This window comes from Plecotus auritus, assembly GCF_963455305.1.
Source record: "Plecotus auritus genome assembly, chromosome: 3".
In the NCBI taxonomy this organism is placed as follows: domain Eukaryota; kingdom Metazoa; phylum Chordata; class Mammalia; order Chiroptera; family Vespertilionidae; genus Plecotus; species Plecotus auritus.
This window is the reverse complement of record NC_137772.1, coordinates 176,816,349-176,877,081: the sequence shown is the minus strand read 5'-3', so window position 1 is coordinate 176,877,081 and position 60,733 is coordinate 176,816,349. Positions and strand designations below refer to the sequence as shown.

The 60,733-nt window shown below is 44.6% G+C and overlaps 1 protein-coding gene and 2 pseudogenes across 3 annotated transcripts; 2 read left to right on the top strand and 1 right to left on the bottom strand.

The window, feature by feature from the left end:
• Positions 1-7,450: 7,450 nt before the first annotated feature.
• On the top strand, positions 7,451-7,876 carry LOC308243620 (uncharacterized protein C14orf119 homolog; annotated as a pseudogene). Its single transcript has one exon. The product of its transcript is annotated as an uncharacterized protein C14orf119 homolog (transcript).
• A 1,248-nt stretch (positions 7,877-9,124) lies between these two features.
• On the bottom strand, positions 9,125-10,288 carry LOC308243856 (nucleosome assembly protein 1-like 4; annotated as a pseudogene). Its single transcript has one exon. The product of its transcript is annotated as a nucleosome assembly protein 1-like 4 (transcript).
• Positions 10,289-13,079: 2,791 nt separating this feature from the next.
• Positions 13,080-34,534, top strand: TMBIM6 (transmembrane BAX inhibitor motif containing 6). Its single transcript, XM_080659923.1, has 10 exons — positions 13,080-13,292; positions 23,573-23,659; positions 24,029-24,137; positions 27,064-27,184; positions 29,099-29,147; positions 29,251-29,348; positions 29,551-29,630; positions 30,103-30,203; positions 31,099-31,174; positions 32,508-34,534. The coding sequence occupies exons 2-10, from the start codon at positions 23,604-23,606 to the stop codon at positions 32,529-32,531; spliced, it is 714 nt and encodes a 237-aa protein (XP_080516049.1). The 5' UTR covers positions 13,080-13,292; positions 23,573-23,603; the 3' UTR covers positions 32,532-34,534.
• Positions 34,535-60,733: the final 26,199 nt, after the last annotated feature.

Sequence of the window (60,733 nt, the reverse complement as noted above, 5' to 3'; positions counted from 1 at the left end):
CTGCCGGCAGATAGCGGACCAGGGACCGCAGCAGGAGGGGCCAGGTGGGGGCACATAGGATGGGCCAAGACCTGCCCCTGTGCCCACCACAGCCTCATGGCCCACAGTTCTTTTCAAGGTGCAGGAATATGTGCACTGGTCCCCTAGTTGTGTTATATTTGTGGGTACCAGCTTTTAAACGCCATCCTGGAGTTCTCCCAGATTTAAATATGACTCTTATATTTTATTTTTCATTTAGAACTCAATTCAACAACATTTACTGAGTCTATTACATGCAAGACACTGTGCCAGGTGCCATGGAGAATACACAGGTACATAACTTGTGGTTTCTCTGCTGCCTTTTATTGTTTAATTTTTTTTTGTGTATGTCTCGTCTGGACTGTGGGATTTTTGTTTGTTTGTTTAAGACATATGTATCCAGTACCTCCTTTATTTCAGGTACAAAGGAAGATTCAACGATGAATAGGTGTCTTATTTTTCAGGTGCTCACAATTTAGTAGGAAAGACTCTCAAAATAATGTTTACAAAACAGTGTGATAAGTGTTGTAACAGAGGGGTATACTAAGTGCTGCTGAGAGAACTGAGGATGGAGCTGTAAACGAAGGCTTCAGGAGGTTAGACAACACCTGAGCCAAGGCTGAAAGATGAATAGATGTGCCAGAGAAACAAGTGAGGCAGGGAGATGAGAAGGTGATAGAAGGAGGGGTGATCAGGAAGGGGGAAAGGCATTTTGGGTAGGAGGAACAGCACAGGCCAAAATGGAGAACTGTGAAAGAGCACAGAATGCCTGAACAATGGTAAGAATTTCAGTAAGGCTAAAGCATAGAATGGTAGTGGAAGAACAGGGAACAATGCTAGAAAGGCAGGTCAAATCAAGTTCAAGAGGAGTCTTGTGCTCAGCTGAGAAATTTGCCTTTTATGCAGTAAATAGTTCTGTGTCCCACACAGTTTTTAACTAAACTCTTTGGAAAGATTCCTTTAGCAGCACTTGAGAATACAGAGAGGTCTGCAGAGATGATATGGAGAAGATAAGGGCCTGAACCAAATCAGGGCATGGAGGATAAAAAGAAGTAACGTTTGGGGAGAATGCCCCTGATCAGTGTTCTCAGTGGTTAGAGCATTGGCCCATGCACCAAAGGGTTGCGGGTTCGATTCCTCGTCAAGGGCACATACCTGGGTTGTAACCAATCAATGTGTCTTGCTCACATCAATGTCTCTCTCCCTTTCTCTTCTCTCTCCCTCCCTCGGTCCCACTTTCCCTAAAAAGTAATGGGAAAAAAATTTCCTCTGGTGAGGATTAGCAAGAAGAAGAAGGAGGAGGAGGAGGAGGAGGAGGAGGAGGAGGAGGAGGAGACAAGCCCTAGCCGGTTTGGCTCAGTGGATAGAGTGTCGGCCTGTGAACTGAAAGGTCCCCAGGTTCGATTCCGGTCAAGGGTACATGCCCGGGTTGTGGGCTCAATCCCCAGTAGGGGACTTGCAGGAGGCAGCCAATCCATGATTCTCTCTCATCATGGATGTTTCTATCTCTCTCTCTCCCTCTCCCTTCCTCTCTGAAATTAGTGAAGATATAATAAAAAACACACACAAATGTATTTTTAAAAAAAGACAAAAAAGGTTGGAGGAAATGATTACATTAGTCTGCTAGAGCTGCCATAATAAAATACCACAGACTAGGTGTCTTAAACAACAGAAATTTATTTTCTCACCATCCTGGAGGCTAAAAGTCCAAGGTTAAGGTGCCATCTTCAGAGAGGAAGAGAGAGGGAGAGAGAGATAAAAACATCAATGATAAGAGAGAATCATTGATCTTCTGCCTTCTGCACACCCCCCAGTGGGCAAGTGCCCTAACCAGGAATCACACCGTGACCTCCTGGTTCATAGGTCTGCACTCAATCACTGAGCCACATCTGTTGGGCTCTTCCTCTTCTTACAAGACCATCAGTCCTATCAGATTGTGGCCCCACATTATGACTTCCTTTGTCCTTAGTTACTTTCTTCAAGGCCCTATCACCAAATACAGTCACATTGAGTGTTAGGGCTTCAACATATGAATTTGGGAAGGACACAATCCTATCTAATAAAGAGGGAATATGCTAATTGACTGTCACACCCTCACAAATGGTGGCACCCACGACCAATAAAGAGGGAATATGCTAATTGACTGTCACGCCCTCACAAGATGGCGGTGCCCACAGCCACAAGATGGCGGCGCCCAGTCCCCTTAGCCCCGCCTCATTCAGCCGGAGTCCCCCAGTCCCCTCAGCCCCGCCTCATCCAGCCAGAGTCCCCCAGTCCCCTCAGCCCTGCAGGGGAAGGCAGTTGGGAGCGATCGGGCCAGCAGGAGAGGGCAGTTGGAGGTGATCAGGCCAGCAGGGGAGGTCAGTTGGGGACAATCATGCCAGCAGGGGAGCAGTTAGACATCAATCAGGCCAGCAGGGGAGTGGTTAGGGGGCTATCAGGCTGGCAGGCACAGTGGTTAGGGGCAATCAGGCAGGCAGGCAGGCAGGCAGGCAAGTGGTTAGGAACCAGCAGTCCCGGATTATGAAAGGGATGTCTAAGATAGGAGAGGGTGCAGGCTGGGCTGAGGGACACCCCCCCATGCACGAATTTCATGCACCGGGCCTCTAGTCTATACTAATAAAAGCCTAGGTGGCATCTTGCCCTCACATCCTCACAAGATGGCCACCCCATGTCATCACAAGATGGCCTCCCATGTCATCACAAGATGGCCACCACAAGATGGCCAGCAGGGGAGGGCAGTTAGGGGCGACCAGACCTGCAGGGGAGGGCAGTTAGGTGTCAATCAGGCTGGCAGGGGAGTGGTTAGGGGGTGATCAGGCTGGCAGGCAGAAGGAGGTAGGGGCGATCAGGCAGGCAGGCAGGCGAGCAGTTAGGAGCCAGTGGTCCCGGATTGTGAGAGGGATGTCTGACTGCTGGTTTAGGCCCAATGTGGGATCAGGCCTAAACCTGCAGTCGGATATCCCCCGAGGGGCCCCAGATTGGAGAGGGTGCAGGCTGGGCTGAGGGACACCCTCCCCCAGTGCACGAATTTCATGCACTGGGCCTCTAGTGTATTTATATAATAGAGGAATATGCAAATTAACCAGAATGCCGTAATGGCACAACTGAACAGCAGGGACCTGAGGCTGCATGGCGCCTGGCCGGGGCAAGGGACCTCAGGCCATGCCCCCTGCCCTGTGGGGTTTGACAGGGGACCTCAAGCCATGCCCCTCGCCCAGCGGGGCTTGATGGGGGACCTCAGGCCATGCCCCCAACCCTGGCGCCAGGCCAGGAGACCTCAGGCCACACCCCCCACCCCAGTGCCAGGCCAGGGGACCTCAGGCTGCACCCCTCGCCTGGCGGGGCTTGTCGGGGGACCTCAGGCCATGGCCCCTGCCCGGCAGGGCTTGACGGGGACCTCGGGCCACTCCCTCTGCCCCAGTGCCAGGCTGGGGTACCTGAGGCTGCACCCCCCACCTGGCACCAGGCTGGGAGACCTCAGGCCACACCCTCCGCCCCAGTGCCGGGCTGGGGGACCTCAGGCTGTGCCCCTCATCTGGCAGGGCTTGATGGGGGACCTCAGGCCACAGCCCCCGCTTGGGGGACCTCAGGCAGCTCTTTCTGCCCCAACGCCAGGCTGGGGGACCTGAGTCTGTGCCCCCCACCTGGCAGGGCTTGAGGGGGGTGGGGCTGGCCGGGTCTGGGTCTCACCCAATGGGGGTGGGGCCGCCCGGGTCTGGGTCTCCTGCGTTTTCGAAGCGCATGTGGGTGGTGGGCAGGGACTTGACTCCAGGTCCCATGGTGTGCCCCAGACTCTGATAGGAGGAAGGTTTTCATATACACTTTACTAATTTTCTTTCATCTCTGACACTTCTATTATAGAAAAAGGGCAAATAGCAATATTAAAATATTTCCTCTAATTAATTCCCTTTTAATGTGCACGAATTTCGTGCACCGGGCCACTAGTTCAGTCTATAACAGAAATATATTCCTGAGATAGAATCAACAAGACCTATTAGATAATAGTGACTAATATTCTTGTAGTACTTTATAATTTACAATTTTTTTTAACATCCATTATCTGATTTGACCTTTACGCTGTAGGAGGGAGGTATTATCCTCATTCTCATTATATAAATGAGTAAACAGACTAAAAGAAGTTAAATAATATGTCCAAGTCTATATGCTAAAAGTGGTAACCTTGACTCTAAACCTGGCCTTGGCCTCATAATCCCATGCCATTCTGACTCTCTTATGATAGGTGAGGGCATGAAGACTGAAAAGTTGAGGCCAGCTTGAGGATGCCTTACCTTTAGTCTCTAGGGCAGCCCAGAATCTCTCTTAGGTCAACTGCTGCCACCTCCTTATTCAAAACACGTTTAAACGTCTGACTCACTTTTCCCCTGGAAGCTCCTACTTTATTCTTAGCCCCCCTCCTCTAATGTCTTTAGAAACACACACCTGCTCCTTCCTTCACTTTCCTGAGAAGGTGTGGGGGAGAAATGGGAACACAGATATTTAAAAGTTTTGCTTAACAGATTACAGATAGAATGATCATCCCCTTCCTTATTGCTGACTAATTCCTACTCATCCATTGAAAAAACAAAACAGCTCACAGGTCACCTCATTCATGACTTCTCCAAATTTGATTGAGATCTTGTCTGTGAGCACACAGAGTCCCAACATATCTCTATCATCATACCATGATATCATCAGATTGTGTAAGCTCCTTCAGGGCAAGTTGATATTCCAAGTATCTAACAATAGGATCCACTTCATGTCTGTTATATGCTCATTAAACAAATAAATTATTTCATACATTGTCACATCCTTCCCACATGATGGGAGACCTTTTATTCTTATCATGCTTCCCAGATACAATCTCCTATCAGGGCTCAATGCAGGAAACAAAAACCCCTCCAAGAAGTTTAAGGATACAAGGACACAGAGGCTTACAAAGTAAACTGGAAAGTCTAGAGGTGCCCTCTGGGCTGAAATTCCAGAAATGACCTCCATAACATGTGAAGAGCGCGCTGCCAGGGAAGCTGCTACCTCTGTCACAGTCAGGAGGGTGGGGCAGCTGGAAGTTTCCACTGATGACTGGGCTTAAGAGCAAGTAGCTACAACTCTGATCCAGGGATCTTGAAACTGTGATCAGGACATTGCCGTGGCTACACTCTGATGCAACCACCTCTCAATATTTGCAAAGCTAGAGACATCGTTGGATCACTGCTGTAAACATATGTCACATCTCCATGACCTTGCTTGCCAGGAGGAATAGCTAAAGTAGTATTTAATGGTCTTTGTCTCACTTCTGCCATCTAAATCTTCATCCGAGTACATCTGACTGGCTGCAAGGTATTCTGAGAAATATAATCCTTAGCTTTCCAGCCTCTGCAGTATAGGAAAGCGCACTAGAAGGAGGTGAGAATATGTGCTGAATGCTAATTAACCATATCTGCCACTCTGCATGTCTGAAATCTACCCAATGTCTTATCATCTGGAACTGGGTCTCTTCCTCCTTCCCCACCCTCTTGCTCAGTGCCCTGGTGGCTAGTTTAGTCTTTGGTCTTGTTCCCATTAGTCTAATTCTTCAGACTACAGTTTGCCCTTTTCTGTTACCTGGGTAAGGCAAATTTCTCACCTATGATTCCACAGTTCTTTAAAAATCCCAAACTGATGTATAGGACTTCATCAAAATTAAAAACTAATACTCTTTGAAAGGCATTGTTAAGAGAACTGAAAATAAGCCACCAACTAGAAGAAAATATTGTAAATCATATATCTGACAAAGGACTTGTGTCTAGACATGTATTAACTTTCAAAATCAATAATAAGAAAACAAGCAACCCAAAAACAAATGGGTAAAATATTTGAACAGAGTGTTCACCAATGAAGATAAAAGTATGATAATAAACACATGAAAAGATATGCAATGTCATTAGTCATTAGGGAATTGCAAATTAAGACCACAGTGAGATACCACTATACACTTACCAAAAAAAAAAAAAGTCTGGTCTGGGTGCTAGTGAGGATGTGGAGAAATGACCTCTCGTATACTGTGGGTAGGAGTGTAAACCTACAATCACTTTGGAAAAGAGTTTGGCAGTTTCTTTAAAAGGTAAACATATACTTACCATATGACTCAGTCATTCTACTCCTAGATATTTACTCCAAAGAAAAGGAAACATATGGGCACACAAAGACCTGTACACTAATCCAGTCATGTGCCTAGTTTTTCCATGAAATCTCCTTGTCATTTAGTTCCCCTTTTTACTCCAATTGTTAGCATCCTAATGTGCTCAAGTGGTGAACCCTTAACCTTTTCACCTTATCAGCTAGAATCAGGAAAGGAAAATGAGTAAGAATATCTATATATATAAGAGCCTAAGCGACTGGCGGACTGGCCAACCAGCCAACCAGCCAACCAGCCGGTAGCTATGACACGCAATGACCACCAGGGGCCAGACACTCAATGCACAGGCATGGAAACATGGAACAGACTGATGAATCTCAGAGGGAAGGGGGAGGGGGAGGGCAGGAAGAGATTAACCAAAGATCTTATATGCATACTAGAGGCCCGGTGCACAGACTTGTGCACCGGAGGGGTCCCTCGGCCTGGCCTGCGGGGATTGGCCTGAAACTGGCTCTCTGACATACCCCGAGGGGTCCTGAATTGTGAGAGGGCACAGGCCAGGCCAAGAGACCCCACCGGTGCACGGATCCATGCACCGAGCCTCTAGTTATATATTTCTTCTTCACATATCACCCCCAAACTTTGAGGCTTGAAATAGCAACAATAACATTATCTTATAGTTTCTAAGAGTTAGGAGTCTGGGAGAGGCTTAGCTGGGTGCTTCTGCTCAGGATCTCTTACGAGGTTGCAATAAAGCTATTGGCTGGGGGTCCAATCATTTGAAGGCTTGACTGCTTAGAAGATACCTCACTCACATGGCAGTTGGCAGGATGCCTCTGTTCCTTGCTAGTTGTTGGCAAAAGGCCTCAGTTCCTCACCACCAGGGTCTTTCCACAGGGAAGCCATGTTTATCACCATTTGTTGGGGGAACTACTGCTGGCCTTCATAAAGTTAAGTTTAGATAAGTGCTCCAAGTCATTCCCAAGTTGCGCCCTCCAACCTCCACCCCGTCTTTCTTTCTGTGCTTGCCCTAGGCTGAGGAATTCAAACTGCTTTTCATCTCCTCTTTAACTTTGCCACATCGTCCTCCCTAACCTCTGGAATTCAGCACCTGTTGCTATCGTCCCAACTTCTTCCCCACATCCTCTTATTCTCCCTTAGCCCTTAAGGTACACTGCTATTATCTTTCAAAGGTTTTATTAAAAACATGCACACAGGCTTAGGGCTTTCAGGAAACATGGAAACGGTGGTGATAATTGGAGCCTAAACCCTCTTGTGATGGTCTCTTGGTGCCCTGTGCGAGAAAAGGGGAGGATGCCATTGGAATCATCTTCATTTTTGATGCAGCTATCCTTCCCTTTTCCCTTACCCCCAGTGCCAGACAATTCTGCAAACTCTTCCCTCCCCCAGTGTCTTACACCATTTCCAGGAAATGAAGTGTATTCTTCAGTGGTTTGCCAGTTGGTCAGGTCCCTAGCGTGAACATTTTCTATAAGACCTGGTAACTAAAGCAGTGTCAGGAAAATTACAGCCATCGCTAGAAGGTCTAGAGCAGCTTAGTGTGTCTGGAGCCAACGATCACCTTGTATCTTTGAGTGCCAGCTACTTCTTTGAGATCAGTGGTTGCGAGGCTGGGCTGAGGAGGAGCACAATGAATTTGTCAGGCAGCTGGAGGTCAGTGAGCCAGACTTCGTGGCAAAGTTTTACCAAACAGGGGCTGCTACAGCTGATAAAGACTGATAGGCATTAAAATCAGAGAAGATAACCATAGTTGATGGAGCCCAAGCCACAACTGTACAGTGAGAACTTCAGATGTGCCACGTAAAGGCCTGGGGATGGTATCCTGATCTGCTGACTGAGCTTGCTGACTAGTGTAGGCCTGGTTATACCTATCCACCCATCCATCCATCCATCCACCCATCCAGGTTTTACCACTTTAATCAAATACTCTAACTAGTCTGTACAAATTGAAAACAGCATATCTTCAGTTACAAATGTATCTAAGTAATAAGGCTGAGCACTCTCCAGGCCTGGTCAGTGTGGGCCCCGCGAACGGGCTGCCAGGGACCAGGGACCTCGGTCACACACTCGTAGCCCCACACGCCAGCCAAGAGCAGGTTGTCGCTTTGAACCCAGGACTTTTAAGACACGATGGGTGTGGGGCTGAGAAATGGGAGCTAGGGAGACGTGACACACACTAGGAAACGTGTGCCCCGCCCAGCCCTCCCCACAGAAGATGGGCACACAGCACTGCCCACAACCCCACCTGGCAGAGAGGGGTCCCCACGTCATGGAGGCGCGCTCATGCCACCAGCTGTCAGTGGCAAGGAGTGCTTTCCCAGACAGTCTGCACTCCCAGAGGAGCCACCACCACCTCCTCCCTGTCAAGTCCCCAGGTCTCCAGTCACAAACATGGTTTCAGAAACCCGAGGACAAGTGACAGCACGCACCCCGAGGCTCACAGCACAAAGGAACAAATAAATAACCACCCAAGCTGACGCCTTAGCACGGCGGGCGCCACGACCTCCGCCCCCCCCCCCTCCCCGCCAGGAAAATAAAACCAAAGTAAGAACACACACACACACACACACACACACACACACACACACACACACACGGAGGAGCACGGACCCTGCGAGATCAGACACAGAGGACCAGGTGGCTGGGAACAAAGCATGTGCTGTCTTCACATGAGAGATGGGAGCAGAAGCTCCCAGTCGTCTGTCCTGGGCTCAGAGACCTTCCCACCCGATGTGGTACCCCACGTGGTCTACTGGCCCCCCCAAAGCAGACCTGGGAAAGTCTACTGAGCTGCACCCAAGGCCGCCAAGGGTGCCGGGATTAGATTAAACCTCCCACTTCTGAAACGCGTTTAAGTGACCGCTGTACAGGTTAAGCAAAATAATAAGAAAAGAGGAAAAGTGAAAGTAAAAACCATGCACTTGAAAAAGGTCAGGTGTGGGCGCTCTGCTGGCAGGTCCTCACTGCTCACTGCTGCTTGCACTCAGAGGACTGCCTGGGCTCCTTCTTGAGGCTCACGTTGGCATCGTCCTCTTCGTCTCCCTCCTCTTCTCCTTCTAACTTCTCCTCTTCTCCTTCCTCACCTTCTTCAAAATTGTGGTCATCCTCTATGGCCTCCCCCGCAAAGTACAGCACGGCCCTCGGGACTAGCCGCTCACGGAAGAAGTGTCCAATCTCAAAGTCGGAGGCTAACGTGAACTCGGAATCTTCATCCAGTGATTCTCCATCCCCAGATGCTTTCAGTGGACTGAAGAAGTTAAAAAAGGAATCATTGGGGACTTGCTTGGTGATGGTTCTGACAGTGCCTGGACCCTTGTGTTTCGGTTTTTTCTTGATCGTTTTGACTGTAACATTTTTTCCTTTCTTCCAGTCTATAGTGCACCCGTCACAGTCAACTATTTCAGGGCCTTCGAGGGAGAAGGGGTCGGCCGTAGCCAGCTCGGACTTCATCTTGTTCATTTTGGTCAGGACTGAATTGTTGACGTAGTTGCTGGGCTCAAAGTGGAGCCCTTAACACAAAAGACATAGGCTGTCCAGGGTCTGAAAACTTTAACAACGTGAAGATGTTTCAAGATTGGCTCATCATATTCCTGGACTAACACGCTCAGCATATCCACGTTTCTGAAGACGGTGAACCAGAACTCCGAATCCCTCTGGGGCTGGCTCTTCTGCTGCCTCGGCTTCTTTTTCTGCGATGACTACATTACTTTTCATGTCTCTAGCCAGTTTGTCCTCCTCTTCATTCCCGCTGTGCCACTCTGATTCTCCATCTGTCGACTCAACGTCACCAGTGACAAACTCCCTTCTTTTGTCAAAGAGAGGCTGGTACAGCGCCGCGTATGTCCTCTCCAGGTCATGGACCTCCTCTTAGAACTTGGCTTCTATTGAGCACACTTCACCTGAAGTTGTTTCAATGCGTTGATTCTTCTTTTTACTGCTGTAGATAAAGTCTCTCTGTAGCTGAAAGGAGTGTGGGAGACACTGTCAAGCCTCTCCTGCAAGGCTGCCAGAAGATGAGGGTTCTGGCATCACCGGATTGGTGAGCTTCTCTGTAGCACTAACATCTTTAGCAGCTTCCAAGGAATCTGAAGGAGCCCCATCTGAAAAGCTGTTATCTGCCATCTGAATGTTTTTATCATGCCCCAGGCCTGGTTATTTCCATGTTAACTGCACATCAGCTGGACTCCTAGTGTAAATGTTTTCCATCTAAGCAAATCCAGATTAGCAGTCTGCCTCTAGCTTACTTCTTTCCAGGAGATGTCAAACCCTCAAGAATTTAATGACTTCTTTTGCAACTATACCCGAAATCACCTACATATAACTCAAGCCTACTGCTGGCCCATGGGGATATAAAGTAGAACCCTCCTACTTCAGAAACAGGAGAAAAGAGCAAATAAAAGGTCATGTTTTTATATTTAGCTGGATTCAGATATCTGGTTTCACCTCCCTTAGCAGATTTTTAGCATAATTATGTGACATCCTACCCACTAGCTTTCCTCGATGATTTAGTAAAAATTATGGAAAAATCAGAAGAGGGAGATAGTCCTTCCTCCACATTTATGTGTGTTTGAATCCAAATAGCAATGACTTTTTCGGAAAGCATATGTGATATCCTTGGAGCTGCTAACAGATATTCTGTGAGTTTGTTCTACAACAATAAAAAAAAAAAAGTGGCATTCTTTAGAGGTTGAAGGGTGTTGTGTGTGTTTTTTTGTATCAAAATACACACACACACACACACACACACACACACACTAGAGGCCTGGTGCATGAAATTTCATGCACTGGGGGGTGTCCCTCAGCCCGATCTGCACCTTCTCCCATTTGGGGACATCCTGCTCGCAGTCTGAGACCCCTTGCTCCTTACCACCTGCCTGCAGCAGAAGTGGGAGAGGCTCCTGCCACCACCGCTGCACTCACCAGCCTTGAGCCTGGCTTCTGGCTGAGCAGCCCACCCTCTGTGGGAGTGCACTGACCACCAGGGGGAAGCTCCTGCACTGAGCGTCTGCCCCCTGGTAGTCAGTGCATGTCACAGCGACCGGTCATTCCCCCGTTCAGTTGATTTGTATATTAGGGTTTTATTATCCTATCTAATAAAAGAGTAATATGCAAATTGACCATCATTCCAACACACAAGATGGCTGTCCCCATGTGGTCAAAGATGGTTGCCCCCCTGTGGACACAAGATGGCCAGCAGGGGCGGGCAGTTAGGGGTGACCAGGCCTGCAGGGGAGGGCAGTTAGGGGCAAACAGACTGGCAGGGGAGCAGTTAGGCATCAATCAGGCTGGCAGGGGAGTGGTTAGGGGGTGATCAGGCTGGCAGGCAAAAGCGGTTAGGGCCAATCAGGAAGGCAGGCAGGCGAGCAGTTGGGAGCCAGCAGTCCTGGATTGTGAGAGGGATGTCTGACTGCCCTACCGGGATAGGGCCTAAACGGGCAGTTGGACATTCCTCGAGCGGTCCCAGATTGGAGAGGGTGCAGGCTGGGCTGAGGGACACACACCCCCATGCACGAATTTCGTGCACCGGGCCTCTAATATAGGATATATAATCATGTCTTGTGATTTTGCCCTATAAAGTAATCTGTAACTACACACCACTATTAAGTTCAGGTTTTTGAGCATTAGCTTCTCATTCTCCTGGATGGTGCCATTAATAAATAAAATAGCCAACATGCGCTAGCTGGTTTTGCTCAATGGATAGAATGTTGGCCTGTGTACTGAAGTGATTCCGGTCAGGGTCTCATACCTCGGTTATATATGTATATATATATATATTGGTTAATTTTATATAATTATATATAATTTAATAAATATATATATAAAAATTTATTTATATATATTTATTTTTTTTCTAGAACTAGGATTTAAAGCTAAATTTAATCAAAGTCATAAAAACCCTCTGTTTCAAGAGATAGCATAGCTAAAGAAGAGTATGGGCTTCAGAATGAGGTACCCAGAGCTCAACTTCAAGGTCAAACTGAGTTTCCTTCTTTTTTTTTTTTTTACAAAACTGTTTTTTAAATATATTTTTATTATTTATTTCAGAAAGGTAGAGGGGGAGAGAGATAGAAACATCAATGATGAGAGAGAATCATTGATTGGCTGCCTCCTGCACACCCCACACTAGGGATGGAGCCCACAATCCCAATGTGCCCTGATTGGGAATCCAAGCATGACCTCCTGATTCAACCACTGAGCCACGCCAGCCTAGCGGTTTCCTCATCTTCAATGTAGCAATTGTTCCTGCCTCCCAAGGTAATTGCAAAAATTAAATTAATTAATACATATAAAGCATCTTAAACATTAGCATATAAGAAGCAGTACACGATACATGTTAACTAGAATTATTATAAAAAGCAAAGTAAAAAGAAAATTAAAATAGCCTATAATCACAAGGGCTTTACTTTTGCTCACTAATAAGAAACAAAGGATAACAAATTACAAATATGTTTTTATTGATTTTTAGAGAGAGAGGGAGAGAGAAACATAGATGTGAGAGGGCAACATCGATCGGCTGCCTCCTGCACACCCCCTACCGGGGATGGAGCCCGCAACCCCGGCATGTGACCTGACCATGAACTCTGGCCTCGATATGTGGGATGACGCTCAACCAACTGAGCGACACCGGCCATGGAGAGAGCGCTTTTGTTTTCTAAATCTCTTTCCCTCTTTAACATTCCATAACAAGCCTAAAACCCTAGAACCCCGGGACTTTACAGCGTTATCCCATCACGCGTCGCGGGGGCTCTATTATTTGCTAGGTCGGTGTCTTGGGTGGGGCCTGCCTTTCTTCACTTTCTCCACTAGAGGTGGCTTTGCACAGCAATCCTTCCTCGTTATAGGGGAAGAAGGAGGAGACCTTTTCTACGACGTCGGTTGGTGGCCAGGGACTTGATTGACAAGGGCATTAGCGAATGGCTCTGAAGTAAGCGGCCGAAGTTCATGCATGTACTGCCGAAAAAGTGGCACGAAGTGCAGGCACCGGCCAATGAGGACTGGTCCTAAAAGGAGCTTGGGGCGGGACTTTGCTGGAGGGGCGGACTCAGGGTAAAGAGTCTGAAGCGGACCCTGGGAGAGTCAGAAGCATTTCCGGTGTTAACAGAGCTTTGTGCGCTCCGGAGAGGCGGCTAAGAAGGTACGTCTGAAAGCAGGATTGCGCAAGCTGGGAATGAAGAAGGGGTTAGCAGTTATTGTCTTAACGACCAAGGGAGTGGTCTCCATTTTCGGGTAGACTGCACCCCGTGGGAAAAGGCCCCTGCTCTGCGACTGGACTCCGGAAGGCTGGGCGGGGAGGGGGAAGCGTGGAACTGGTACCGCGCTTGCGTTACTATACAGGAGCGGGGGAGGGGCGGGGGCAAGTCAGACCGGTTTTGGGGGCGTCCAGGCTCCCACTGTAGGTGGGAGCGCTAGCGAAAGCCCCCTTTTAGCTTCTCTTTCTTCCAGTTTTCGTTCCCTCCCCTTCCTCCGCTTAGAGTAGACGCAGGGGCCCCTTGGCCCAGGCCCGTCTGGAATTTAGGACACGTCCCCCACCCCTTCCTTCCGAGGGGAATGAAAGCGAAACCACACGGGTTTGTGATCGCCCCCGCCCTGCTCGACGGATCACTGCTCTGCTACGGGCCCTAGGGACCTGTGGCCGGGCGCCCCTGGGTGAGCGGCAGGGGCCTGGTCGGGCAGGCTGCCCTGTCACGGCGGGGCGGGTGATGTCACACTCCTGTGACACGCGAGGCTCCCTAGTTACGTGCAAGCCAACAGCAGAAGCGGGAGGTGTGGAGAGAGCGGGCTTGGCTTGGCTTCCTGCCCCACCGGGCAGCCCCGCTCTGGTCTGATTGGTTACCTTCGGACAGGTGAGGTGGTTTGGCTTTGTTGAGTCCAGAGCCTGTGGGCGTCTTTCTCAAAGTCCTATTAGGAAAGGCGGCGTTGGGCGTTGTTGTTTTTCTGGGACCTGCTCGCTGGAGCTGTGGTAATAAGTAGGCTGTGGCATTTTTGTCTATTTATTAGGTGTGGAATAATACTTACTACCCTGTGCCAGCCCGGGTTGCATTGCCCACCCCAAAGAAGGACAAAAACCTCTTTGAACTTGAGACTCCGTTGTAGCAATAGTTAACTTGTGAATGTGTAACCCTGTAGAAGCGCTGACTGTGTCTGAAACAAAGATTTTAAGGTTAAAGGTTAACGGAGAATGGGCTTTTCTAGTTACTTATTGATATTTATTTCTATTTTATCTTTTGAATAGTTCAGGACAGATTTTTCCAGTTTCTTATGGCTTCTGTGAACACACTTATTTCTGTAATTATTAGATTTACTCTTTGATCTTTTCTTATTCTTCTTTGTCGAATATTTTTGTCATGGCTTAAGTACTATGTTGACATTTTAGATTCTCTGCCCTTTTCTTCAGTGGGGACAGAATGAATTCTTGAGAAATGCAATCTGTAATTTAGATTCAGAGTTTCCTTCTTAAATTATTCATCTTGTTGTGGAAACATAGCTTAGTACTCACTTTCTTCCCTTCTCTACTATTGATCTGACTAAAGTCTTACTCTCCTAAATAATAGGAAAGATAAAATTAACCAATATAACCAGCATTTTATATGTATTTGTTGCTATGGATATAGTTCATGCTTATTGTAGAAATGCTAAAAAATACACAAAAAAATGTCATAGGAATCAGCATATGGTAATTTTTGAAAAAAAGACTTCTCTTGATTTATGCCTGGAACTGCCTTAATGAACACTTGCTTTTCTACTGTAGGGTGTAGTAGTGTAAAGAGTACCAGCCTTTAGAGGTCTGATGTTGGTCAAGTCAATACTACTGTCTGTTTAGTACTTTATAATTATTTCACACAGATTTGCTTATTGGCATTCAGTAAGCTTGGTAGAGTATTAATTATCCTTATCTTACAGATGAGAAAGCCTAGAGGACCATAGGTAAAATGATTTTCCCAAAGTTATTTGGTAGAAAATGGCAGGGCTCGTGACTCCAAATCCAATGCTTGTGCCTTTTTGAACTTTCTTTTTAATCTTTAAAGTGGGACTAATCATTCTTTCCCTTCCCTCATGCATTCGTGTGAAGATCAAAGGGGATAATGTATATAAAAGCACTTAGAAAGTCATATAATTTTATATAAATGTATTCAGTGGTATTATTATAGAAGGCACTACTGCTGGCCTGAAGAGTTTCACTTTATTTCATAAACTATCCCAAGAGTATTAATCTCCTCTGGGAAAACACTGAATATTCTCTTGATACTCAGTCTCCTAAATTATGCTTTGCTACTTTAATTTGGCTGTAGAAGCCTAGTAGAAGTGTCTTCCACTCAAATGTTTGTTACCCCAGAATTTCTAATAAAATTTCATGGAGTAGTTTTAATGCACATTTTTGTTTCCCAAAGACAGTGTTTAAACTAAGAAGAGAAAGACAGTAGAGGTTGGCTTTTAGGACAACTGGAGTGACCATTCAAAGTAGGTCTCCCTCTGTGCCAGCTGGGGAATGAGATTATAACATTCTTGATCAGATAATGGGATCTAGGTTTGCTCTGGGGACTCCTGGTTGTGCTTTCGTGTGGGGGCTAGCTAGCAAGCTAATTCTTATGCAAGCTCTGCTCTGAAGGTGCTTAAAACCAAATGTATGAGAGAAGTTTTGGTACAATTAATGGAATCCAAAATATTTGAAAAAAGAGCTTTAAGGTTGAGGATGGAGTGGATGCCCTGTTTGTCCTAATTTATGCCTGCTTTCATTTGGACTAAATATGGTGTTAACTGGGGAGGGATTGCTGGTTTATACAGGGAGGTGATTATATTTGTACGACAGGGGTTGGGAAACATCTGGCCTGAGGGCTGTATAAGGCCCGAGAAATCATTTGGTCTTGCCCTGCCAAGGCAATAGGGGTGAGTTAATTAAATGTTTGACCAAATATAGCAGGATAACTTTTTAAAAAAAAATATATATATATGTTTTATTGTTTTTTTTTTTACAGGGAGGACGGGAGAGGGATAGAGAGTTAGAAACATCAATGAGAGAGAAACATCGATCAGCTGCCTCCTGCACATCCCCTACTGGGGATGTGCCTGAAACCAAGGTACATGCCCTTGACCGGAATCGAACCTGGCACCCTTCAGTCCACAGGCCGATGCTCTATCCACTGAGCCAAACCGGTTAGGGCTCAGGATAACTTTTAAGTTAATCATTTTGTATGGCCCTCGATGTTATAAGTATGCAAATGACCCTTGACAGAAAAAGTTTCCCACCCCTGATTAGGACATTGGGGCCTTATGATTTAGTGTCTGTCAAACAGTTGTGATTATAGAGCGTGATTCAATAGTGGCAAAATTTGCTACAAAAAATAATTTTTTGAAGGCAATGGACATTCCATCTCTAGGTACTGGTTTGGTTTTGAGGCAGTCCCCTAGAGCAGTGGTCGGCAAACTGCGGCTCTCGAGCCACCTGCGGCTCTTTGGCCCCTTGAGTGTGGCTCTTCCACAAAATACCACGGCCTGGGCGAGTCTATTTTGAAGAAGTGGCGTTAGAAGAAGTTTAAGTTTAAAAAATTTGGCTCTCAAAAGTAATTTCAATCGTTGTACTGTTGATATTTGGCTCTGTTGACTAATGAGTTTGCTGACCACTGCCCTAGAGAGATAGTATTCAGTGCTGGCTAGTCCAGAGATTTGGGCCCAAATTAAGGGGAGGTAGGGGCTGAGACATTTAGGTTACAATTATCAAGCTAATGACCATTTCATCAAAATCCCTACCACATCAGATTATCACTTAGTGGTTATTACGGTCTCAAAATGCCTGTGACTCAATAGGACAGGAGGTACAGTGTAAATGTACCAGAAGGTCATGGCATTTATTATTTTTTAATCCTTACCTGAGGATATTTTTTCCCATTGCTTTTCAGAGAGAGTAGAAGGGAGGGAGGGGGAGAAAGAGAAAGAGAAAAACATCGATGTGAGACACACATCGACTGGTTGTCTCCCACATGAGCCCCGACCTGGAGTGGGGAGCAAAACTTGCAATCCAGGTATGTGCCCTGACCAGGAATTGAACCTGAGACCCTTTGGTGGGAGGGCCAATGCTCTAACCACTGAGCGCACCGGCCAGGGCGAGGGGCATGGCATTTAAAGAAACGTTATTTTAATCAGTAATAAGAATTGTCAAGTTTCTTTAAACTCCAGTTTGTAATCTTCTTAAACACCCCCCCTCCCCCCAATTAAATTTCTCATTTGGGTAAATAGTAAGCCTTAAGGATATAGCTAGCTGTGAGTTAATAGTTGAATAATACTTTTTAAAAGTAATTTACAGGGCATATGTAAATTAGGCCTGTGATAAATATCTTCTAAAACTAGACTTTTACAAGGGATAAGCATTGAGGACTTAAGAGTAATGATTATTTACACTAGTAACAATAATGGATAATATACTGAGCCAATCTTATGTATGAAACACTTTTCTAAGCACTTTGTATTATCTCATTTAATCCTCAACCCTATGAAGTGGGTAATATTATATATTACTCTTTTACTAGTGAGAAAACTGAAGCATGAGGTTAAGCCCCAGAAATTTGTTGCATGTCATCCAGCTAATGTAAGATCAGCCAGAATTCGAGTGCAGCAGGTCATACTTTTAACCACTATGTTAAGGACATGGTTATACAGATTCTGAAAACTATTCAATAGGAAGAATTACTGAAAAATTACAAATCGTTCCGTCTCCTTTTTTAAAAATTTTACCTCATGGGATTTTTTTATTTTCTCTTTTAAGTATCAATTTGGTCCCTTCTGAATGTGTAGGAACAGAATGAAGAACCATAATTCAGTCTACATTTTTAATTAAACATGTGAACAATGTTTCTTTGAGTTGCTGGTTTAATGTTGTTAAATTGTATACACTGGGGCAGCTGCTGTTATGGCTTCAACAGTAAGCAAGCTTTTATTTTTCAAAGGCAAGGATTGTTTCTTTTAATGCATACTAAATGCATGATTCTGTTTTGCATAGCTTTTGGTCATGTTTTATTCATATGCACTGTACTTAATAGATGTTGGAATAGATTTCAGAGAATTTTCTTTTTTTATTTATTGATTGGAGTGAGAGCTAGAGGGAAGGAGAGGGGGAGAGAGAAGGAGGGAGGGAAGGAAATTTGTTGTTATACTTATTTATGCATTCACTGGTTGATTCTAGTATATATCCTGACCAGGGATCAAACTCAAAACCTTGGTGTAGAGGGATGATGATGCTCTAACCAACTGAGTTACCTGGCCAGGGCAAAGAATTTTTTAAATTTAAGGCCTGGCACTTAATAGTCTTTTCATTTTAGTACAAGGGTAAGGAAAGGAAGATACCTAGAACAAAACAATGGATTTAACAAGACACTAGACACAGATGTTCATTGATAAGAATGTCTGTCTCCTCACAGTAGGGTAGAATTGTTAATTAAAGACCTATCTTTCATATCTGAAGAATATCCTTCCTTCAGGGTTTAATAGACCAAGTTAGATGGGTTGGTAAGTATACACTTTTGCTACCTGTACATATTTCTTGCATTTGTGTTTCATTTCTTGGTTAAAGCTGTGTTAAATAGAAGGGATTTTGAAGGGAGAAGCCCTTCGTTTTCCTTGCTTTGTTTTAATAAGCAATATATTTTTCGCTTGGGGCGGCGGGGGGTGGTGGGGATAATAATGTCTCCTGCCTGCCTGCCACTGCTGCTCTTCCCTCCCCAAGCAAAAACAGATCACAGAATACCTAACTCAAACCAATGTTTTTACTTGTTTTTCTTTCATGGTACAGCTATGCACTGAGTTTTTTGTTTTGCTTTTTGGGTGCCTCTGGCAGAGGAGGCACTGAATGATTGGCCCAACAGTTTTAGCAATATATGCATGACACATTTTGACAAGCTCTGACAGTTTGGGGATTCCTGCTCTTGTAAGGATGAAGGCTTAAAATGAGGCTCTGAACTATATTAAAGGAATTTGGTTGTGATTAACACCTGAATATTTACTTGTGTACAAATGTAAAACAAGCAAATTTCCTATGCGTCCAGGAGGCACTGTCCTCATTGTATTCTGTGTAAATAATCCCACTTCCTTGTTTCATAATTCGTTGAATATAAAAGTGGATAGTGGAAGAAAGGATCTAATTTCTAGATTTCTATACAAGTTGGGATTTGGGTAAGGCAGACCAATGCTGGTGTCAGTTTTGTAATGGGCTTAGATGTCTGTTGAGACTGCTGTATTAAAGAATTTTTGAGCAACATACAATGTATTTTTTTATTTATTGAGGCAAAATATACATAACAAAATTTATCTTTTTAATATATGTTTTTTTCAACAAAGATTTTCATTTAACTGTGGAGGCCCCTCTGGATGTTAGCTGAGTTACTGGATTAATGGTTTTGAATACTCAAGCTCTCTTTTGGTATGGGAGCTGTTACTTTTGAGTTATGAACACAATTTAATCTTGTTTAGCTGAGTTTGTCTATTGACCTTTAAAATGTAGATATCTTTTCTGTACAGCTTCTGAACACAACTAGTTGAGGCTAAGATAGAAACCTGGTAAGTTTGTCTCTCTGGGAAAACTTGTAAGAACAGTTTTCTAACTCATTACTTATCTGCACCTTAGTTCTTGTTTGTTTGGTACAGACATAGAGCAAATTATCATATTTCCTTGATACTAAGATGAACTTTTTCCCCTAATATTTTAACATTTCAGGAAATATGTAATATGTACATCATGTCATTGTTGTCGTCGTCGTCCCCCCCCCCCCCCCCCGCAAATCCTCATTTTATTGTTTCAGAGAAAGGATGGGAGAGAGAGAAACATCGATTGGTTGCCTCTTCCACGCACCCCAACTGGGGACCGAACCCACAACCTGCGTTGGCATGTGCCCTGATTGGGAATTGAACCCAAAACCTCTTGATGTACAAGATGTCCCTCCCCCAACTGAGCTATACTGGCCAGAGCATATCATGACATCTTAAATTTATGTACTGTATTGCATTTCTTTTCCCCCACAAAGTTATTATTAAAGTTGTTGTGTGTCATTGTGTCTAGAAAATTTGGTAGTTACATTTTCTCTTTAAATGTTAGAATAGGTACTAATGTTGGAAAGTTTTATTTTTCATGGTTTTAAACCAGAAGCCACCACTAAATCATGGAGAAATTCCTATTTGACACCTCCCTCCTTACCCTCACAATCTTTGATGATTTTGGTTTTTCCATCAGCAGTTGTAAGAGAGCCCTGAAAAGAGGCAGCCAGTGCCCCCTGGGAAATGTCAGAGTGAACTGGGACAGATGATTTTCTGCCATTCTCTCCTAAGTTTCCACCCAGTGGGGTCTGGTTACAGAGTGTTGCCCCTTTCTGGCTAACAATCCCCTGGGTATTTGAGTATTTACCCCCACCTCCTCATTTTTTAACTCGAAATTGGAAGCAAGAGATGCTTTATCATTGTGAATGCTACTGTGAAACTTAGCTCGGAAGGTTGCTTCAGTACTGTTGCAGGTTCTGTCTAGGGATGTCATTAGGGATGTTAATGGAAGCTTTAAACAAAGACACTTTCCAGGTGCTGGATTCTGCCATCCTGTAAGTGTGCTCTCTAGAGAATGTATTATTCATCATGGTTATGGAAGGCTGTGGTTGGCAGTGCAACAGCCTGCAATAATTGCACCATCTAGATCAAGAAGACTGGAGCCCTGAGACTTAGAGATGAGAGCAACAGCTTTAGTAGGTTCTGCAGCTTCTCACTGTATCCACCCTTAAGAACAGAACAAAAGAATTGAGGTGAGTAGGGATGGTAAGAAAAGAAGGAGGAAATTAGAAAGCAAGCCAGCCATTTTAATTGTTCCATTTGTGAGAGAGCCTCAGGAAACAAGTGGTAATGATGCTTTTGAACTCTAAGAATGGCATCTTTCCACTGGCCCAGGATTCCCCAAGAAATTGGTTTGTGGAATTTTATTGCGAGGATGAATTTTGCTGAGTATCGGGTTAAGTGCTGATTAGAATGGGTGTGAGTAGTTGGCCTGTCTTTCAAACAACTTACCTTTTCTGTTTTAGTCGCCACCCCTCTTTTTTTTTTTGTAAATTTGAAAGGGATGGTTATGGGTCTAATAAGAATCTGGAAGACTTATATTAGGAGAGATGAAAGCTGTTGATTAGATTTTTAGTTTTGTAGATTGGGCATGTTTATTTAGGATTGCATGTGAGATAGAGGAGGGAACAAAGCTTAAGAGCCTGACTTTTATGGTATTGATGTATAATGTGATCTGGGTATAGTTTAGTTTGGGCAGGGGGCAGCGGGGGCGGGGGAATGCCCTTTGGACTCTGGCCAGTGTGGCTCAGTTGGTTAGAGCGTAGTCCCGTATGCCAAAGTTTCGGGTTTGATCTCTGGTCAGGATACATACAAGAAACAACCAATGAATGCATAAATAAGTGTAACAAATTGATATATCTTTCTCTCCTTCCCCCTCTCCCCCCTTTTCTCTCCCTTCTCCTCTCTCTAAAATCAATCAATCAATCAGTCAATAAAAATGCCCTCTGGGACAGTTGGCAAGATCTGAATAAGGTCTGTAGATGAGATAATAGAATTGCTTCAGTGTTAATTTTCTGATTTTGATCATCACTTTTAGGATGTACACACTGAAGTATGTCGAGATAAAGGGGCATTGTGTCTGCATGGCAAATATATATATATTTTTTAGAGGGAAAGATAGAAACATAGATCAGCTGCCTCTTGCATACACCCCATCTTCCCCCCCGCCCCCACCCCCACCAGGGACCAGCCCGAAACAGGGCATGTGCCTTGACCAGGAATTGAGCCACTAACCTCTTTGGTGAATGGGACGATGTTCAATTCACTGAGCCACATTGGCCAGGCTATCTGTCTGTCTCTCTCTCTCTCTCTCTATGTGCATATATATATTTTTTTAGTCTAGATATTGCTAAGTGTAGAGAGACAATAAAGCAAATATGGTGAAATAGTAACATTTAGTCTGGGTGAAGGGTATGTTAAAAATCCTTTTTGCACAAATTTCCTTTTTATGGAGGTAAGAACTTTCCTCTTTTTAAAATTGTGAATCACTTTTTAGTTCAGTTCTAAAATGCATTAGGTAGTAAAGAAACCAAAAAAGCCAATCAGAAAGAATGTATGCACCCCTGTGTTCATAGCAGCACAATTTACAAAAGCTAGATCTGAAAACAGCCCAAGTGCCCATCAGTAGATGAGTGGATAAAAACATTGTGGTACATTTACACCATGGAATACTACGCAGCAGTAAAAAGAAGGATCTATTACCCTTTGAGATAGCATAGAGGGACCTGGAGAGTATCATGCTAAGTGAAATAAGTCGATCAGAGAAAGACAAGTATCACATGATCTCACTCATATGTGAAATCTAAGTAACAAAATAAACTGATGAACAGAGTGGACCCAGAGACATGGAAGCATGGAACAGAGTGCAGAATCTTGGAGGGAAGGCAGGGATGGATGGGTGGGTGGGAAATAGTCAGCTGAGAACCTTGTATGCAGGGCCCATGGCCACAGACAATGGAGCGATGAGGGCCTGGGGTGGGGGTGGGGGCGGGCTGGAGGGGGTCAATGGGGGAAAAGGGGGCACATATGTAATACTTTGAACAATAAAGAATTATTAAAATAAAAATTAAAAATAAAATGCATTAGCTAGAAAGCTTCTACATGTAAGTCCTAGTGCAGACCTTTATAGTTTTTTTGTTTTATTTTTTAATCTGAGGTTCTATACCTTTGCTGAGGGAATTCTGTAGCATCTTGAAACAATGACATAAAATTGCTTTATGTTCCAGTGACTAGGTTGCTAATTGAGAATGTCTCAAAGAAACAATCTTTTAAATCGCCTTCTAAAAGAATAGAAATAAAATTCTAATAATGAAATACTTTGGGGAGAGGAAGATAGGTTCGTTTCCTCTGTGTCCTTCGAAATGGTTGATTATGAGGGGGAATAAATGGTGAAGGGAAAAAATTTTAATAACTAAAATTGTTTATTATGATTGCAAATGTATTCTAGAAGGAAATATATAAAAATTAAGATGGTTGTGTTAGAACTGGGGTTTTAAATAGCTTTCATTTTTCCATACTTGTATATTGCTTTTTTAAAAAAACATTTTTATTGATTTCAGGGAGGAAGGGAGGGGGATAGAGAATGAGAGAGAAATATCAATGATGACAGAGAATCATTGATCGGCTGCCTCCTGCACACCCCACATTGGGAATCGAGCCTGCATCCTGGGCATGTGCTTTGATTGGGAATCCAACCGTGACCTTCTGGTTCATAGGTCAATGCTCAACCCTGAGCCACGCCGACTGGGCGTATGTTGCTTTTTTAAATAAGAAAGTTGTTTGTTATTTTGTCTGTACTGGTACCTTTAAAATAACCTTCCTTCCTTTATTCTACAGAGTGGAGGCTGTGTCCCACAGACTCGACATCATGAACATATTTGATCGGAAGATCAACTTTGATGCGCTCTTAAAATTTTCCCATATGTAAGTATTTTGACCTTGACTACAGTTTCTTTTCCTTTCATATCTTTTTTTTCCCCCCTAGTTTATTAACTTCTGTATATTTATTAGAATCCTGAGGATAAGCACCCGGTTTCTAAGGACTGCTGTGAAAAAACTAGAAAGCCATTTAGTTATTCTAGTTTCAGTACTGATGGTTCATAATTTTGGGTTTGGGGCTCTTCCCCAGCATTTAAGATTCTCTATTAACCTGTTTTCAAAATATTCTTTTTTTTAATTATAATATAACTTGCACATATTCCCTGGGAAGGAGAAGAGAGGGAATGATTCTTAGCTTAGAGCTGAACTTGGATTGGTCCCAGAGTGATGGCTGTTATTAACATTCTTTCCCAGAACCCCCTCCACACAGCAGCACCTGAAGAAGGTCTATGCCAGTTTTGCCCTTTGCATGTTTGTGGCGGCTGCGGGGGCCTATGTCCATGTGGTCACTCATTTCATTCAGGTAAGAGCAATAAATTATAATCGGAAGAAACTAGCTCAGCAGAGTGGTCCAAAGCCTGTGCTCTTCCTTAATCCTTTTCAGTAGTTTGGCATCTGAACTCAGCCAGAGTCAGCCTGTAAATCAGGACATATGCGGAGCCATTTGAATTTTCTGGCAACTCTGCCCTCCAGATACTAAAGTGGTTAGCTTCACAATGTCTGAACCCTGACACTGAGTGATGGTGTTGCTGATAGACAAGATCCCTACCCACTAAGCAGAGGCATGATGTGCATGCTGGGATTCTTCTCCACAGTAGCCTTTTTATCTGTTCCTCCTTTTCCCCTTTTTTTGACTGAATGACTGGAGTATTTAGATACAAAACACTGATTGTATGATTAATTATCAGGAGGGGCAGGGTTGAGACCTTTAAAGATTTGACCCATTTTATTCTCTGATACACTTACTATCTGCACGTTTGAGTGAAAAACGCTTCAATAACTCATTTTCCTGTGTTGAGGGAGAGTTTGGGTTTGATCAGCAGGAATAGAAGGGGGACAATTGAGGAATAATAAGTAAGTTTAAAGTTCTCACTAGCCACGACTTGTTGCTTTTAGTGTGTCCTTTTTAGTGTAAGTACAAGGATGTGCCTGTGTTGGCATTGGCACTGCTGAGAACTATCCCACACTCAGATATTTCCTTGCAGGGGCGGTGTGAAAAATTATTCTAGATACTCAAAGATTAGGAATTTGATCCCTTGAATTTAGACTAAAACATAATCTACCTCTTAGGCAAGAGTGGCCCTTTTAAGTAATGTAAAAATAAAGTCATCCTCATTATCCATGGATTTCATATTTGCAAATATACCTACTCACTAAAATGTATTTGTAACCCTAAAATCAGTATTTTTGCAGACATTTGCAATCATATCCAGAGCAGCAAAACGTTTGAGTTGCCCATCACATCTATGTTCCAGCTGAGGTTGAACCAGGCAACACACTACCTTATTTCAAGCTCTCAAGCTGTAAACAATAGTCCTCTTTACGGTCTATTTAGTACGACATTTCTTTTTTCATTTTTGTGCTTTTTGTTGATAATTTTGCTGTTTAAAATGGCTCCAAGCATAGTGCTAAAGTGGTCTTACTGTTCCTAATTGCAAGAAGACTACTATGTGCCTTATGGCGAAAATGTCTGTTAGATAAGCTTTGTTCAGGTATGAGTTACAGTGCCGTGACTGTGAGCTCAATGTTAATGAACCAACAATATATATCAAACGGCCTTCAAACAGAAAACACATAAAACAAGGTTATGTATTGATCAATTAATGAAAATGTGACTGGTGGCTCCCAAGGACCTAACCTTTTATTTCCCACAGGAGCAATTGTTCAGTATTCACTAATTCATTGTTCATAGTGAGTTTACAGAACATAACTACTGTGGAGAACAATTTATACTTTTATTTTTTATTTTTTTAATATATTTTATTGATTTTTTACAGAGAGGAAGGGAGAGGCATAGAGAGTTAGAAACATCGATGAGAAACATCGATCAGCTGCCTCCTGCACACCCCCTACTGGGGATGTGCCCGAAACCAAGGTACATGCCCTTGACTGGAATCGAACCTGGGACCCTTCAGTCCGCAGGCCGGCGCTCTATCCATTGAGCCAAACCAGTTAGGGCACAATTTATACTTTTAAAGGAAGAAAGGACCTTCAGTGCCTACATACTTCCTTAATGATTTCTCTCTTATATGCCAATAGGTTTTTCCCATTTGCTTTGTTAAAATAAGAATTTTTTCTTACAAAACTAAGGCATGTTTATTGTAGAGAATTTGGATAATAGACTAATGATGAGTAAATGTAAAACTATAATTGTATCACCCAGAAATAACTACATGCTCTTAATGTTTTGGTACTTTTTGCTGTTGTTAATCCTCACTGGAGGACATTTTTAGAGAGAATAGAAGGGAGGGAGGGAGAAAGAGAGAGAGGCAGGGAGACATACAGACATCAATGTGAAAGAGATACATCTATTGGCGCCTCCCGAACTCGCCCCAACAGGGGCCAGGGATAGAATTTGCAACCCAGGTACCTGCCCTTGTGCCCTTGACCTGGAATCGAGCCTGCGACCCTTCCGTGCTCAGGTGGACACTCTAACCACTGAGCCAGGGCAGTTTGGGTACTTTTTTGATACTTACCCTTTGTCCCAGTCCTTTTAGGTTGCTATAGCAGAATACCGTAGACTGAGTGGCTTAAACAGCAAACAATTCTTGTAGTTTTTGAAGCTGGAAAGTCCGAGGCAAAGCTCCAGCAGTTGTGTTGTGTGGTGAGGGCCTTCTTCCTGGTTCATAATCGGCTATCTTCTCGCTGTGTCCCCACATGGCGGAAGGGATAAGGGAGCTCTCAGGGTTCCCTTTTATAACGGCACTAATCCCCTTCATGAAGGCTCCACCAGTATGGCCTAATCATCATTCAAAGACCCTATTTCTAAATACCATCATATTGGGGGTTAGAATTTAAACATGAATTTGAGGTGGGAGACACGTTCTGTTTATAGCACCCTCTGTCAGTCTCTTTTCTCTGTATGTGTACACATCTTTGTGTGTGTTTTAAAGTGATCAAAAAGGGGTCATTTCTACTTGTTCTACAGATTGGAATGTGCTTCTAGCACTTGTCACTTTGGTTCATTTTTTCCTCTTTCTTGGGTAAGACTCATAGTTGGACTAGGATAGTTGTGGTTGATGGACTACCCAGGCCAGGAGAGCCTCCAGCATCCACCATGGTCCTAATCCTGTCCTTTAAGTCTCCTTTTTAGCCCCCATGCCTTTTCCACTGCCTCCAGGTTAGAAGCAAATATTAGAAAGTTCAGATGAATAACAGAATCTAATAAAGTCTCTTGCAAAATAAATTCGATACTTTCAAGTATTCAATTATGACTCTCGATCTGACAGGCTGGCCTGCTCTCTGCCCTGGGCTCCCTGGGGTTGATGATTTGGCTGATGACAACACCTCATAGCCATGAAACTGAGCAAAAAAGACTGGGACTTCTTGCTGGATTTGCTTTCCTTACAGGTATGTATGTTACAGGATTGGTCTAATTTTGGGGTTTGGGGGGTGGAGACTGTATATTTTAGTATCTCTTTAGACCAGGGTCCAAGACTTGTATTTATTCTGATTCATCCCAACTGGTACACTTACTATCCAACCTTATATTTGAATGTATTTTGCCTTGTGCTGCTTTCTTATTTCATGTAGGTACATCTTGCTTCCCCATCCAGAGGGTAAGCTATTTGTGACTAGTGACTGATGTCTATTTTTGTATCCAAAAATATAAGCATTTGTGTGCTTGAATGAATGAGGTTTAAGAGCTTAGGTAGCATAACTTGTTAATGGTAGACATTTGATTAAACAAGGTCCAAGAATCTTAGTTGGACTCATACTGGCAATTATCATAGAAGCATCCATCTATTCTGAACCTTGCAGACAATTAATTAAAGCCATACATTGAGAACCATCACACAGGGCCCTTTGCTGATCTCATGAAAATAATTAAAAGCACAGCACTTCTAGAATTATCATTAAGAAAAACCGGACTAAAGCTACACAGTACGAATACTTGCAAAGCAGCATTTGAGTTGGTACAACTGGTTCTGAGTGAGTCTAATGTGTACCATGTTGAAGAAATTGTAGAAAGGCAGGAATTTAGAGATTAAGATTTTTAGATGAGGGAAGCTAGTTTTTTTTTTAAATATATTTTATTGATTTCGTACAGAGAGGAAAGGGAGAGGATGGATAGTTAGAAACATCGATGAGAGAGAAACATCGATCAGCTGCCTCCTGCACACCTCCCACTGGGGATGTGCCTGCAACCCAGGTACATGCCCTTGACCGGAATTGAACCTGGGACCCTTCAGTCCGCAGGCCAACGCTCTATCCACTGAGCCAAACCGGTCAGGGCGGGAAGCTAGTTTTTGAAGACATTAAGGAATGGAATCAGAAGAAAGGGGAGTAGCCAAAGTAGAGGTAATGTTGGAGCCAGAACAGGCTGCTGCTGTGTCCTCCTATTGGCACATGTCCACCTGCAGAACTGGTCTGGCCTTTTTTGCTACAAAGAGAGTCAGTCCTGGATGACTACAAGGTTGCTGGCTACAAGGCTCTGCTTTACTCTTAATCCTTTTTTTCTAATCTAATTCCTGATCTGGCCCACATTACAGGCCCACATCACGCCTCTTCAGAGTTTTGCAGCCTTTATGATGTAGCTCAAAAATGTTTGACATGCAGAGGGTTAGAGAGCAACTAAATGTATGTATGCACATACATATTAGCATAACCAATGGACACAGACACTGGGGCAGTGGGGGCTTGCCCGGGGTGGGAATGGGCAGGGGGAGGGGGTTGGTCAATTGGGGAAAAAGGAGACTTATGTAAAACTTTAGACAGTTGAAAAAAAAAAAATGTTTCACATGCTTATTTCATTTTTCCTAATCCCTGATCTTCCTGGGGGTCATCAACGATTTTCAGCTAAGAGGACATTTTGCAGCTCTATAAATAAATAACTTAGTCAAGTTTAAGTTCTCTTGAAAAACAAGGAAAATGGAGAGATTTAATTACTTTAGTCCACATGTTTTGTCTGTCTTTTTAGGAGCATGGGCATGCTTGTGCTATTTAATGACGAGCTTTTGGATGAGGGTCCTCTTCAAGAATTGATGGTAGTGCCCTAGCTGGTTTGGCTCAGTGGATAGAGCTTCAGCCTGCGGACTGAAGGGTCCCAGGTTTGATTCCGGTCAAGGGCACATGCCTGGGTTTCGGGCTTGGTCAGATGTGCAGGAGGCAGCCAATCAATGATTCCCTCTCATCATTGATGTTTCTGTCTCTTTCTTCCTCTCCCTTCCTCTCTGAAATCAATAAAAATATATTTTTTTTAAATAAAGAAAAGCAAGAAAGAACTGATGGTAGTAATGTGTTCTGGGGCTTTTTGTTTTCTAGGGGTTGGCCTGGGCCCTGCTCTGGAGTTTTGCATTGCCATCAACCCCAGGTAACTTTTGGAAGTGTCTTATTCTTTCTACTTTTGTGAATGTACCTTCTAAATATAAACTGTATTCCTATATCCCTCAATCTCATGGTCTTTTCCTTAACAGCATCATTCCCACTGCCTTCATGGGCACAGCAATGATATTCACCTGTTTCACCCTGAGTGCACTCTATGCCAGGCGCCGTAGTTACCTCTTTTTGGGAGGTAAGTATGGATTGGAAAATACAGAGAGGGACTCCACTCTAGGATTCTCGCTAGATCTATTTCCCTACCCTCACCCCCCAACTTCTTGTGATTATTGGGGTAAAGCAGGAAGCCTTCATTTGGGGAGAAATGTAAGGAATGTCTTTAACTGGATTGCCTTACTTTGGCTCCTCTCAGGATGGCTTTTTGTCATCTCTTATAGGAATATTGATGTCAGCCATGAGCCTGATGCTCTTGTCTTCCCTGGGGAACCTTTTCTTTGGATCCATTTGGCTTTTCCAGGTGAGACTTTGCATATAACTTTCCAGTGGCTATTTGCCTCACACCTTTTTATTAACCTTAAAGCAAGATAGACCAAGAATCCTCCAGAATGCTCACCTTGTTGGGTAGTGTCCTTGAAGCGTCCCCACTAACTTCCTAGGATGGAGCCTTCTGTGGGTAAAAGTTCAGATTAAACAGGGGTTGCACATTGCTAAGAAGAAGACAGTTCACTCAGAGATCATTTCTCTAAGGTCTGTCCAGCCAGCAGCTCATTGTTAAAATGATTGAATCTCTTCCAGTGACCTAAACAATTAGTGCAGAATTGTGCTGACAGAAGTAGTGAGGTCTTTGCTATAGGCTACGGTTCCGTGAATGTCAATGTCAGCGGATTAGCATTCAATGTACTTTCAAGTGGCCAAGAGCCAGAAAGAAGTATGGCTTTTTTCCTCAATGGTGTCTACCAGATGGTAACCTCATCTCATTCTTTTGCTAGGCAAACTTGTATTTGGGGCTGATGGTCATGTGTGGCTTTGTCCTTTTTGATACTCAACTCATTATTGAAAAGGCTGAAAATGGAGATAAGGATTATATCTGGTAAGTGTGAAAACTGGTCTTTAACAAGAATGAAGGGTGAGGCATACTGCTCCATTCTGCAGCTCTTTTCTGAATCCTAGGGACAATCCTTTGCCTGACCCACCTTTCTAGTGATGAGTAGACCAAGTGGCACTGGCCAAGCTTTGGGGGTATGTGGGAGGATACCCATGGTTTTGGAACAATGTGCCAAATAGTGTAGTTTCTTTAAATTCCTGAAAAATGTCAGATTTTTAAATATTGAACTACTAATGTATTTGTTTGTTTTTAAGGAGTTTTTATTTTTATTTTTTGTTAATCCTCACCAGGAGATATTTTTCCATTGATCTTTAGGGAGAGTGGAAGGGAGGGGGAGAGATAGAGAGAAATATCAATGTGAGAGAGACACATTGATTGGTTGCCTCCTGCACACGCCCAACCAGGGCCCAGGCTGTGGTGGAGCCTGCAACTGGGGTAAGTGCCCTTCACTGGAATCGAACCCAGGATCCTCCAGTCCTCAGACTGACGCTCTACCCACTGAGCCAAACCGGCTAGGGCTCCATACTTTTAATAGTGGTTACCTCCATACTTTTAATAGAGGAGAAGAAAAGGGACCCTTTACCTTTTATTCTTTATACTTTTGTATTCTTTAAATCTTTAATAATGAGAATATATACACATAGTTTTAAAATATAGGTATTTTTTCATGTTGAAATTCTCTCAAAGTTAGTAGTTCAGGGTTCAGAGTTAGGCCTAAATTTCTCTTTTTTTCTATGTTACATGGCTTCATTGAATTGAAAGGATTTCTAACAGTTTTACTTCCTTAGTTGGTGGAAGTACTCGTGGGTGGGGGTTTTGTGTTTTGTATCTTTGTGTAAAGGAAAGTGGAAGTGCAATTTGTGATCTGGCTCTCTTTCAGGCACTGTGTTGACCTCTTCTTAGACTTCGTTACTCTCTTCAGAAAACTCATGATGATCCTGGCTATGAACGAGAAGGTTAGTCAGCCCACTACCCGAAGATGAGCGAATAGCTCCTGAGCTCAGTATCTGTGTGTACTTCGAATTTGAAAACTTACTTACATACTGTGTAGGTCCAGGGTTATATAATGCAGGCCATTGAGTAAGAAGTAAACCTGAAGTCTTTAGCTAGTGGAGCCAAAGGAACAAGTAAAAACAGTCCTTTAAAAAAAAAAAAAAAAAAAAGGCACAAACTTAATCCTAGTATCAAAGGGAAAACTGCTTCAGTGGTAGCAGCTATACGAAGATTATAAAGGCTGTAAAGATGGTTATGACTCAGAAAAGAATATTCTAGAGGATTTTTATAATATTGGCAACCAGCTTTTGTAAATGTATTTCAGAAGTAGACCAATTTATCCATTTGTTGGTCTTGATTTTTTTCCAGAGAAGCATTCTGTGTCTGGTTAGTCTACTCCAGCAGCAGGGGAACAATGAAACCACAGCTTTTCTTACAGTTCTTACTGTGGAACAAGACACAGTGCAGTGGTGGTGGAAGCAAGTGACTAGATGGGTTTGCTGGTTCTTTGGTCTGTGCCACTGTTGGACTGAGCACCCAACAAGTGTCCCAGTTTCGGTCAAAGCAACTCATCTTCCTTTTTTTTTTTTTTTAATATATTTTTATTGATTTCAGAGAGGAAGAGAGAGAGAGAAATATCAATGATGAGAGCGAATCATCGATCGGCCACCTCCTGCATGCCCCCCACCGGGGGTCGAGCACACAACCAGAGCATGTGCCCTTGACTGGAATTGAACCCGGGACCCTCCAGTCCGAAGGCCAATGCTCTATCCACTGAGCCAAACCAGCTAGGGCGCAACTCATCTTTCATTTGTTTTAATACACTGAGCTTCCACCTAAGAGTTACTGAAGAGTTCCCTAGACTAGAATATTTCTGAATGTTGGTTTATACCCAGGATTTATGCTTCCTTCTCAGGCCTAATAGAAAATTGGTGGTCTTGGCCTGGGTCTTGACCTCCTTAGTTCTTTTAGGGTAGACTGCCAGACTGCAGCCTTCACTGATTGGAATCTGAGCTGTGGTTGTTGTGAGTAGCCAAGAGTGGTCACGTGGCCCACCTAAGTACTCTTGTGGTGGGAGTAGGAACAGTTGCTTGAAGTTTAGTCTTATCAAAAGTCTGTCAGCAACTTGGGGGTCCACCAGTGGACCAACTGTTAAACTAAAGAAGCATTTCTCATTCCTTTTTATTGTCCTACGCCCTTCCAGCCCCTAACTAAACGCAGCCAGTATTGGCTCAAAGAGTTTCAGTTTGAATGTCTGATGTCAAAAATTAATTGGGTAATTTTTCTCATTTCCAGGACAAGAAGAAAGAGAAGAAGTGAAATGACCATCCAGCCTTTCCCATTTTGGCTTCCACTCCCTCCACCCCCTCATTTCTCTTTGCACACATTACAGGTGGCGTGTTCTGTGATAATGAAAAGCATCAGAAAAGCTTTTGTACTTTGTGGTTTTCTCTATTTTGAAATTTTTGATCAAAAAACTGATTAGCAGAATATAGTTTGGAGTTTGGCTTCATATTCCTGGAGTTCTTCCCCACTCTGTTTTCTGTCATCCCCATCCCTAGCTTCTTCCTCCACTTGGGCAGCCAGTCCACCATTGTGAGGAGTGGAACCCTCAGAGGGAGACAACTCCAGGAGTCCGCTTTCCGGCTGAGCTGTACCAAGTGGATTTGAACTGTTTGGTAGAGCCACCTCGGCCCTTCCTTCCTCAGCGCTGTGTTTGGTGCCCGGTTTCTATGGGATTGGGCAGCGTATTTTCCTTTGGAAGGAAGTTTGCTGGTCCTGTTGTTACTCTGGCTCATTATAGCTGAGCTTCGGTCAACCCTTACAAAGAACATGAAGAGCCTCTGGTGGATTCTTTGCCTCTTCGGAGCTGCCCAAGTCGCTACTGGTCTGGCACACACACCTTTCTGCCTTGCCATCACAGAAGGAATGCGGATCTCTGTGTTCTCTTTCCTGTCCCTTGTCTGACCCTCAGGGAATCTGCCTGCTTTCCATCCCAGGTGGGAGGACTTCAGCCCAAAGGAAGACTATTCATGTCAGGCACTTAGAAAAGGCTGATTATTTATGGCAAGGTAGAGCCTAGAATTCCCAAATTTCCCCTGGCCTTTATTATATTGGTTATCACCTTAGTTACTGAGTGGCCTCTACCAGATGGCTGTGATAAAAGATCCCAGGAGAGGAAGGACAGGGGAGGGTAATGGTTGAGCCTCTACTAATCCTGTCAGATAAACCTAGATAAGGGCATGTTTGGGACAAAATCTCCTCTGCTTGAGTGGTTCTTTGTTCAGATCAACAGAATGGGGCTGTGACGACTTGGGAGGCAGCATTCATAAGGGTTCTTTGGTGCATTTTTGTTATCTCCCACCTGGTAATGTCCCTACCAAATTATAGAAGGTGTCAAGCCAGAAGTTTTGGCAGGCGATAAATGTTTATTCTACGCATGCATTTTAGTTTTGGGCTGTACTCCTGTTTCCATAAATCTGCAGTCTTCTCTGGCAGGGCCCAGGTGACCGAACCTGCAAGACACCTGATTCCCTGCAGCTTTTTGGTTGCAAGTGGAGAGAGGGCAGTGCTAATAGGACACCAGCTCCTTCCCTGTGGGCTGCACAGTCAGCTGACACAGATTGACAGGCCTTGGGAGCATTTGTGGCTCTGGCTACTCACAGGGCTTCCGTGTAAGGGGACTGAGCCATTGAAAGCTTATTGCCAGTAGGACACCATTTTTGGCTCTGCCTGTTCACACCCAGTACAGTTTGACCCAGTGCCTACTGATTTTCAGTGCACCATATCCCTGAGATTAATGAAAAGATTAATTCCCAGGCTGTGTGTATTCCCGGGGTGGCATGCCACCCAGAATGGCTCCCTTCCACGGAGGATGCTGCCCTCTGATTTAGCTGCTGCCTCCAGCCTCTGGCTTGAGAACTTACTAAAGGGACTTCCTTCCATTAAACCCCAGTAGCAACTCCATACATTTGTTGATTCTCTGCTAGGTCCGAGAATGAGTTACATCTCTTGAAGCCAAACTCCATCTCTTGTGCTTTTTTGCTTTGGATAAAGGAGTTTTTCTTTAGAAACAGTGCCAAGAATGACAAGATATTTAAAAAAATAACACAAAAAACTACTTTTAAAGAAAATGTCTAACAGGTTTTTAAACCAGTAATCACTGTAATTACCGCTTTCTTTTCTAGTTCATTGGTTTTCAGCTCAGGCTGCATTCTCTAACTCATACTGTGAAAACAAAGGTGTTTTTGATCAGAAATATATGAAATCTACATAGTCTTAATTTGTAAAAAAAATAATAATAAAGAAAATTCCTTAACCTTTCCTGGTGTTAACGTGTTTTAAATTCAAGTCTACAGCTGAACATGGGGCTTGGGGATTTACTGGTGGGAGTTCATGGGATAAGATTTGCTCTAGGTGTGAATAGAAAGAAAACAAGGACCCCCACTTAGGCACCCATTCTGTAGCCCCAGCTTGCCACAAAGGTTGGGGATTTTCTCTGTCCAATATATAGCCCAGGCCTTTTTCTGCCCTCCCCTTCCCAACCTTTATTGTAGATGATTTGTGGTAGCAGCATGTGTGGTTGGTTCCATTGTACAGCCACATTGGCCAGGCTCTATTCTAGGGGCTAGGAATTATCAGTAAAAAACATCCTTTTCCTCTTTCATATATGAGATTAAAGTTTGTGTTACAATCTGGTTATTCTTTTTTGGCATGTTTGCCCTCTGGTTGTCATGTTCATTGTAGCCACAGAGCTTCCTGTTAGGATTTGAGTGTTAACTGACTGGTTCGTCCAGGTTACTCCCAGTTGACCTCCTTGGACTCCACATACACCTATCCCAGCTGAGGATCGCCACCCTTCTCCCAACTTAGAAAGTGTACCTAAAGCATTTTTTCTCTTCTCTCGCTGACTGAAAAATGTCAGTCTCAGATCATTTTTAATTTATTGCTCTTTTAGAGAGAGGAACATCGGTTTGTTGTTCCACTTATTTATGCATCCATTGGCTGCTTTTTGTATGTATGCTGACCAGGGATTGAACCCAAAACCTTGGTGTATTGAGATGACTCTCAACAGTGACCCTGTCAGGGCCAGTCTCAGATTTAAAAATACATATATATTGTTGAAAATATTAACACATGTCTCCCTTCCCCCCACCCCACATTAATCCTCTCCAGCCTGCCCCCCCCCCCACCCCCTGTCTCAGATTCTTTAAAACCCAATTTTATCTTTGTGCTGCCTTCTATTTTGGGTGGGGGGTAAGTTACAAGGCACAACATAGTGCTGACATGTTTTTCATAGTGCTGACATATCAGGCACTGTGCAAAATGCTTTACAGTTTTTAATGTTCCCAATCTATATATATAAAAGCCTAAGCAACCGATCGACCGATCAACTGGTAGCTATGACATGCACTGACCACCACAGGCATGGAAACATGAAACAGACTGATGAATCTCAGAGGGAAGGGGGGAGGGGAGAGGGTGGGAAGAAATTAACCAAAGATCTTATATGCATACTAGAGGCCCAGTGCATGGATTCGTGTACCGGTGGGGTTCCTTGGCCTGATTTGTTCCCTCTCGCAATCCGGGACCCCTCAGGGGATGTTGGAGAGCGGGTTTCAGCCCGATCCCCACAGGTGAGGCCGAGGGACCCCACTGGTACACGAATCTGTGCACTAGGCCTCTAGTAACCTAATAAGGTGGTATATTTACTATATAAATATAGTAAATATATTTATATTTTTTGATATTGATCAGTAGCTTCTAAAGTCATGCCTGCAGGCAGCTGCAGATCTACGTCTAGAAAGAACCAAGGAGCTTGGTCTCCAAAGCTCCAGCTTTTCACTGTTGCCCTGTGTAGGCAACACTGAAGTTAGTGCCCCTTGGGCCAGTGCCATCCTTTCCATCCTGACCTTCATTCTGGCTACGGCTCCAACCCGGGTGGAGAGGGAAATGTGAGGTGGTTTGAGCAAAATCTCCCCAACCCCAATCTTTATAACCTCTTAGCCTTTTCTTCAATGATCCCAGTTACAAATTAAACAGAAGTGGTTAACACAGTTCATTCCATCCTAGCAGACCTGCTGGCCTGAACTAGAGTGAGGAAGTCACTGGTGCAGAAGTGGAAGGACCTTGTATGTTGGGTGAAGAGACAGTCTGTCCTGCCTAAGCAGGTTAGCAGATGGGGCACCTCTATGATGGGGATAAAGACAGCCGAGCGGCCCTAGCTGGTTTGGCTCAGTGGATAGAGCGTCAGCCTGCAGACTGAGGGGTCCTGGGTTCTTTTCTGGTCAGGGGCACATGCCCTGGTTGCGGGTTCGATCCCCAGTAGGAGGCACGCAGGGGGCAGCTGAACAATGATTCTCATCATTGATGTTTCTATTTCTCCCTCTCTGAAATCAATAAAAAAAAAAAAAAAAAAGACAACCGCGTGCAGGAGAACTACAGCAGGCATTATGTGCTTCCGGGGGTAAGCATGGTGGGCCCTGAGAACAGCTGAAGCAGGGAAGGGTTTTGGAGATGATGCCTGAGCTAAGTCAAAGTGAGTCAAAGTGAAACCCAATGGTGGGAATGGATATTTCAAAGACTGAGTCAAAGTGAAACCCAATGGTGGGAATGGATATTTCAAAGACTGAGTCAAAGTGAAACTCAATGGTGGGAATGGATATTTCCAGGTCAAAGTGTAGGGAGCGGTTATAGGGTTAAGCTTCGGACTGACCTGCTGGCAAAGCCGAAAACAAGTCCCAGCTTAGAGGGCACAGCCCTCTTAGCATAATTAAGCTTGATCTTGTGACTGCTCCCTAGATCCTTCCTGGGTAGCTAATGGGCTGGGGGAGGTGCAGCAAGTGCTGCCAAAACAAGTGAAACTCACAAGAACATTGTAACTATGGTGACCACTACCTTGTTTACCTCTGACTATAAAATAAAGCATCAGCTTGCAGTCTGGATCTGTTCTGTGGTCTCAGTCATGCACAGAAAATTCACCTAGACCAGGGGTGGGCAAACTTTTTGACTTGAGGGCCACAATGGGTTCTTAAACAGGACCAGAGGGCCGGAACAAAAGCATGGATGGAGTGTTTGTGTGAACTAATATAAATTCAAAGTAAACATCATTACATAAAAGGGTACGGTCTTTTTTTTTAATTTCAATAGTTTTATTCATTTCAAACATTTTAACAAGAAGAATGTAAACACTACTATAATTTGAAACTTCAAAAAATGGAAGAATCATAGCACAATAGCATACCTTATATTGAAGATGGCAAAGGCAAAATAAAATTGCCTAACAAAGGAAAGGTACAAAAGCCTTTCAAATTAAACTTAAATATAATAAAATAATTTAAAACTAAAACAAATAGAAAAGAACAAAATGTGTAAATAGTAAATTAAACATTTTCTTTAATGCAACTTCCAAATTATGCCCGGGACGTAGATGTAGATGGCAATGTAGACTGGGTTGAAAGGTTTTTGGTCTTTAAAACATCAACTTCAGTGGGAACAGTGTTGTTGGTCTCCTTTTTAGCTAATGCTCTGATACTGTGCTCTCCAGCGGCGTGTCTCCCTACATCACCACGATAACGTGTCTACCCATTCCCAGGGTGATGTCGGGGGGCGCGTCCGCGGGCATTACAAGGAGCCTCTGGAAGATTGAGAGGTTGTTCCTTCTACTGAATGGGCGGATATAAACCTGCCCACTCAGAAGAAGGAGCTGCGGCCGTGTTTCCTGACTTTGCCATGTTAACACTGCTGCTGGTGAAGGAGCAGAGGGGAGAGCAAGAGAACCCTCCGCTCTCTCGGCTCCGCGGGCCGGATAGAACAGCCGAACGGGCCGGATCTGGCCCACGGGCTGTAGTTTCCCCACGGCTGACCTAGACCCAGCTTATTCTCTTTGTCTGTCTTTTCTTCATCCTTTGTCGGCCCTCCCTCAGGCTCGCCGAACCCTTGGCTGTGCTGGCGTGGCACAAGTGGCGCCCAACGTGGGGCTGAGTTAGGCCCAAGTGGCACTCAATGCAGACCTGAGTGTGAGGGAACTGCAATTGTCAGGTGAAAGGAGGCCCCAAGGCGTGCGCACGCAATAAGTAAGGTAGAGGTGTAGTACTAGCTAGGTGTAAAACATGGGAAATTCAGGATCACAGGGAAAGAATGTATGCGTATCCATGCTTAAGGCTATGCTTCAAGCAAGGGGCTGTTCTGTGAGGTATGAACAGCTTTTCGATTTTTTGGATTTTGTGAGTAAAACCTGCCCATCGTTTTCTGAGGAAGAAAAGGTAAATATAGAGGCATGGGAGAAGGTAGGAAAACAACTTCGCAATCATTATATAGCTGAAGGTCCAGAGGAAATGCCTGCCTCTACTTTCAGTCTGTGGTCCCTGATTCGGGACTGCCTAGAGACCACTCCAGAAAGGGAGTGGAGGAATGTGGCAGGGGAATCAAGACAGATGGGGGAAGGCTGCCAGAGGCTTCTGACTCCACCATCAGTGCCTCCGCTGCCTCCTTCAGTCCCTGGGGCTACAGGTCCTGTGGGAGAGAGCCCTCCGGATGATGCATTTTCTCCCAATTATGAGTAAGGATTGGAGGAAGCAAGGGAACAGCGCTGGTGGGTTTGGGATGATGGGGGTGGAGATATGCTCAAGTATTGCCTCAGGGCATGGCCAATAGTCCTAATGTCAGGATTTTGTGGCTGCAGCCATACATCCTATAAGGAAAAAATATCCCGAGGCTTATATTATTCATTATATGGATGACATTCTCTTAGCTCATAAAAATGAAATGCATCTAAATAATATCTATATAGATTTGCAGGATTCCCTGCATTGTGCTGGATTATGCATAGCACCCGAAAAAGTTCAAAGGACATTTCCTTTTTCTTATCTTGGCAGCATTATTGAGGGAAAAACAATAAAACCTCACAAAATTCAAATTCGGACTGATTCTTTACTTACATTAAATGACTTCCAAAAATTATTAGGAGATATTAACTGAGCTCGACCTGCTTTAAAATTAACCACTGCTGACTTAAGCCCTTTATTTCGTATACTAAGGGGAGATTCATCTCCGTCATCCCCATGCTGCTTGACAGAGGAAGCCAAGACAGCCTTACATAAAGTTGAGGATGCCTTAAGTTCAGCACAACTTACTAGAATTGATTACTCCCTTCCCTTACAGGTTTTAATTTTCCCTAGGACACATACACCCACTGGGGTCATTTGGCCAGCTCCTGGAGTTGCTGAATGGCTATATTTGGCTCATTCTCCAACTAAGGTATTAACTCCTTTCCATGATTTGGTTTCCCAGCTAATAGCTTGAGCCCGCCTTCGAACAGGCCCATTAGTGGGCCAAGACCCTGACCTTATTGTAGAGCCATTTACAGCTATACAGCAAGACTGGCTCTGGCAATGATCAATAAATTGGCAAGTTGCACTTGCTAATTTCTCCGGACAGGTTGGTAACCATTATCCAGCAAATAAGGTTTTACAATTTACCTTTACCTTCCCAAAGATAGTGAAGTCACAACCTATACCTCAGGCATTAACCATTTTTACAGATGGATCCAGTTCTGGAAAAGCTGGATACTACTGCAGCAGAGGTGCAAAGGTCCTTCAAACCCCTTATATTTCAGCACAATGGGTAGAAATACAAGCTCTTATCTATGCCTTGACAGATTTTGCTACGGAGCCCATTAACCTATATAGTGATAGTGCCTATGTGGTAAGTATGGCCAAACTAATTGAAACGACTACTATAGAGCACACTAATTCAGAGGAACTCTTTCATTTATTTTTCAACCTTCAAAAAGTCATTAGAGAACGACAATTTCCCTGCTTTATTGGTCATATCTGATCTCATTCAGGTCTCCCTGGTCCATTAGCTATAGGCAATGATGCTATTGATCGCCTACTTGCTGTAATGCAAGAGGCTACCCCATTTTCTCTTGCCCAGTCCTCCCATGCTTTGCATCATCAAAATGCTGCTGCCTTACGCAAACAATTCCGTATTTCTAGGGAGCAAGCTCGTCAAATAGTTAAGCAGTGCTCTCAGTGTGTAATTCATTGCCCTGTACAATCATTGGGGGTTAATCCTAGGGGTCTTAAACCGAATCAAATTTGGCAAATGGATGTCACCTACATACTGGAATTTGGTAAGCATAGATGGGTACATGTTAATGTAGATACCTGCTCCCGCTTTATCTTTGCGATTCCCCAAATGGAAGAGTGCCAAGCATGTAATTAATCATTGCTTAGCTGCCTTTGCGGTACTAGGTCCTCCCTTAGAGCTAAAGACAGACAATGGACCCGCATACACTAGTTCTGCTTTTCAACATTTTTGTCAGCAATACCAAATTTGTCATAAAACTGGTATCCCTTACAACCCTCAAGGTCAAGCAATAGTGGAAATAGCAAATTGTACTCTTAAAATGCAATTACTAAATCAGAAAGGGGGAGATGGATGTTATGTGTCACCTCAAAACAAACTCAGTCATGTTCTTTATACTTTAAATTTTTTGAATTACAATGAATAGGGTCATACAGCAGCCGAAAGGCATCGGGCCTCCTGTACAATAGCCTCTGCGGGGTTAGCCCGATGAAAGGATGCACAAACTGGACAATGGTTTGGACCAGATCCAGTAATGATGTGGGGAAGAGGTTGTGTTTGTATCTTTCCAGAAGGAGCAGCGCAGCCAATTTGGGTGCCAGAGCGTTACGTACGTCACCACAATGGACCCAGAGAAGCTCCTTGTCCCATCATTCAAAAGACTGAGAGTTGCCCCAATGACAGCAAAGCGGAAAAGGAAGATGATGAAGGCTATACAAAAGATCGAGGTGCTGCCCTAACCGGTTTGGCTCAGTGGATAGAGCGTTGGCCTGCGGACTGAAGGGTCCCAAGTTTGATTCCGGTCAGGGGCATGTACCTTGGTTGTGGGCACATCCCCAGTGGGGAGTGTGCAAGAGGCAGCTGAATCGATGTTTCTCACTCTCTATCCCACTCCTTTCCTCTCTGTAAAAAATCAATAAAATATATTAAAAAAAAAAAAAAAAAAAAGATCGAGGTGCCAACATGGGGTCAGCTGAAGAAGTTAACAACTGAGGCCCAGCAGATGGCAGAAAAGCAAGAAGTGGAAGCTACTCCCTCAATCATGTTTCTGGCCATGCTAGCATTGGTTAGCTGCCAGTCTTCTGCAAACTCTTGCGCAGCCAAGTCCGAGGACTCTTGAGTAAATCAGCAAAAGAAACTTACATTTAGTAGAAAAATGTTACTGTAGTTTGATTTCTCTATTATTATAGTGTTGCATTGGCATTGTTTTATTAATAACCATGTCTGGGTTTTACATTGGCATTGTTTTGTTATTGGGTTTTGCATTGGCATTGTTTTGTTAATATTTTAATAGTCAGAACTTTGTTCTTGATGTTTAAGCTTTACTTCCATTATTAGTAGCTTAAAATTAAAAGAAGGGCGAGATGTAGGGAGCGGTTATAGGGTTAAGCCTCAGACTGACCTGCTGGCAAAGCCGCAAACAAGTCCCAGCTTAGAGGGCATAGCCCTCTTAGCATAATTAAGCTTGACCTTATGACGCTCCCAGATCCTTCCTGGGTAGCTGATGGGCTGTGGGAGGTGCAGCAAGTGCTGCCAAAACAAGTGAAACTCACAAGAACATTGTAACTATGGTGATCACTACCTTGTTTACCTCTGACTATAAAATAAAGCATCAGCTTGCAGTCTGGATCTGTTCTGTGGTCTCAGTCACGCACAGAAGATCCACCTAGACCCAGCTTCTTCTCTTTGTCTGTCTTTTCTTCATCTTTCGCCGGCCCTCCCTCAGGCTCGCCGAACCCTAGGCTGTGCTGGCGTGGCACATCAAAGGATTAATATGAGAAAAGGCGCAGGAGCATGATTCAGCATGGGGAGTGCTGGGTGTGGTCAAAAGTTCGATTTTGCTAGGTTGTGAAGTTTGAGAAGACCTATTACAGGCATACCTAGGAGTTATTATGGGTTTTTTCCAGACCACCACAATAAAGCAAATATCACAATAAAGTGAGTTGTAATTTTTTTGATGATGTAGGGTCTTGCCTTCAAATTGTAACAACAACAACAAAAGGCAACTTCTGTAAACTCAATAAAACAAGGTGAGCCTGAATTCCATGCTAAGGAGTTGGCTCTGTCCTGAGGGTAACAGAAAGCACTGGAAGGCCACTGAGCAAGGTATTTGCATTTTCACCATTCAGGTGACTGAAAAATAACCTGAGAGAGGGGCCCATTGAAAGGCAATTACACTCTTAATGCCCAAATTGTGGTCTCATTACCCAATAAAAGGAACCAGAGCTCCTTGGATAAATGGTGCTAAAGGTCTGCACAGGAAATGTACAAGATGAACCTGGAATCTTGTTACTCCAGAAAGCAGAGAAGCTATCAAAGCTGACTAGTATAATTCATGGGGAATCAGAGGCCAACCTAAAGAGGCTCCTACTGGCTACAGATGGGATTGTTTCCTCACTGATAAGAATTATAAGTGCAATGGATTGAAATAAAATATTTTAAAATTCACGATATTTTAAAAATATCTTACTGGCCACCTTTGGAGGATGCTAGAAACCAGTCACTTCTGAATACTTGTTAATAAAGGGAAAGAAACAAGCATTTATCCTTTCTGTTCTGTACTAACTGTACTTCAGGGTAATAAAAAGGTAGTGTAAGTGAAAGTTTCTTTCTATAGAAATAGTCCAACTGATAGACAAAGGAATTACAGGATTTACTAGTATCACTATTTTGTAAACCTCTGTCTGATGAAATAATAAAGGTAGGCAATCATAATCAATAGCCACCAACATCAGCTTGACCACCGTGGCTCAGTGGTTGATTGTTGATCTATGAACCAAAAAGTTACGGTTGGATTCTTGGTCAGGACACACGCCCAGGTTGCAGGCTCGATCCCCAGTGGGGGGCTGCAAAGAGGCAGCTGATCAATGATTCTCTCTCATCATTGATGTTTCTATATCTCTCTCCCTCTCCCCGCCTCTCTGAAATATCTATAATAATAAAAGCATAATATGCTAATTAGACAGACAACCAAACGACCTTCCAGACGTCCTTCTGGACGACCTTCTGAACGAAGCCAGGGCTGCGAGGGCGAGGGTTGCAAGGGCTGGCCGAGGCAGGCGGGGCTGGGAGGACCGAGCCCCTTGCACAAATTCCATGCATCGAGCTTTTAGTATATATATATTAGTAGCCCTGCACAAGTAGCTCACTGCCACTTGCCTCAGCTGGTGGCCCGGCCTACCGCTGCTCATAGCTCTCCGCTGCATGTAGCTTGCTGCCCCACCCTCCTGCTGTTGGTCGTTACGTGTCATGGCATAATGACCACTTGCATATTACCTCTTTATTATATAGGAAAACCCAAACAAACAAACAATAATATGCAATGATGTAGATCTTGTTTGGATCCTAATTCAAATCAATGAACTGGAAAGAGAGATGTGGGGCAATTTGAATCTGTAGTAACCATTATCCAGGATGGGTCCCCAGGATCCGGCCTCCTGGTATTCACACCCTCTCACAGTGAAGCAGGCTGGCAAATCGGACCCAAGAAATATCGTGTGTGTGCCTTAAGAAGCTGGCTCGGTCATAAAGAGAGCATTGTGGCTTCCTGCCTCGCTCCTTGGTTCACTTGCTCTGGGGGAAACCAGGCACAGGTTCTGAAGCCCTTCAAGCTGCCCTGGGGAGAGCCCTGCAGAGAGGACCTGAGCCCCGCCCCCCCAAAAAAGCCAGCACCGACTTGCCAGCCAGTGTGAAATGAGCCACCTGGAAAGTAGATCAAGCTTTCTGGTGACTGTGATCGCATGAGACCCTGAGCCAGGACTGCCTAGCTAAAATGCTCCTGAGTTCTGACCCACAGAAACTCTTGAGCCACAATACATGTTCATTGTTGTGCTAAACCCCTAAGTTACACAGCAATAGATACCTAATACAAACACTGACTAGACAGTTGATTTAAAGAAATATAGTTAATGCACAATGCTAATAATGTTCTGGTTATGTTTTTAAAAGTTATCATTTAGCCCAACCGGTATGGGTCAGTGGTTGAGCATCAACCTATGCATCAGGAGGTCAGGGCACATGTCCAGGTTGCAGACTCAATCCCCGTATAGAAGGCAGCCGATCAATGTTGATGTTTCTCTCTGATGGATGTTTCTATCTCTCCCTCTCCTTTCCTCTCTCATTAAAAATCAATAAAAACATACTTTTTTTTTTTAAAGATGCCTTCTACTCTAGCTGGTTTGGCTCAGAGGATAGAGCATCAGCCTGTAGACTGAAGGGTCCCGGGTTCAATTCTCGTCAAGGGCATATTCCTGGGTTGTGGGTTTGATCCCCAGTAGGGGGCATGCAGGAGGCAGCTGGTCAATGATTCTCTCTCATCATTGATGTTTCTATCTTTCCCTCCCTTTTCCTTCCTCTCTGAAATCAATAAAAATATATATTTTTAAAAATGATGCCTTCTGCTCTTGTTCAAAGTTATATTTTACAGATGCATACTGAAATTATTTACTGATGCATTAATATGCTGAAATCTGCTTCAGAATAATGCAGTTGGGTGGCTGGGAGGAGTGGAGGATACAGATGAAGTGAATGGTCATGAGTTTATATTGGTTGTAACATAATCATTGTACTATTCTCTCTACTTTTTTGTATGATTGAAATTTTCTTGCTTCTAGTCAAGGTGGTGGTGTAATTAAAAGTGGCACTTACATCCTCCCACAACCACATAACAAATATAACTAAAGCCCTGTCCAGGTGGCTTGGTGGATTAGAGCATTATCCCGTACACCAAAAAGGCTGTGGATTCAATTCCCTGTCAGGGCACAAATCTAGGTTGCAGGTTCAATATCTGGTTGGGGTGCATATGGGAGGTAACTGATTGATGTCTCTCTCTCATATTGATGTTTCTGGCTTTCTCTCTTTTATCTCTCTCTCTCAAAATCAGTTTTCAGGTGAGGATTTAAAAACAACAACAACAACTAAAATACAGAACAACTATTATTCAGAACTGCCTAACATCTAGCTGAGTGGATGTCCCATACCTCAGGATATAAAGAAGAAGCCACATCGAGACTGGTAGGTGTGGAGATGCAAAACAGGCCCATCCCACATGGTGGATAAAAATCGAGAGGGGTATCTTGGCTATGGTGGTCCCCCCTCAGGAGCAAGGGGTTCCAGCCCCACACTAGGCCCCACTGGCCAGGATTCTAGTGCTGGGAAGAGAAGTCCCCGTAATGTGTGGCTGTAAAAACCAGAGGGGATTGTGGCTGAGTGAGATGGAGGCTGCTGGAGTCGCAGGCAGTACTGCTTAAAGGGCCAGTGCACAGACTTACTTGGACTCATTCACTCTGAGTTCCAGCACTGGGGAAGCAGCTTGAAAGGCACCAAGAATATACAGGGAGGAGATGAAGTAGTTGGCATCGGGGTGAGAGCTGGAGGGGCAGCTTTCTCCCAGACAGAAGTGTTGGCGGAGGCCATTGTTCCTTTTCTGAGCCCTTCCCACAAAGAGCCAGTAGGCAGGTGCCCTGAGTCTCCATCAATCTGTCTCACTCTGTTCAGCTTGCACCACCAACCTGCAGGCCCACCCAAGCTGTTTCCAGTTGCTTTTCCATACAAATGGCCGGTCTTGGCTCAGGCTTCAGACTTTCCTAAAATCTCTCAAACAAGCAGCATCTGGCCTTGGGGCGCCCCATACCTCTCTCTACGTGACTCTGGGACCGGCACTAGCAGCAGCCAGGCTGGTTTGCAGCTTGGCCTCTCCGGTGCATCTCCAAGCCCAGCACAAGCAGAAGCCATCTGCAGATCACCCTGTAGCTCAGGCCAGGTGGCCCTGGGCAGAACACAGGCAGTGGCTGATGGACATGAACAGGGAAGAGTTAATGTCCATCCAAGTCCACATACTCATATTTTCTGTACTTTGTGCAACACATGTGGGTGTGGAGAGATGTTAGCCCAGGATTGTGTGGGTTGGTTTCAAATGGGGAAGGGAGGGCACCTGTATTTCCTCTTCTCACCGCAGGGTGGCAGTTCAAGCCTGCAAACCTCTGGATGGGTGCTGCCACTATTTCGCCACCAGGCCGTAATATATTTTCCAAGTGTTCTGTAGGAAATTTTTTTTATTATAAAGAATCGTAAACAAAGAATATATGTGGCAAACTTAAATCTGTGACTTTTAAATAACTCCTTGGAGTGCTCCTGCCTTAAAGAAGCCCCCCAGCGCTCCTCTGCTGGCTTCTACAGGCGTCAGCAACAGAAACCCGCCGTCTTGGTGGCTTCTGCTGCTTTGGGCTCCAGCTGCCCTCTGCCCAAACTTGGCCCTGCCTCCATGTCCACATCACTTTGGGATACTTCAGTGATCCTGTGGATGAACACTCCCACCACCGCCCCACCACGCCCCACCCCCCGGCTCCCAGCTTCCTTGATCTTCACCCTTCCAGTGACTTTCACCTCTGCCTCATTTCAGCCAGCTGCATCCGATATGAAAGTCTAGACTTCTACTCTCAGACCGCAGCCCACATCCTTCCAGCTCTCACATCCTCTCTCCCCTTCTCACCTCCACTTTAGGTGCATTGAACGCTCCCCCCTCCCCCCCCCCACACACATACACACACACATACACTTTATCCTGTTCCTTTCAATACCCTCCTAGCATCACCTGCACAGAATCTGAAGCTGTACTGCCTGGGTTTGAATCACAGCGCTTCCTCAGACAAGCTTGAATATATGGCAACTTACTTAAATTCTCTGAGCCTCACTCTCTCACATTAAAATGGGGATAACAATACTTACCTATGAAGATTGTGGTAAGGATTAACTGAGTTAATATACATAAGCACTTAGAACAGTGCCTGGCACACTGTAAATGCTGTACGTGTTTGGTCTTATTATTATCACTAGGGCCTCAGTGCATGAATTCGTGCACCTTGAAAGGAACTGTGGGCCCCGAGGCTGCAGTAGGCACAGAGGCAGGTCTCGGCCCAATACCCTGTCTGCCGGCAGCCCTGCTCCCGCCACTGCCGAGCGATTGGGGCCGGCGCCAGCAGCAGGTGCAAGCGGCCGCTGCTGTCCCGATTGCCCCTCAGGAGCAGGGGGAGGTAGAGAAGCCCTCTGGGGCAATCAGGGCCGGCAGCCATGGCTCACACCTGCTGATGGCACTGAGCGATTGGGACCGGCGCTGAGTGATCGGGACCAGTGCTGGGCGCTGGCTGCGGGTGCAAGTGGGGCTGGTGCTGGCAGTGGGTGTGAGAGGTGGCTGCTGGTCCCGATCTCCCCTCAGGAGCAGGGGAAGGTGGAGAAACCCTGTAACCACCAGAAACTTGCGTCAGTGGCAGTAACCGGCGCCCTGCATTGGTCTGGCACCCCCCCTCACCTGCTCCACCATCCCGCCGCAGCCGACACCCGCCATGTTCTGCACACGCCCCCCCCGGTGGTCAGCACACGTCATTGTGACCGGCTGTTCAATCATTCCAGTTGTTCCGTCGTTTGGTCTATTTGCATATTAGCCTTTTATTATATAAGATTATTATTATTGCTCAAGCTGGAGCCTATGGCAGATGACCTCACCAGCCACCTCAACTTCCTCATTAGCACTAATCCCACAACCCTCCTCTCGTTCTAGAATCAGGCCTCTACACCCTCCTGAGAGAAGAAACAAACAGCAACTGCAAAAATCCCACTTTCCAGCAGATTGGTGCCACTCACTGGACTGCCTGCTCTTCAGCCCCACTGGGCTCCAGGCTCCTTTGAAAATCCTTGACTTGTCCTGGGCTTGGTCCCTCTCCTCTATTTACAGTGACCATTCCACATCGCCATCACTTTCCCCATCCACATGGTACAAAGGGTATAGGGAAAAGAGTCCCTCTGAGGTAAATTGATAGGCGTTGCCACCATCTTTTATAGCTGCCCACATCGATGTTTGATTGAGACAGGTTAGTAAGCCAGGACAAGCAGAATAGGAAAACTGAGACAGATAGTTAAATGGCCAAGCAGTTTACAGCTTTCTAGTAAATAACAAAATCCTATTTTCCCTAATCCATAAACTTTTAAGAGTAAATGGTTTGCACCTCTCACCAACCAGAGGGCAAATAGTTTAAATCACTCTACTCAGGGAGACAGCCAAAATCTAATTAGTGCTATTTACCAACCACACTCAAGGACAGATGAAGTTAAGGCAATAAATCTCATTTTGGCACATCAGCATAAAACTGATGAATATTCTATTGAGATGCTTCCTTAAGACCTCTCCTAAACTCCTGCCTTTAAAACCTCTCAAAATGAAGGTCCCGGCACATGCCCTCTCTCCTAGGAGCATGCCTGTGCCTTCCCCCTCCCCTGCCTCTTCCCCCACAGGCATGCATCTCCTAAACTCTAAGGGACCCCACAAGGCTTACAACAGGGGAGCAATGGGCAGTGGCAGCTCATCTCAGGGTCCCTGATCCTGTCCCCAAGGCCCTCTTTTCTCTGATTTCTTAGTGAACCAAGCAGCCCAACTTAGGCTCACTTCCCTACTTTGTCCCTCTCTTGATCTGGCATCTAGAAGGGTTCAGAAATCTGGAGAAGGGGCTGTGCGTAAATTAAATAAGAGTCCAGAGACGAAACATAATTTTGGAAGGCATTTTGGGGGCCAGAGGAGCTTAGCTAAAGGAACTAGGTTCTCCTTGTCTCAGAACCCCTTGCTTTTTATTAACACAATTTGCCCTAAGGCAAGGTGGAGATATACACATCAAAGAGTAGGGTTAGGTACAGAATCCATTGTCAGATTGGAAGAATTACCTCCGGCTGTTCAGGTGTTTGGCCAGGAGGAGGCAATAACATGTAGATTGAGTTGCCCTCAGCTGTCTGGCAGCATGCAATCATTTATACATCCTTTTCAGGTTTGGGGAAATGCCTTTAGCCATTTCCAGATGATTCAGCCCTGCTGACATGCTGGCATTGGCTTTTGGCACCCAAGGCCCTCTTTTCTCTGATTTCTTAGTGAACCAAGCAGCCCAACTTAGACTCACTTCCCTACTTTGTGCCTCTCCTGTTGCTTCTTGTTTCACTGTCCCCAGTTTTAATACACATCTTCTAAAAATCACCTGGACTCGTTTTGTGAAATCTTTCCTGCATGATGTCAAGAACCTACACACTGCCAGCCGGGCCAAGGCAGACCAGCTCAGGGGCAGGTCCCCTCTCCAGTAACATGGTGACCACACTGATCCTCTTAGCCCTGCACACGCCCTAGTCCAGCCGTGGGCAAACTATGGCCCGTGGGCCGGATCTGGCTGTTCTATCCGGTTCTCTTGCTCTCCCCTCCGCTCCTTTATTTTGAATTTATATTAGTTCACACAAACACTCCATCCATGCTTTTGTTCCGGCCCTCCGATCCAGTTTAAGAACCCATTGTGGCCCTCGAGTCAAAAAGTTTGCCCACCCCTGCCCTAGTCTCTTTCCATCTCCTGAAACGCTTCTGCTGGGAGGTAGAGCTCATGGCCCTTCACCAGCAAACTCCCTGTGGACATAGCCTCTTTGAAGGTCCCTTTGTCCTCCTGGCTCTCCCTGAGGATGCCACACTCCCTGCCACCCTCTCAAGTGGCATTGCTTTCTTTCCCTCGGCCCCTGTGTCACCCAGCCACTAGGTGTGTGGGCACCCTCCTTGCTTCTCAGTGCTGCTTTAGACAGTTCTTCCCTAAAGTCCTTCAGCTTCTAATCTCATGTCAGACTATACCACCCTCTCTGCTCCCTCTTCCACTCATATATCAACCCCTGGCTACTTCCTCATGAAGGGTTTGGCTCCTACCTCATGGTAATTCCCTTTGATACTAATTCTATCCTAATGCTTGGGAGACTTCAATATCCATCCAGATAATCCTCTCAGTTAATGATCTCTTCTCCTCCAATGACCTTGCTCTCTACCCTATCTGAGCGACTCATGGTCATTCCTGGTCCTTGTCATTACCAATAACTGCGACCTCTGTATTAGTGTCCCAGTGCTGCCTTAACAAAGTACCACAGACTGGGCAGCTTAAACAGCAGAAATTTATTGTCTTGCAGTTCTGGAGGCTGGAGGGGCAAGATCAACATGTTGGCAGGGTAGGTTCTTTCTGAGGGCTGTAAGAAAGAATTTGTTCCAGGCCTCTTCCCTAATTTCTGGTGGTTTGCTGGCAATCCTTGGCAATCCCTGGCTTGTAGATGCATCACCCTGATCTCTGCCTTCATCTTCACACGGCATGCTCCCTGTGTGCATGTCTGCTTTTATAAGGACACCAGTCATATTGGATTAGGTCTCACCCAAAAGACCTATTTTAACTTGATTGCCTCTGCAAAGACTTTATTTCCAAATAAGGTCGCATCACTCTGAGGTGCTGGGGTTAGGACTTCAACATTTGGGGTGGTGAGGGGGACACAATTTAACCCATGGCACCTCCCATAATATCAATTTTATGCATCCCACCCTCTGACCAGCACAATTCTTTAAAAAAAATGTTTTTATTGATTTCAGAGAAGAAGGGAGAGGGAGTGAGAGATAGAAACATCAATGATGAGACAGAATCATTGACCAGCTGCTTCCTGCAAGCCCCCTACTGGGGATCAAGCCCACCACCCAGGCATATGCCCTTGACCAGAATCGAACTGGGGACCCTTCAGTCCACAGGCCAACACTTTATCCACTGAGCCAAACCGGCTAGGGCAGTTCTTTCCAACTCATTCCCACTGGTACTAAATCTGCAAAATTCATTTGATAGCACCAGGACCTACAACTTGCTGATCCTACCTCCTTCATGCCTCTCTCCTCTATTGTTTTCTCTTTCTTCTTTATCCAAGGTAAAGCCACAGGCAAGTAATAGAAGCACTCCCTTGCATACATCTCTCTCCCTCCTTTGTTTCACTCACTTGGCAAATTGGCAGCCCTGGCTCATTCAACTCGCTGCCCATCCTGTTCCTAACATGGGGGTATGGGGGAACCTCCCATTCCCACCTCAACATATTCATGTCAATAAGCCTCACTTTAAATTTTTAATCACCTCAAGTGGACCCCATGTTGCTTGGTAATCCTACTATATTCCCTAGTCTATTCACCTTTTGAGCTCCTCCACTCTTCTCAGTCCTCCAACACCTCTTTCTCCCATCCTTCTTCTTAGCTGATGAGCTTATTTCCTTGAGAAAATAAAAGCAATAAGAATACTTCCATAGGTATACAGACACCCAACTACTGCCTTGTGCCTTCCTCCTTCCTGTATGCATGGATTCACTTAAGGCCACTGGTACACTAGAGCCCAACATCTCCTTCTTCCCTGCCCCCGTTCCAACAATTCCCTCTCCTGCATCATCAAATTTTCTCTATTGTATCGTTCCCATAAGTATAAGAAAGCACTTTAGTCCTGGCCAGTGTGCTCAGTTGTGTGGAGCATCGCCCGGTAAACCAAAAGGTGGTGGGTTTGATTCCCAGTCAGGGCAAATACCCAGGATGCGGTGCGGGTTCAATCCCCAGTCAGAGTGTGAGCTGAAGGCAACCAATCAATGTTTTTTTTTTTTTTTCTCTCTTTCTCCCCCAAAGCGATTTTAATGTTTTTATTGATTTTTAGAGAGAGAGAGGAAAGGACAGGGATAAAGAGATAGAAACATTGATGTAAGAGAAACATCTTGCATGCCCTCTGCTGGGGATCGAGCCTGAAACCTGGTCATGTGCCCTGACCAGGAGGCCTCGAACTGGTGACCTCCTGATGCATAGGTCGATGCCCAAACACTGAGCCACACTGGCTGGGCACCCTCAAATCCATTTTATTTATTTATTTTTAATAAATCTTTATTGTTCACATTATTACAATTGTTCCTCTTTTTTCCCCCCATAGCTCCCCTCTACCCGGTTCCCACCCCACCCTCTGCCGTTACCCCCCCGACTGTCCTCATCCATAGGTGTACGATTTTTGTTCAGTCTCTTCCTGCACCTCCCCACACCCCTTTCCCCCCAGGAATTGTCAGTCCACACCCTTTCTATGCCCCTGGTTCTATTATATTCACCAGTTTATTCTGTTCATCAGATTTTTTATTCACTTAATTTTTAGATTCACTTGTTGATAGATATGTATTTGTTGTTCATAATTTTTATCTTTACCTTTTTCTTCTTCTTCCTTTTCTTAAAGAATACCTTTCAGCATTTCATATAATACTGGTTTGGCGGTGATGAACTCCTTTAGCTTTTTCTTATCTGTGAAGCTCTTTATCTGACCTTCAATTCTTTTTTTTTTTTTAATATATTTTATTGATTTTTTACAGAGAGGAAGGGAGAGGGATAGAGAGTTAGAAACATCGATGAGAGAGAAACATCGATCAGCTGCATCCTACACACTCCCCACTGGGGATGTGCCTGCAACCAAGGTACATGCCCTTGACCAGAATCGAACCTGGGACCCTTGAGTCCGCAGGCCGACGCTCTATCCACTGAGCCAAACCGGTTAGGGCCTGACCTTCAATTCTGAATGATAGCTTTGCTGGGTAGAATAATCTTGGTTGTAGGTTCTTGCTATTCATCACTTTGAATATTTCTTGCCACTCCCGTCTGGCCTGCATAGTTATGTTGAGAAATCAGCTGACAGTCATATGGGTGCTCCCTTGTAGGTAACTAACTGTTTTTTCTTGCTGCTTTTAATATTCTCTCTTTGTCTTTTGCTCTTGGCATTTTAATTATGATGTATCTTGGTGTGGTCCTCTTTGGATTTCTTTTGTTTGGGGTTCTCTGTGCTTCCTGGACTTGTAAATCTATTTCTTTCACCAGGTGGGGGAAGTTTTCGGTCATTATTTCTTCAAATAGGTTTTCAGTATCTTGCTCTCTCTCTCCTTTGGCACCCCCATAATTCGGATGTTGGTACGCTTGAAGTTGTCCCAGAGGTTCCTTACACTATCTTCATATTTTTTTATTCTTTTTTCTTTTTGTTTTTCCGGTTGTGTTTTTTGCTTCTTTGTATTTCAAATCTTTGACTTGATTCTTGCGATCCTCTAGTCTGCTGTTAGATCTCTGTATAATATTTTTTATTTCAGTCAGTGTATGCCTAATTTCTAGTTGGTCCTTTTTCATATCCTCGAGGGTCTCGCTAAATTTATCTGCCTTTTCTAGAAAATTCTTGAAAAACCTTATAACCGTGGTTTTGAACTCTATATCCAGTCGTTTGCTTTCCTCCATTTCTTTCATTTGTGACCTGTTTCTTTGTCTCCGCATTTTGGCTGCTTCCCTGAGTTGATAGAGTGGCTTTGTGTGCTAGGTGTCATATAGGGCCCAGTGGCTCAGCCTCCCCTGTTACCTGAGGTGGACACTCTTGGTGCACCCCTTTGTGGGCTGTGTGCACAGTCTTGTTGTAGTTAAGCCTTGATTGTTGTTGGTATCACTGGGAGGAATTGACCTCCAGGCCAATTGGCTGTGAGGATCAGCTGTGTCTACACTGGGAGAACTTCTGTGCTGGAGACACCCTTATGAGACATGACTTGCAAAAGCCTCTGTGCTCAGTTTGAATGGGGAGGAGTCTCAGGGTGGAGAAGACAGCATTGGTTTCCCATCAGCCCTGCCCTAATTGACACCTGTGTCTCAGTGTCCAGTGGTAATCGCTGCAAGCACCTCTAAAAGAAAGCCGCCCTTGAGTTCTGCCCGCTGCCAGACAGTCCAGTTTCTCCCCGAATGAGTCTGGGTCTCCAGAGTCTCGCCTGGAACTGGAGTTCAGGGCAGTCGGGAGCTTTTGTGTCCCTCCTGCTTGAGAAAGCCAGCCGCGTACTCAGTTGCCTGCCCTCTCCAAGCGGGTACCTCGGTACCTCTGCCTTCCGCAGTTCCTCTGAGTCTCAGTGTGCTTTTCTCTCTCCTGACAGTCCAGTTTCACCCCGTATGAGTCTGGGTCCCCAGAGTCTCGCCCAGAACTGGAGTTCAGAGCAGTCGGGAGCTTTTGCCTCCCTCCTGCTTGAGAAAGCCAGCCGCGCCCTGAGCTTCCAGTCCTCTCCGCGTGCGTCTCAATACCTCTGCCTTCTGAAGCTCCTCTGAGTCTCAGTGTGCTTTTCTCTTTCCTTCTAGTTGTAGAATTTCCACTCAGCCAGCCTTCCTGTGGTTCTGGATGATGTCTGTTTTGTCTTTTAGTTGTAGTTTTGAAATTGTTGTGCAAGGCAGCAGTTTAGGTATTTACCTATGTCGCCATCTTGGTTTTTTCTCAAATCCATTTTAAAAAAAATAAGTCGCCCTAGCCGGTTTGAACCCTGCAGGCCTGGGTTCCCCCCAACTGCCCTTCCCTGCAGGCCTGGTCGCCCACAACTTCCCTCCTCTGCTGGCCTGGTCATCCCTAACTGCCCTCCCCTGCAGGCTTGATCACCCCCAACTGCCCTCCCTTGCAGGCCTGGTCCTTCCCAACTGCCCTCCCCTGCTGGCCATATTGTGGTGGCCATCTTGTGTCCACATGGGGGCAACCATCTTTGACCACATGGGGGCAGCCATCTTGTGTGTTGGAGTGATGGTCAGTTTGCATATTACTCTTTTATTAGATAGGATAGAGGCCTGGTGCATGGGTGGGGGCCAGCTGGTTTGCCCTGAAGAGTGTCCCGGATCAGGGTGAGGGTTCCCTTGGGGCGTGGGGCAGCCTGGGCGAGGGGCCTGTGGTGGTATGCAGGCTGGCCACACCCCACGGCAACCCAAGTGGAGGCCCTGGTATCTGGGATTTATTTATCTTCTAGAATTGAAACTTTGTAGCCTTGAGCAGAGGCCAGGGCAGGCAAGGAAGCTTGGCTTCCTCCATCGCTGGGGGCAACCCAAGCCTCCTGCTCTCTCCAGCTCTGTGGCTGGCTGCCATCTTGGTTGGGTTAATATGTATACTCGCTCCTGATTGGCTGGTGGGCGTTGCTTGGTGTAGTGGAGTGATGGTTAATTTGCATGTTACTCTTTTATTAATATATATATATATATACACACACACACACACTGAGTGGCCAGATTATTATGATCTCTGAACGCATAATAATCTGGCCACTCAGTTGTATATCCTATATAATAAAAGGCTAATATGCAAATTGTCCTCTTGACCAGTTCAACCAGCAGGCAGGCCGGCCAACCGCCCATGTCCCCTCCCCCTGGCCAGGCTGGCCAGACCCCACTCATGCACAAATTCATGCACCAGGCCACTAATATATATACTGAGTGGCCAGATTATTATGTGTTCAGAGATCATAATAATCGGGCCACTTGGGGTGTGTGTGTGTGTGTGTGTGTATGTGTGTGTGTGTGTGTGTATTTTTTTAGAAGAAAAAAGGGAAGGATTTTTCTTCTAATCCTGGGCCTGGGAACAGCAACTGCCCAATAGCAATGCATATACCTTGCCTCCAGATCCTGTTTTCTAAATATAATTTCCCACTAAAAAAAACAGGGGCCTTTGGAAAAATGGCTGATTTTCAGGCTGGGTTGGGGAAAGTCCAAGAAGAATCTCAAGCATGTTATTTCAGAAAATATGTCCTCAAAGAATGACAGTGATTTGAAGCCCCTACCACCAAAGGTTGAGTGAGGTTCCCCTAATTGAGGACTTCACCCCTTGATTAAAGCAACTGCTGCTTAAAAAAAAAGACAGAAGCCACCTTGAAGGGGCTCGTAAGAGCCAAATCATGGGCAATAGATTATAATCCATTGAATAAAATAGAAAACCATGAGTTCATACTGATAGAAATAAATAAACAAATTGAAAGTTTTGTGATTGGCAATTAGGTAGACATGAGCAGAGCAAGGACGATGGGCCAGGCACAGAAAGTCACCAGGGTTGAAAGCCCCAGACACCTAGCGAAGGATAACTGTAGGTGGGACCTTGGCCCCAGGGTGACCTGTCTTCCCCTAGCATATCGCTAGACATATGGTTTGTGATATGACCTTTCCTTCCTAGAGATAACATCCAGGCCTGAGTTGTATTTCAGCTTCAGACCCAGAAAAGCAGCAAAACCAGACAAGCAACTACTCAGCTGACCTCAGGACCGGCTGCATTGGATAATGACACCTGCCCTGGTGCTGACCAATCAATCAGTGAAGACCTAGACCTTGAAAGGACACATCTGGAAAACTCCTGAATAGTCTATTGAAATCTTCCGCTGGGACCTCCCCTAAAATCTCCACTCTTAAAACCCTTAGGGCAGACAACCCAGCACGCTCTAACTCCCGAAGCACAGCCTGCCTTTCCCTTCCCCCTCCCTCTTCCCATCTTCCACTTCTTTCTTCACTTCTAAGCTCCAAGTCCCCTTCCTTTGCCTCTACAACTTGTTTGCTAAGCCCATTTCTTCTGTGAATGACTTCTTCTAACTCTAGATTTTATAAATAAATGTTCTCTTTTAGTTTGAGTCTTGGCTCTGAATTCTTTCCTAGCCAGAACTCAAGTACCAAGGTTGCTGAACCCAGGTTTGGTATGATCCTTTGGGTCTAACATCTGGTGCCATTCCTGCTGTCTGCAACAGTTTGATGAAAATAAAATATTCAGGGGGGAGCAGCATCATGGTTCAACGTGGGTCAATTTTTTGTGAATCTGGTCAGCTGGTTAGCGATATACTTGAATATTCCCGAATAAAATTCCAGTGTGCTTTAAAAAGTGTTAAATAAATAAATAAATAAATAAATAAATAAATAAAAATATTCATATAGTTTCAAATACCTTCCCACTATGCTCTTATTCTATATAATAAAGAGGTAATATGCAAATTGACCATCACACCATCACAAGATGGTGGCGCCCACAGTGGGGATGGGGCCGGCTGCTCCGTGCTCCTGCTGTCCAAGTCCCCTCAGCCCTGCCGGGGGCCTCAGGTCCTCCTGCACCCCCCACTGACTGAGGCTCAGGCAAGCAGGGCCAGCAGAGTCACAGGCAAGCCTCGGATGCTGGCAGTGGCAGCAGCAGAGGTGTGATGGGGGCGTTGCCTTCCCTGATCGCTGGGTCGCCTCCCACCCCTGAGGGTTCCCAGACTGTGAGGGGGGCAGGCTGGGCTAAGGGACCCCCACTTCCAGTGCATAATTTTCATGCCCTGGGCCTCTAGTTGATTATAAAAGGGAAATAGTAAAAGTATAATGGAGAAGCTTAGCAAACACCAATTTAAGTAATTAAAATGAACATCCTTAGTAATTAGACAAATAGAAATCATGGCCTGTAAAGTTCAAGTGTCAAGGTCATAAAAGTCAGGACAGATTGAATAATTGTACCAGACTAAAAGAGACTAAAGAAATATTACAACTAGATGCAATGTGTGATTTTGGACTGGCTAATAAAGGGACATTATTTGGACAACTGGTGAAAACTTGAATGCAGTCTGAGGATTAGGTTGTAGTTATATATTAATTCCTGATTTTGATGATGGTATTGGGGATACTTAAGAGAATGCCCTTGTTTGTAGGAAATGAACACTGAAGTATTGGGGTGATGATTACCAAGTTTACAACTTATTTTCAAATAGTTTAGGAGGGAAAAAAAGTTATTTGTATTGTACTTGAAATATTTATGTAAAATTGAGATAGTTTCAAAAATAAGACTTAAAAAATATTAAAAACCTGCTCTCTTCTCCTCCTTAGAAGAGTTGTCTATACTCCAATTCTTTTTTTCTCATTTTCTCTTGAACAACTCCAATTAGCTTCCATTTCCATTAATGATCTTGCTCAGGTCACCAATGATCTCTATGTTACTAAATCCAAAAATAATTTTCAATCCTCACCTTGCCAGACACATCAGCAGAATTTAAGTCTGACTAATCTTTCTTGAAACATTTTCTTCGCTTATATTCCGGACCTCACATTTTTTCAGTCTCCTGTGCTGTTACCTTCTCATTTTGCCTGACCTCTAAAGAAATGGAGTGTTCCAGAGTGAGGACTCAGACCTTTTCTTTTCCTTCTCCTTTGGTGATCTCATCCAGTCCCCTGGCTTTAAGTAACATGCATATGCTGGTGGCTTACTATAATTTAGCTCTCCAGCCCAGGTTTCTTTTCTAAACTCTGGACTTTCATAACCACTGCTTACTCCGTATTTTCTGCTGGATGTTGTCCAATAGATATATCAAGTTTAACATGTTCAACATTTCCCCATATCAGTTAATGGCAACTTCTTCCTACCGGTCACTCCAAACATCTTGGAGTTGTCCTTAACTCTTCTCCTTTCCTCATGCCCATAACATTAGCAAATCTTGTTTACAGCGTCTCCACCCTGGAACAAGTCACTACCATTTCTTGTTGCAGTTACCCAAGAGGCCTCCTTACTGGTTTGCTTCCATACTTGCTCTCTACATGGCTCCCAGATTAACTCTGGCTAAAAGCAAAGTCCCTACATTGGGCTACAAACTACGCTATCACTTACTCCAACCAAATTGGCTAAAAATAAAAACTTTGATAATACTTAATGATGTGAAAGATAGTTTCTCTTCTACATTGTTATTTTTTAAATAGTAGAGTCTTTTAAAAATGTTTTTTTTTAATTTTATTTCAGAGAGGAAGGGAGAGGGAGAAAGAAACATCAATGTGAGAGTGCAACATCTATCAGCTGCCTCCTGCATGCCCCCCACTGGGTATGTAGCCCACAACCAGTGCACATACCCAGAGTAACCCTTCTGTGCACAGGACAACACTCAACCAACTGAGCCACACCAGTCAGGGCTCTCTTGTACATTGTTGATGAAGTGCAACTTGTTAATATCTATGAATCATTTAAAATAAACTACTGTATGACCCAGCAATTCCATTTATAGGAATTATTCTTATGGAAATACACAAGTGGACAAAGACACGTATGCAATGTCCACTACAGCATTGTCTATCATGGCAAAAGAAATAAACATGGCAAATCCATACAAAGGAAGACCGTGTATGATCATGGAGATTCATGGGCTTTGGAAAGATCTCCAAGACATATTAAGTGCTGAAAGAAGCAGATCAGTAATGGCAGAATAATCTCATTGTCTAATAAAAGGTCGACATAAACATGCTGTGTGTGTATTTAAAAAAATGACTTGATGCCCGGCTGGTGTTGCTCAGTGGTTGGGCATGACCCATGCACCAAGAGGTCACCAGTTTGATTCCCTTTCAGGGCACATGCCCGGGTTGCGAGCCCGGTCCCTAGTAGGGGGCGTGCAGGAGGCAGCCGATCAATGATTCTTATCATTGATGTTTCTATCTCTCTCTCTCTGAAATCAATAAAAATATTTTAAAAATCAATTAAAATAATTTTTAAAAAAGAAAACAAAACATATGTTGTAGGAAATCTAGAAAGGGGTAAAGAAGAAAATAAAAACCACTGGCAACCCAGATGAAACCTCAATTAACATTTTGGGACATTCCTATAAAAGGCAGGGTTCAGTGAGGCGGAACCAGAAACCTTTTGTAGTCTTTTGCTGATGCCTTGATGTCATCTGGGGGAATGGGAGTAAGGGGGGTCTGGCAGTTTGGCTTCCCTGTTTGGGAAATCCAGAAGAAAGGGTCACCCTGAATGATGAAGCAAACATTCACCCACTGTTCATGGAGAAAGCAGTGAGGTCACCTTCATCCTGCAAGCATACTTTGCAAACTGAGATATGAAGTGCTCTGCCATTGTGAGGATCAAGTGGTCTTTTAGCCTTGAAGTACAAGGAGAAATCAGTTTCCCAGGAGTGTCTTTAACTCACCTGTGTGCTCCCCTCCACAGAATTACTTCAGATGGAGTATTTGGTCTGTGTGGCGGGCACACACAGTTATGGGGGCTGCAGGATGGCTCACTTGGGCGCAGCACCCCTTAGTAGCATGATGGAGGACTTAGGAACATGAGCTGCCCACCTTGGAACAGTTGGTGAGGAAGAGCTGGCTCCAGATATGGCTGATGCCACCCTGCTTTGGTGACTGACAGTCATTTTCCCGGTCAGCCCACACTGCCCAGGGACAAGGTGACAGCTTGCATTTACAAGCACTGGACAACAGAACCTGGTAGCAGACTGACCAGACTCTGGTGACACAAACATGGATGCAGCCATTGGTGTCAGCTTGTAAGAGGTGGAATCCAGAGTCAAACGCACCATGCCAAGCTTCTCTCCGGAAAGGAAATAGGATAAAAATCCTGCAGGCCAACAATTCTGTTCTAACAAGGCAATGATGTAATCCATCAGGTTCAAATAAAGAAAAGGTCATGAAAAACCAAGAAATAGTAAGTTAGGAGAAGGATGATGTAGACTTCTTTGAGCCCGCCTGGCAAGAAGCAGAAATTTGCCGTTTGATAATATCATACTTAAGCCCATAAAAGCAGAAGGCATAGTGGGATAGGAACCTGAAAGTAGATGGAAGTAAGAAAATGGGATTCTGATATATATAGTTAATCCTCACCCGAGGATATTTTTTTCATTACTTTTAGAGAGAGTAGAAGGGAAGAGAAGAGGAAAAACATCGATGTGAAAGAAACACATAGTTTGGTTGCCTCCTGCACGTGCCCTAATTTGGGGCGGGGGGGGGGGGGGGAACAATGGCAGAGATTGAGCCTGCAACCAAGGTACATGCTCTTGACCGGAATTAAACCCTAGAC

Excerpts from the sequence above, each read along its gene's own strand:
- TMBIM6 (XM_080659923.1), top strand. The coding sequence starts at position 23,604 with ATGAACATATTTGATCGGAAGATCAACTTTGATGCGCTCTTAAAATTT. Across the intron at positions 27,185-29,098 it reads TGGATTTGCTTTCCTTACAG|GGGTTGGCCTGGGCCCTGCT; the intron begins GTATGTATGTTA and ends TTTGTTTTCTAG. Across the intron at positions 29,631-30,102 it reads GATCCATTTGGCTTTTCCAG|GCAAACTTGTATTTGGGGCT; the intron begins GTGAGACTTTGC and ends TTCTTTTGCTAG.